The sequence below is a fragment of the Tauraco erythrolophus genome, chromosome 27 (genome assembly GCF_009769465.1).
Source record: "Tauraco erythrolophus isolate bTauEry1 chromosome 27, bTauEry1.pri, whole genome shotgun sequence".
In the NCBI taxonomy this organism is placed as follows: domain Eukaryota; kingdom Metazoa; phylum Chordata; class Aves; order Musophagiformes; family Musophagidae; genus Tauraco; species Tauraco erythrolophus.
Window position 1 is genome coordinate 3,838,542 of NC_141491.1, and position 63,020 is coordinate 3,901,561.

General features: G+C 47.0%; 3 protein-coding genes across 3 annotated transcripts; all 3 read left to right on the forward strand.

Annotated features, from left to right (window-relative positions):
• The first annotated feature begins 38,537 nt into the window (after positions 1-38,537).
• On the forward strand, positions 38,538-44,844 carry LOC104377009 (polymeric immunoglobulin receptor). Its single transcript, XM_086627302.1, has 9 exons — positions 38,538-38,616; positions 39,646-39,981; positions 40,353-40,628; positions 41,145-41,474; positions 42,534-42,609; positions 43,407-43,528; positions 43,576-43,585; positions 43,985-44,024; positions 44,489-44,844. The coding sequence occupies exons 1-9, from the start codon at positions 38,574-38,576 to the stop codon at positions 44,693-44,695; spliced, it is 1,440 nt and encodes a 479-aa protein (XP_086483428.1). The 5' UTR covers positions 38,538-38,573; the 3' UTR covers positions 44,696-44,844.
• Positions 44,845-47,944: 3,100 nt separating this feature from the next.
• Positions 47,945-51,990, forward strand: LOC104377008 (triggering receptor expressed on myeloid cells 2-like). Its single transcript, XM_009983707.2, has 4 exons — positions 47,945-47,987; positions 50,601-50,945; positions 51,298-51,352; positions 51,762-51,990. The coding sequence occupies exons 1-4, from the start codon at positions 47,945-47,947 to the stop codon at positions 51,988-51,990; spliced, it is 672 nt and encodes a 223-aa protein (XP_009982009.2).
• A 2,198-nt stretch (positions 51,991-54,188) lies between these two features.
• Positions 54,189-60,421, forward strand: LOC104377007 (uncharacterized). The gene is given in 9 exon segments (XM_086627123.1): positions 54,189-54,230; positions 54,873-54,926; positions 55,705-55,778; positions 55,780-55,875; positions 55,877-55,950; positions 57,196-57,217; positions 57,938-58,068; positions 58,312-58,364; positions 58,979-60,421. Coding segments are annotated over 9 exon segments (858 nt in total). The 3' UTR covers positions 59,291-60,421.
• The last annotated feature ends 2,599 nt before the right edge of the window (positions 60,422-63,020 follow it).

A 63,020-nucleotide genomic window follows, 5' to 3' on the forward strand; every position in this document is an offset into this window, starting at 1 on the left:
GTCAGCAGGTGGGATTTGCAGCCTGGAGATCCTAGGAGTAGTGGGGTTTCCTGGCAGGACAAGGTAGGGCACTGCCTCCGAGCCTTTAACCCTTTGTGTCAGCAGCATTCAGCTGCCTGTGAAAGTGGTGTTGTGCCAGAGGCCAACTGCTGCAAAGTGCATCTTTGGGGCCCTCGGACTGCAAGTCTCGGGGATGGCAGGCACTGCCCGCTCTCTGGGACTGGGACCTTCAGCCCTGTTGCAAGATGTTTGCCTTTCTCCAGCATAAATCCCATTCCCATGCATTAGGGGACAACTCAGAGACCTGTCCTCCCCTCCCAGTGGCATAATCCTGCCTGTAATCTTTTACAAGGGTCAGCAAGCTTCAGGCCTCCTCGAGCCTCCTCTCTAACTCCCTCTTAGCCTACACCCTTGACAGGTCCGTCCCAGCCATCTCCCAGCTGTGCCTTCCTACTCCACTGGCTGCAGTCCCTGGGCTAACAAGCCCCTGTTGTTTTGGCTCTCCAGTCCTCCTCCAGTCCAAGCTACTTCTTTGCCCTTGAGACCATAAATCCTGCTGTCCCCCTTGATGTGAACTGACCATGCAAACATGACCAGGCAGCTCCTGCTTCTCTGCCAGGCAGCCTCTCCCTCCTCCAGCCCACATTCCCCCTGCACTGGAAACTGCAACTGCTCCATTTAAGTCTCCCAACACATCCCAGGAGACAATGCTTTGGTGGCCAGAGGCCAGCCTGGCTCCTGATTTTGCAGAGGGCTGCTCCTGTAAACTGCATCAATCCACTGACTGCAGAGGGATGATTTACACTAAACCCTCAAAGGAGGGAATGGGACTGCGTCCACCCGCTCCTCGATGCCTCCTTGTCTCCTCTTCCCTCCTGCTCCTCTCCAGACCTGCTTCCTGCTCCCTCTGCCCTTGATCTTTTCTTTAATAGCCGCTCACTTCCAGGCTGCTCCCCTCTGATCTGTGGTTAAGCAGCTCCCATGAATTACTGTCGTCTCTACACTGGCTGCCAGCCTCCGGCCAAGGTAAATCCCTCCTGCTCTCCCTTCCTTTCCCCATCGCCCATCACCTGCACCGGCCCCAGCTCCAGGGTCTGCACAGTGTAAAGACGGAGCCCCTCTATCCCGCAGGGATTTGCAATCTCCCCTCTGGCCCTGGCGGATACTTGACAGAGCCTCTTCTCTCAGGCTTGTGTGTTTTGTTTAAGTGCTTTGAGATAAAGCCCTTTTATCACGTTAAGAGCTTGGTTGCCCTGGTTTCTTCCTCTGGCCTGAAGGCCATTCTTTTCCTCCCTCTTGTTTTTGACCTCAGGTTCAAGAGTGCTAGACCTCCCTGGTTTAGAGGAGACCTTGGCGACCAGTGCGACAGCCAGTGTGGGAAAAGCCAGGGCAAGGGTTGGAGAGGGCTGCCAAAAGCCCAGCTTGCTCAGGGAACGGCTTCCAAACGATTTAGGAAAGTCGGAAGGAAAGAAACATAAGAGCAGAGCAGAGCAGACTTCCGCACTTTTTCAAGCTTGTACTGTTCTCCCTTCCTTTTATCTTTTTCTCTCTCACTTCCTTTCATTTACACCTCCATCCTTTCTCACTCCTTCTCTTTCTCCTCCCCTCCTTTCCCTGGCTGTGCCTCCCTTTCCCCCTTTTTCTCACCCTTGTTTTGCTTTCCTTCCCTCCTTCTTTCTCTCTCTCTCTCCCTTCCCCTGCGGCTTGCCAACTGCCAGCAGATGACATCTCCTTTCATGTTTGGGGCTGAGCGGAGGCTCTGAATGTTCGTTTGATTCCGTTAAGATAATAGCTGGTTCACTGTCAGACGCAGACTGATCAGTTAAAACCTTAATCACTGCCTGTCTACTCACATGGCACTTATTTTTTAAGAGATTAATCCCCTAAGCACTGCACCAGCATACATTCAGGCTCAAAGAAAAGGGTGGGTTTTTATTATTATTTGATGCATTTACTGTTTCTTTTTTGTCTTTTTTAAAAAATGCATCCTTCCCTCCATCTTTTTTAATCCGATGCTCAGAAGACATCTGACCTTCGCCACCTCAGCACGTCTCTCTCCGCTCACGCCAGGCACGCACAGAGGCCGGCAGTGCCAGTGGGAGATGGAGGTGATGCCGCTCCTGCCTTGGGCTTTGGGAGCTGAGGGGAGATTTGCAGGACGGTGTGGTGGGCTGTGGATTAAGCTCAGGCGAGCTGGGCTCCATCCATGCTTGCCCATTCAGTGCCTGCGCCTCCTTTCCCTCCGGACTCGGATGCAGGAAACAGCTCTGAATAAGCACCGCGGAGCAGCAAGTGCTGCAGCTCATGCAAGAGACCCGGTGAGCACATCAAAGCCGGCTGGGGAAGTTAGGTGTCCACCTCCGACCAGGATTTAGGTAAAGCTTCTTCAAAGCACCTCGGCTGAGCACCTGCCTGCATCAAAGCTGCATCTCACCAGGCAGGCTGTGCCGGCGCCCGGCCGCCATGTGCCACCGCAGCCCCGGCTTTCCCAGCCACAAGGCAACCGTGGCCCGGAACCACTGCCAGCACCACACTGGCACCTCCAGCATTAACCACTAAACACAGCAAGCTTAAATCTCCTCCTGAGCCAGGATTTTAATGAATGGAGAACACCACATCCCCCTCAACCCATCAGACATTTCAGTAGGTGCAGAGAAAGAAACGGGACAGTGACATGGAGCCCAGCTCCCCGTTTGCCCCAGGGCAGCAGCAATAACCTGCTCTTAGGCAGCATTTTGCATTCCCAGAGCTCCAAGCATTTCACAGAGGAGGCTGCCATCTTCACCTCCATCTTCGAGGGGAATCGGGTGCTGAAAGCTCATGTGCCTCAAAACCACACTGTAGGTGAGGGCAGAGCTGCCGGACCACGTTTCCCAGATCAGCCCCCCGCAGCTGCCAGACAAGATGCTGCTTCCTCCCCCTGTGAGACTCAGCCCTGGAGCTGGGCAGGGCTGGGGAAGGGGGGGTCAGGGATGCAGGGGCTCTTCCTTACTCCTTCAGCATCACCAAAGAAGCGAGGCAATGTTTTCTGAGTGCTAAAGGTTTGTGAAAACTTTTCTTTACGTTTGACTTGTGATCAAAGAAAGAAGAAAAGTAACATCCCCAAGCCCCAGGTTTGCTTTAGCACTTGTAAAGTTCGAGAAAAGCGAATCTTTTACTAACTCCTCGGTAATGGTTTCCAGACTCCCGTTCCCTGTAACGGCCACGAGAAATGACTGATTTCTGCATCCATCCCACTATGGCCACCACGCTCCTGAGTGCCCAGTGCGGTGACCTGCCTCTCACTCGAGGTCATGGCTTTATTAGCATGATGTACAGCACTGGGGACACAGCAGTCCCGGCACACGCGAGGGGTCCCAGAGGTCAGTCCTCAGCTCAGAGGGTGCTGGTGGTCCCCATACCCTGCCCGGCACAGCAAGGGCAGCTCGGCCATGTGATATCGTGCTCTTCCTACAAAAGCCTTCCCTCTCTGACACCCTGGTGCTGGGGAACCTCTGGCAAGCTCTGCAAAAGCTGCTCGTGTGACAAACCAGCTTCCAGAGAGCAACTTCTCAGCAGCTCCCTGTGAAATACAGCTGCGGTTTTGCAGCCTCAACCTGTGATCTGGCAGGATACTCGGCCCTGGAGCCTCCATTTCCATGTCCTGCTCCTAACCCCACACCTGCAATTCCATCAAAGCAGTAACAGCAGTGTCACCAGCTCCTGGATAAAAGAGGTGTAATTGCTGGCAGTGAATGATGACTCAGAGTTTGGTAAAATAAAATTGAAATTCTATGAGAAGAGGTTTTTGTCAGCTGCCTTTGGCGTTTCCTATTTAAGACGAAAATATAGTGAGAGAAAAGGCTCCAAGTGTATTTTGGCAATTTTTGGTGAAACAAAACAAAGCTGTCAAAAGGATCTATAATTATACATAGAAGTAGAGTTCACTTGCAGATCTTCTGCTTATTCCCCAAGATATTCCTGAGGCCAGCATTCAGTGGAGTTGGAAAAAATGTAAAGAAAAAAATAAAACCACAGAAATTGAAATAAGTGATACTCAGAATCATAGGGATAAAGTTTAAGAAAAGAAAGCTTACAATGGAAAGGGATGCAAAATTCCTTGCTGCAAAGGATAAAGCAGTCTCTAACTAATGGAGATGAGGAAGAAACTCTCCCAAAGGAGTGGTTATCCCATAAATTAATAGAATCAATAGTGTTGCAGACCTCAGTCACAGGGTCCCAAATCATTGTACTAAGTGCTACAAGTGCTTCCTCGGAAGCAGCTGGGGCTGGCCACTACTGGAGATTACACCACGGACAGATGGAGCCCGGATTTGAATGACCATTCCCACGTTTCAAAGCAATGCCAAGAAAAGGCCATAGTAGGGAACGAGTGAAAACACTGGACTCTCTTCTGGGGGGAAAGGTGGTAGCTCTAACTAAAGCCCGACTTGACTTCGATCTTGTATGTTAGACCTGGCAACAAATTTCCTAGGATGCCCACAAGTCTTCAGACACACTAGAAGCAATCTCCAGTGCTCGTTCAGGCCAGAAAGAGCTACTGCCTCCGCTACCTACTGGGAGAAGATTCCTGGAGTTCACAGTGAATGCTCTTTTCCTGCAGGTTTAACATACCTACTTGCAAAGCGGTGGTGTTTTTTTCTTTTTTGTGGAAATAACTGCTGTGCAGAAAGCTAGTCTAAACTCCAGGTCCCAGATCTTCAGGTGGGCACCTTTCTAGGGGCCAACGCTCCAGCTCAGCCCCACGGTATGGTCTGGTGGGAGAATCATTTGAATTTCAGTCTCTGGCCTTAGGTATGAGGGAGGCCAGGCGGTTGCATTAGTCTCTTCCTCCCTACAGTCTACAAAAAGCTGGCTGCCTTGCAGACCTGGTCACAGGGCTATTTAGAGCCCCTGGTTGCTAAATGACACTTGAATACTGTATTTTGCTAAGGAAATACAGGTAGCTGTTTTATTACAACTGCTACACCTTTGCTCAGAGATCTTCACTCTCTCAGGCTAACAGTGTTGCACAGCTACAGAGATTCTTAATCTACCCTGGAAAGCAGATTCAACTTTCTCCTCTCTTATCAAACTGCAAAAGGATCCTCCTCTGCCTGACCCTAAAATACACTCAGAATAAACGGCCTAATACACTCGGAAAGAGCTGCTTGCTAACACTGAGCCCACGGGGACTCTGCAGAGAGACATCTCATTAACAAAAAAGAAAAATTCATATCATGCAACAAGTGCACGTTCTAAACTTGCCAGAATGAGAGAGAGCCAACAGCCCACACCCCCCTCTACTCACCACCGCTCAGAAAGAAGCGGCGCTGCAATATGCCAGCGTGGGATCGTGTGAGCCCCAGCTCCCAAAGCCCTGGCCCCTCACGGCTGGCTGTTACTGGGACATAACTCCATGCTTTAGGAAAACCCACAGCATCACCTGCAGCTCTGCTCTTTTCCATTCTTGATGATTTTTAAATCTCTCCCTTTATGCAAGCAGGGCCTTCTTCTCCATACTTTGGAACATGAACATATGAAAAAAAAACTTCCTAAAGATACCAAGGAAACAATTATTCAATTGCTTTGTTGGTTATTTACTATTGTTGCTCTGGCTGTGCTCATTTCTTCACAGCTAGAGTTGAGCATTGCACTTAAGGTTCATATTAATAAATAATAGCCATGAATTAACAATATGCCTCTTGCCACCTTAATTATATATGTGATCTCCACTCCAGGGCTTTTACATGCCTCCGTGCTCACACCACTGCTGGGCAGGGTTACCGCTCCCTTGTACAGAGGGGAAGTTCTGCACATGGAGCTCGTAGCCAGACTTCCCAGGGATATTCAAGAGTTTAACTCCCACTGAAACTGCAAATCGCTCCAAGGCTCCCAGCCTAAGAGACTTGCCCAAGCCTGTGGTGGATTTGGGAGTACGACAGTGTTTCCCTCAGGTTCACACCCTAACTGGGAGATCCTCCCTTCGATATCTCAGGATCTCGAGACCGTTTAAAGGCATTAATAAACAAGCTAATGCAGAGAAGGGGCCATCTCTGTTTCTCCAAGGGGCACCAACGCAAAGAGACAGATGAAGTAACTCGGACAAGATCGCATTAAGGTTTGCTGCAAGCTCTGAAATTTGAGCGCCTGTCTCCTCGTTCCCATCCCAGTGCCTTGACCTCCAGGACCATCTTAGCTCTCTCAGCAAATGAAAATAGGCAGGGTATGACAGATTGACCAGCCAAGCTTCCTGGAGGTATTTCCCACAGATTGTTGCTGAGACATACAATGAAAGCGATAAATATCCCAGTGGGAAATATATGGCACCTCATCTCCCACTTGTGTTGCTGTGAAGAGCTGGGGATAAATTTTAAAAAGGCCTTTTCCCTCTTGGGGGATAAATCCTTCAGGACCAATCCTCTGGTGGGAAGCAGAGAACAACTAGAGAACCCCGTGACCCTGCCTGAAACCGTGGAGTCAACAAGTGGTCAAGCAGAGGTCAAGAGGCCGAAGCGGGGCCAAAAAGGATGCTTTCTGCCAGGCCCATCTGCTGGCAAACAGACAGCAATCACCCAAAAGGTGCAGCACGGATCAAGCTCCAGGACTCAACCGCTTCTTCCCCCAGACAGTAGCAATTATCATAATCAAGCAGTTGACTCCAATTACGCCCTCCTCTCATTACAGCGGAGGGGACGAAGCGGCGGCGGCAGCAAAGGGAAAGTTCGCAGCCATGTCGCCTTTGCGTATCTTAATCCAAAATGACAGGGTGTGACACGGGGGGCCGGTGACCCTGCCAGCCTTCAGCTGTTCGTGTGGCAACAATTTCCAGCACCAAATTACTCCCAGGCAGGGCTTGATTGGAGGTTCAAGGCAGCAGGGGAGAGAAGGCATTTAGGGGACTGAAACATTCTTCACAGCCCTATTTAAATACAATTTACATTCCAGGCTCTCCTGTTTGTGCATTGTTAATTGCACCTTGTACCTTAGTTGATTTTATAGTTGAAAGGGTTTTTTCTTTGCTGTTGTTTTTCAAAGGTATGCTTGCTTTCTGTTTTCTTTTTTTTTTTTTCCTAAGGGGTTGTTGTTCTCAGAATATAGTTATATTTCCTGGAAGGGAAAATAGATTAGTAGATTTAAAGGCCAGAAGGGACAAACAGATCATCTAGATGACCTCCTGTAGAAGACAGGCCAGGACATTTTACTCAGTAATTCCTGTGTCTCGATTTTTCCAGAGTTAACCCAATACCCTGCGTTGACTTTTAAAATACCCCTTCCAGAAAGGCAGTCTCAATCCAAAGATCACACGAGTTCCTGGGGAAGATAGTTCCAGTGCATCTTCGCGTTCTCACCTGCAGCAGTCACAGGCAGAGATCAGAACAGCTCCTGGGCTGGAGGGACAGCATGGACACTCAGATCCAGCCTGTTTTCATCATGTCATCTCACAGCTTCAGCTGAAATCTGGTACTCACTGTGCTTGGTGCCTGAGAGACAGAGGAGACCACTAACCCAGGAGAGCTCAACAGCAAAACTGGACAAGGCAGGCGAGGAAGAAGCTCTATTTGATAAAGCCAATCCCCCAAAGCGACCAACATTTTGCCTGTGCCGAGGTCAGAGGCTTTCAAATTCCAGCACTTTTGATCTAAGTTTGTATCAAACTTGTGATGACTTGGTCACTCTTGGACAGACATATTGGTCTTTGTTGCCCACATGTGGGAGCCAGTGGAGGATGAGATGCATTGGTTGGAGGTTGGTAACTGGATAATGCATGAACCATTTTCATCATCTTTCCACTGACCAAAGAGCTGTTGGTAGGAGATATAACAACGTGGGAACAGAAAATGATTTATTTAGATTTGGAAAAAAAAAAAATGCAGAAGACAGAGTGGTTCTGGTTTGAGTGGCTTTTTTAATTCATTTGAAATGGGGCATACAAACTAAAAAAAGAGCAACCACCCAGCTTTTTGCATTACTAAAACATGGTGCAGAGATCAGATACACCCCACAGCCCTAAAGCCTGTAGACACTAGCAACAAACCCTCTCTTCTGCCTGGTGCAAAACAGCAGGTCGAATCCCGACGACACAGCTGACTTTCCTTCTTAAAATCCCATATTTTTGCACTAATCAGACCTTACTGCATGTTACCACCCATTGTGGAGGCTGAGAGAGAAGCCTCATTCTCTAACATTACTTTAACACGTACTGTGTTCGTTGCCTGACATGAGGTTAATTCAATGAGAGCATGGACCGAAAATCCTACGCAGCTAAATTATGGGGTGTAGAGGTTTACCTCTTCTCAGATGAACTGTGTGAACTGACCAAAGGCTGACTTCTAACCAGATGCTAACCTAAAGTAAAAAGTTTTCACAAGTTCCTTTGCCTTGGCTATGCAGACAAGGTGACTGCAGAAGTGGAAAATGGCTTTTGAAGTTCCAAACTCAGGTGGTATTTCAAATCTCATCTCTGCCTAGAAAAAATCCCACCCAAAAAAACCCGACAAAACACCTGTTGGGGGAGCACAGCAGTAAAACATGGCAGAATTTTTCACTCCTCTTTTTCCAAGTTGTTCTGCTATTGGGTTTGAAAAGCCAATGTCTTTTAGAAGTGTACTAGATTATTTGTCACCGGGGGCTTTCCATGTGGTAAAGAGCCAACTTTGGGTGCCTAGCAGCTGGAGCCAGGACCCCTTTCTGGGTCTCAGGACTGCATCCTTTAGCAAAGCCCTGAGAGCTTCGACTTAGTTGTACAAGTCTGAAAAGAATGAACCATCATCCAGGTGACAGCCAGGAGAAAGGACACATTGCCCAGTGAAGCATCCTGCCCCAGGGGGGCAGGTTTGATTCTGCCCTGAGTGACACCAAGCAGCACTGTCAGTTTGCAGCTGTTTTGGCATTCTTTTCTTTGAGCCCCATCTGCTGGAGTCCCGTGATTTCATGACACGTTTTGTCTTTCACTTGTTTGTTCATATTTAAAAAACACATTTTTAGCCTTTGCAGCCAAGGACAGAAGCTGTAAGCCCAAAAAACTCAATGAAAGACAAATTATCAGCTCTGAGGAATTTCAGGATGGTCCCATGATTTCACAATTTCTGAATGCCTGCGGCTGGGAATATCTGGTGCTGCCACTGGTAAAAATAACCTCATGAGCCTGGTTCCCATTTCCATGAATGTCCCTTCACACCAGTCTGGCAATGTCAGAAGCCGGTACAATATAAAAGGAGGTGTCGGTGTAAATGACAACTAAGCCCACTTGACCCCAGCGAGCCTACTCCTAATTTACTCCAGCTCTGGGGAGGTCTGAGTCAGACATCAGCTCAGTAAAACTTGACGGAGAGACAGACAAATGTACGCCACAACCTGCTGCTGCTCCAGAGGCCTCCAAGCCAATTATTTTGGTGATCTCACTCCTCCCTTCCTTCTTCTTTCTCTCCCCCTTTTCCCATCACGTGCTCGCTTCCAGCACACGCACGTCCTTCTGCAACAAAAAGCAGCGCCGCAGAGGAATGTGGAGGGTTTGAAAGCCCCCTGAGAGCAGGTAGATCCATCTGAGCGAGAGCGCCTGCCTCCTCCAAGTCAGGAGGGGAAGGCAGGAGGAGATCGGTTTACATAAGTACTTTGCCATATGAAGAAATAATTTAGTGGTATTAATAGAGGTTAAAGTTTCCCAGGAATCCAAAACAGGCCCCGCAGACACAGGTGGGTTCTTTCACTCGCAGGGATGGAGAGAGTAACCTGACTCCCTCCAGCGAAGGGGAGCCCGGAGGGCGATGGGGGGCAGAGGCTCTGCCATGGTCTGCGGGGTGTGCGGAGGGTGCGGTGGGTCGCGCTGATTTACCGCGGGGCGCGATGGGCTGTGAGACAGGGGCTTTGCTGCGGGATGCAGTGACCACGCTGCTAACCCCTCCGTGCTGGCTGCCCAGGAATTGCAGAGGCAGGGGCTGCTGGCTATTTGGGAGGCAGGAGCCAAGTTCCACATCAAACTTGTATCAGGAAGGGATCTGTGTGTATGACACTGGCAACACACACGCAAGCACGGGGCAAGCACTGCCCAGAACATCTGCCGTGGGGTGGAAAGAGCACATGGCCCTGCAGACACATGCTGTTTCTTGGATGGAGCTTCCATCAAACACACTCAGCAATGTGCGTGGAGTGTGCCACACAACTACCTGCACTGGAAATATCTGCCTTTTCAGAGCCCAGACACCACAGACCAACCTGAAATCGCCTCCCACTTCAGCAGAAAGCCCCAGCTGATGCCCAGCAATGATTCATCTCCTGTGCCTCCTGCAGAGCAGGACTTCATCCTGACTAAAGGGATGAAAAATGGCATGGAGCACAGAGGGGGCTACAAGCAAGAGACTAATAAGCCTAAATCTCCCTTTGTTTAAATTAGGATCCAAGACAATGTTGCTGAGTCTCAAACATGGAGCTTTTTACAGCCCAGGGAGTTTTACACCACCCTAAAACCAATAATGTCTCAAAGCTCTAGTGATTATGGTACCTTGACCTTATACAACAGCCCATGGTCATGGGACCAAGCTCCAGCCCACCCTACAACGGGCTGTGCTGCCTTGCATTGATTTGGGATTTGGCCCACAGCCTCCAGATCACAGACCTTCCCAGAACATGTGGCTGCTGTTCTGCTCCAGAAGAGACTAACAAAGAAATAAGAATATTTGTTAATTTTTTTTCCCCACTGAAAAGCAGTTAAACCTCCTAAGACACTTTTTCCAGACATCTAAATCCTTTAAAAATATTCTCTAGACTCTATAAAACTTACATTTTCCCTGGGTTCTCCCATGAGTTATTAAAAAACTGAAGTCCCTACCTTAAGAGCTTAGACATTGGTCATGATCAGAAAACCAACTATGTAGAATGGCACCTTCTTGTGTATTCAGAGACACATCTGCTAACTTGGTGGGGAATATCGGAGTGAACTGTAGGACCAGCGCAGCCAAAGGAGAACAGCCAAGACACCAAAAAGCCATAAATGATTTTTTGGGTATCTAGGCTAAGGCAGATTGAGGGAACTGTGTTTGAGATGACATAGGCTTGGCACTCTCTGAAAAAGCAGGGTCATTTGACGGATACCCCGGATTGGTACAATGTTTGTAGCTGTTGGAAAACAGCTATTCCATTCTCGCATTCTCACTGTTTACATTTTTCTTGACAAACACCTGACAAAGTCAGAATTTTAATGGCAGCATCTTTGGTTTCTTCCGAAGAGGCTCTTAAAAATCAAGAATTTTTTCACGGAGCTCTCAACACACAGACTAGAAGGAAATCTATGTATCCAGTCATTCATCACCAGATGCATCACCACAGCATCAGAGTGACACTGGTCCGGTGCAACGTAGAGCCTCTCCCTCCCAACAGAGGAACCTGTATGGAGCCTGTATGGTCCTGTATGGACAGCAGGTTGCTCACACTGAGCTGTGATGGGCACAAAGCCTCCCCTGTGCATCAGGACAAGCAAATGCTGTGCCTCAAAAGACACCCGTCACAGAGGGGCTTCGGCGAGTCAGAAGAAGGTGGGGTTTTTTTTTCCATAGGTGTTTTTCTAGAGCAGAACTGTGCTCCGACACTGCTGGAATCAAAGGGATCGTAATACCCTCCCTGCTTCACTTAAACATCAGTTTGTCTGGGGCGTGAACTCTGCCAACAGCAGCTCCTGCAAAGTGCTTAGCTCTTTCTTGCCCTCTTTTTTTTTCCCTTTTTTTAAAAAAGCTTTCTCTTTTCCTCCCTGCTCTTACCTCGCTCCCCGTCTACCTCCCTGTAGCCTCCCAGAAGCACTGGCGTGTTTTTAACCCAGGCATGAAACAATCCCACAGCCACAGATTGTGATGTTTCAGATAACATACGGAGAATGTAAATCCTGTCAGCAAGTGCAACAGCCATAAAAGGCTAAAATGGATTCCTGCGGATTAGAAATAAAACACAGAAAGGACCCTGTTCTCTCACTTTCCTCATCTCACAACCTCCTCCGCCTCCCCTAGCCCTCCCTCTCCTCACTCCCCTTAAAAAATCGCCTGGAAATGCAAGGGGCATTTTTTTTTTTTTCAGCAACTTAAAAGAAAAATAAAATACATTCCAGGAAAAGGACTGCTGCTAAGAAAACTAAAACCAGAAAATGCTTAAAGATGTTTTAATGACTTAAACACAGGGCTGGGATTGTGTCTAAAAGTTTCCACATTTAAAAAAAAAAAAAAAAAGCAGCAAATTCAATATTAAACGTCCCCCCTCCCCACTACCACTGCTGCTGTATTTCTTTCTCGAACCATCTGATTTAAGCAGTGCATCACTAACACGGCCAGCACGAACAGACACAGACACAAGCCTACATTTAAGCAAAGTTTACGCTTCTGTTCCAAACCAGAGAGGCACAACTGAAAACGCTCCTAAAAATAATGAAGGCCACGTGAGCGTGGGTCCGAGAGGCTGTTAACAAGCAGCTGACAAGTTTCTGCTCTAGGAATTAGACCCTCATTTAGAGAGAGATTAGCAGAAATCTTCCTTCTAATTACAGAACAAGCCCGGCGAGCGCTCTCCGCTCCGAAATTTGGGAAATTTGCTGTGTTGGGCCGGAGGCATGTGGCGGGTTAGGCAGACAAAGAGCCTCCCTCCAGCCAGAGGTGTGCTTCAAAGCCCTGGGGTGAGGCGAGCGGGGTCAGTTCTCAGCTCCCTTCTGAAGCCAACCCATGTAATTTGTCACGACCGGGAGCTTGCGTGGTGGAGGGGCCTGACTGCTGATCTGGCACGAAGGGCTGAATCAAACGCTTTCACGGAGCAGACAGCGCGGTGCTTCTAGGTCACGGCAGAGGTTAGGGCAGGGCAGGGTGCTCCAGCTGCCTGCGGTGTATTTGGCCTTCGGATACGTTCAAAGCGAGATGTGGGGAAAGCCCCGTGCTAAAACGTTGGCTTGCGTGCAGGAGAGACAAACCTCCAGTTAAATCCGGCAGCTGAGAAGTTAAAACACAGATACGCCACCTGAAACGCACAGCGTCGGGAGCATTTAAGTGACCAAAACCTGGAGTATTCTGGGCAGAATGTGGAAACCCCAGATTTGAGTTGCTGCTCCGAGGCTGTATGAAGGGGGCCTACAGGAAAGCTGGAGAGGGACTTTTTACAAGGGTGTGTAGTGATAGGACAAGGGGCAATGGATTTAAACTGAAAGAGGGGAGATTTCCATGAGATCTAAGGAAGAAATTTTTCACTCAGAGGGCAGTGAGGCACTGGCACAGGCTGCCCAGAGAAGCTGTGGCTGCCTCATCCCTGGAAGTGTCCAAGGCCAGGCTGGATGAGGCTTTGGACAACCTGGTGTAGTGGAAGGTGTCCCTGCCCATGTTGGAACTAGATGATCTTTGAGGTCCCTTCCAACCCAAACCATTCTATGATTCTAAATAATCAGAGAGCAGACAGGCTGAGCGTTGCCTATTGAATGTCACCTGTCTTATGGACAGATACACAGACACAAGATGTACCCACAGATACAGCTGCTCCCCAAAACAACCCAGACCCTATTAACAGGGGATGGGAAAGCTTCCAGTATTGCAGAGCAAAAACATTGCCTGGGTGGGAACTCTAGAAGGTCCCTGCCCTGTGTCCTGTCTAGAGCCAAGCTTTCCATCTCTGGCCCACATCCCACCTCTACCCCTCCCTCCTTCACTTCACTATCAGCCTGCCTCTGGAGGGTGAGCACCTGCTGAGGCACCAGAACTGCCCAGGAGTGTCAGAGACATGGACAAATCCTTGACCAGGGCCAGGACATGTTGACTAAGGTTGAAGAACCATCCAAAGGTGCACATGTCCCTCAGGAATTCCTGGAAAAGAAAGGAAGGAAACCAAGGGAGCTTCTCACAGTTCATCACCGGTTCTCCAACCATTTCCACATAATCTAACCCTCTTTTTCCTTTGAGTGTACCTAAATATTCTGGGGACAAACCAATAGACTGAAATAAAAGCTTCCTGCCTGCACACGAAAGGATGGTTACCTAGCCAGATCATCTGATTGAGTAACAGAGCCTTCAGTGGAGCCACACGGATTTGCACCCCCTGAAAATCTCCCTTCCAATTTGCAGCCTGGCCATGAAATTGGCTGTGACAGGAACTGTCACAGAGAGAAAACAAAATGGGGTTAGTTTCTTTTTCCTAAAGTCAGACCTGAGGGACCAAGGCTCTTCTCACAGCTTTGAGAGGTGGAAAGTCCTCTCCTGCAGGGACCCTTTGGGAAAATAAACCCGTGTGGGACCAGGGCATCTACCAAACCTCAGGTGAAAGCGACTCTCCTGCTCTCTACCCCATCTCCCTACTGCGGGAAGGACCTGCTGAGACTCGAGCCCAAAACGACTCCCCAGCAGCCCCTCTGACAACCTCTTTCCATCTTCATCCAAAAGGTCATTTCTCTTTTCAATCCAGCATTGGGGAGGAGTTGGTTTTTTGTTTTTGTTTTTGTTTTTTATTGAGAACGTGCAAGCGTGTTTCAAACCCAGATTTCCATCCAAAAGAGTAGGAGGCTGTAGTCAGACTTCCCAGACCACAAAGACACACAGCTCAATCTCTTTCCAGCCAGAGTTTCCATTGTATTCTTCCCAGATGAACTTTTAAAATGTGTGTGAATATGTGTGTCAGTGTGTGCACGAATGTGTGTTTTTCCTTCTCTTAAAAAAAAGAATAGAAAAAAAGGCAAGTGAAGCTTTTAGAAGGTTAATAAACCGACCTGTTGCCAAGTTGGATATGTGTGTGGAAGGGGGGAGTTGAGGGTTTTAATCCTAGTTTTTGATAAATAGAAGACATTCTAGTCATAATAAAATGTGTTTTACACTTGAGGGGGGGGAATAAGGGGAGAAAAGAAGGAAAATTTTGGCCAGGCACTGCAAGCTCCTGAGCCCAAACAATGAGGTTAAGAAACATAACTGTAACGCATTAGTAAATTGACAATGAAATTGCAGTTACTTCACTGGCTCTTTATTAAATAAACACAGCCCGAAATGGACCTGTCTGCCCCGGAGGTATTTGTGTAGGGTTCATGTTACTAACTCAACACTGCTGCTAAGGCACTCTCAGGCACTGCACACCCTGGAGTGCAAACACATTCCAGAGCAGACCCTGCAAGGTGGGGCCGACCTTGCTTTTCCCCTTGTCACTTTTTCCCTTTCATTTAGACCCCAGATTTTACAGCCACTGGCTGCTACCATGACATTTCATCCCTACTCGCAGCTCCTTTCAGTACCAATGGAGAGAACGGCGTCTGCACATACGTGCGAAGAGCACGCTCGTGGGCTGGCTCTCTCCCACACACTGTGCCCCTCTTCCTGCCCCACTCTTGCCCCTGGAAGAAGGTCTTCCTCTCCCAGAGCTTCTTCGCAGCCTGCTCCCAGCTTGTGGTGGCTGCTTCCCCGCCAGCTGCCTCAGTTGTTCTGTTCCTTCTCACCTATTCACAGCCTCAACGAAAAAAGTCACGCTCCCCATGACAGAGTTCAAACTAACGGCCACTTACCCCTTGCGGCTACAACCCCGAGCAGCAAACATCACCATTTCCCCCTCACTGGCTGTCACATCTCTCCACACAACAGCCTTTCAACAACACGTCTCCATCCCTGTCCTCATATACATCGATCTGATCAACAGACCTGACACTCGAGCAGTAGCCTTACCCCCGACCAGCCAACGCTGCAGCTACAAGCAGCCACGGTAATCAACAAGAAGAAACTCTTGCATGTGAGCTGCAGCTGTATCTCCAAATGCAAGGTGAAAAGCCACCTTACTAGACCTTCACCTGCAGCTCCAGCTAGCCATCGATACATACCAGCCCAGCCAAATCCCAGTCCCACTCGCACAGGCAAGCTCGGGTAATCCATCCCCGCATGCACACGCACGCGTTGGAGACAACAGGAACTTCAGCATGTTCAGCACCTTGCAAGGCCTTGAACAGCTGCCAATGTCCTTTGGAGATGTGCCAAACCAGTTCCTAAGATGTGAATGATAGAGATTCTCAGCAGCCCATGGGGTCTGTAGCAGGCTGTGCTACTGTTGGCTTGCATGGTCATGACACGCTTTCCCCCTTGTTCTGAGACATACCTCCTGTGGAGCCAGGTTCTCAGTGAGGAATTCTGTTCTTGTCTGGAAGCAGAGTGAAAGCACTCTGCTCTTCTTTTGTATGTGGCCAAAACAAAAAGAAGCAGTGGGTCAAGTATTTTCTTGCTCCCACTGTCATCGAGGACTTTATGGGAAAACATCAGACTCTTACAACAGTAAAATATAAAGATAGGACTTAACAAATAGTGTAGAACAAAGAATTTATCTGTCACTGATTCCATCCAGCTAGTCCTCACCTAGACTTGAAATTCCCCAGTTACTCAAGGCTCATGTTTTCAAACCTTCACACAGAAGAGAAGTCTGATGTGTTGAGAAAGTGAACCAAAATTCAATTTTTCTGGAGCAATTTCTTCAACACCTTCTACCCAAACCTGAGCCTTGGAACAAGAGCAAGGCCACCCAGCACATGCTGAGCAGCCTTCGTGCATGCTTCTGCAGAGAGTAGCCAAAGCAAGCGGATGAAGAGAAAGCAGGAAGCAGAGATGCAGCCACTGATGGGAATTTTAGTAATACAGAAGAAGAGAGGGACATTTTGCAAACATGTCTCACTGACATAGAAGACAGCAGATGGAAAGGCCACTGTAAAGCACAGCACAATAACTTGATGTGGCTTTACTAACTCAAGTGCCGAAGATAAGGGGAGGGATGCTTTGCAGTGCACTTAGATGTGGGTGTAGAGTCCACTGGATAGTGACGATTTGGGCTGCTCCTCTTTGTCCCTTAACCTCAGGTGCCAAACTGCATTAAAATCCATCAGGATCAAGCTCACACTGGCTATTTTCTTAGTCATCCTGTTTTTCCATATGAGCAAATGGTGGTGTTGGCACATCTAGCCTTTGGAAGGGCTTACCAAGGGGAGCGAGAGGCAGCAAATTCTCAAATTGTTTGGGATCCTTACAGCACGACTGGATGTCTCTCCCTGAGAGGCAATGCCCCAGCTCCACCAGGGACTGCCTGGAGTGCGCAGGAGCAGTGGGTGGAAATCCCTGGCCGGCCGTATGCAGGAGGTCAGTCCAGCCGCGCCGAGGGATTCCGTCTGGCCTTGCAGCTGAATGTGAAATCACAGAGACATCTCCTGCCTTGCCAAAAGCAGTTTAAATTTTGTAAGGAGAATGAAAAGGAGAGCTTTCCACTGAGTTCTTTCATTCTTACAGACTGGTGGATTTCCTCCCCCCACCGCCAATCTGTTGAAGCCTCCAAGTTTCCCTCTGGAAATTCCATCCTGGGATGGTTTTCTCTTTGAGTTACCTTTTGCAGACCTCTCAGGTGTAACCCAAAGGCCTCCAGGGGCCAGGATTGGAAAGCTCTGCAAATTTAAGTGAATGCAAATAGGAAGATGTCCTGTTCATATGTTTGAGCTGCGTTTCACAGGAGTCTTTTGGACAGGTGTCAACCTTGGCAGTGGATGGGAGGGAAGGTGGCTCTGCCCTACGGTGGCTGTGGATGGGAGGGAAGGTGGCTACTTGTTCACCGAGATATGGTCGAAATAAAAACTAAGAGTAAAACAGTACCTTACGTATCCAAAGATTGTTTAAAGCACACAAATATTGCACAAAGGTCCTGAAAGTCTCATTTTCCTGCTCCTATTAACACAGAAATTGCCAGAGTTGGGGAGCTGGGGCCAGTGTGTCCGATATCCTTCTCCAGAGGCACTATGTTTGGACCAGCTATAGCAAGCAGCAGTGACATGGCAGCATTAGCCTCAGCTTTCTTGTTAGGTTACTTTAGCTAAAGTAACATCCATCACCGGTGGCCAGTTTGTAATCCTCCAGCAATAAAATCAAGAGTTGAGGCAGCTTGGACCAATATCTTGTCTTCTCTTTCCCCAAATAGGAGTATGGAATGGCTGAGTTTATTGCTCACCTTGTGCAGCTCCCAGTCCTGGCAACATGCATAGCAGGTCCACAGGACATGGGGGCTAATCAGCTCTTTAAAGGGGTTCCAACCTTTTCCTAACTGGGATAGGGTGAGGAGCTTGACTGTAAGAAACTCTTACCCTTTGTGGGTAAGTCGTGAGAGAGAAAGATTGTAAGACACAGTTACACCAGTCACTTCTTGGAGTTTCCCTTCTTCCCGATCCAACCAGGTGGTTTTACATGTCCTCTGCTCCTCACAGCGATGTGCCCTGCTTTCAGAAAGCCCCTACCTTCCCCTTACCCATTTTCTAGGCATTTACTTGACATCTGGTAGGGAGAGATATAAGCCACTCTGCAATGAAATCCTAGCCTGCCTCTTTTTCCAGCCTGTCTGACAGAGAACAAGTCAGCTGTGGGCCTCACCAACAATTTTAAACAAAAACCCACAATCCAGCAGGTCAGACCATTTTAGCATATGTACCTTTTATTTGCAGTGGACTGTTAATAATTAAGTGATGCCTTTCATACAGACATTTACAATAATTTAACCTTGCCCTTGCTGTGTAATTTATTCTTTGCAGAAGCCAATAAAAATAAAGGCCCCATATTTCGTCTCTCTCATTCTCTGTACATATATATAAATATATATATACACACACATATATCCAGAACAGTGTAATAGGTTTCACATATTGTTCCATAGGTATCATTAGGGTAACAGAGCCAAGTGTCTCAGTTCATATGACTCTCTTTATAGGTGCCTTATAATCCACGTAAAATTGAGTTTATGTTTCCTCTCCATCCACTGATTCTAAAACAAGCTGAGGAAGGGTTCTCTCTCCCTTTTTTTCCCCTCTTTTTTCCTTTTTAGTTTCCATCCTCACTGCACCAAATTTAAAATTTGCCACTGGTGGTAAAGACTAACCTTTAAGGAACCCAACAATTACCAAACTGGACATCACTTACAATCTATCCCTTGTTATGTCTGTCTTACCTCTGACCATGACAAGTATTAAAGGCTCCAGGAAGAAGGTTTGAGCAATGCCCATAGTAGACAAGTATCAAATCGCCTGCCCAGGGAGGAAAACCCTTCCTAAGTTTGTGAGCGAGTCATTACTCCTGTTTCTAAAGCCACAGAACAGACAGCCCAGCAGGTAAGTGGAATAGGAGCGAGGGAAGGGACTAAAACCAGAGATTTAGTTCCTCTCCAAAAAAAGAAGAGAGGAAAAAAAGCACAGGACGGGGGAAAAAAAGAGACAAAGCTAGTACTATTGGCTTCACTTCCACAGCAAGTCCTAAAGAGGCTACACAGAGAAACAAAAGAAAAATATTTTCCCCTAAAGAAACATCAGTAAAAACACATTTATTAAAGCACAAAAAATTCCATAACACTTAAGAGACCTGATGCTCTGGAAGGCGCAGGGCTGACCGCTGTGTGCAAGCCAATGAGACAGAGGAGACACGGCCGGGTGCCCGTGCAGACCTGCTGCTCCAGCAAGGAAGAGCCTGGTTTGCTATCTGCACACTCCACGTACAACCAGGGTGACCAGCACCGCCCAGCTTGGCTGATCCAGCCAGCTATGGAACGGGCCTAGAACCTCAGTTGCCCAGAGAAGTTGTGGATGCCCCATCCCTGGAAGTGTTCAAGGCCAGGCTGGATGAGGCTTTGGGCAACCTGGTGTAGTGGAGGGTGTCCCTGCCCATGGCAGGGGGGTTGGAACAAGATGGTCTTTAAGGTCCCTTCCAACCCCAAACGTTCTATGATTCTATGCTTCTTGTGCTCCCAAAGTAAAGATCAGCTTTCCTGTCCTTCCTGAGGTCTAACCTTAAAAAAGCTCTTAAGAAGCTCCTGCATTTGATGTTCCACCTTCTTGAAGGCAACTGTGCCATGCAATTAAGACACTCAGGCTATGTTGGAGAGGCCGAGGCACATGAAGCACTCACTATGGATCTCCTGGCACACGTGGCCTATGGGTCACACAGGGAACATGCTTCCCCCATGCCATACACCCACGGTAATGCTGCAAAAAGTTTCCATCCAGTCCCAGCCACGGCTTTTTCCCAGGGTCCTTTAGAGCAGCAGCTCCTAAGGGACATGAAAGCGCATCTGTATTGTTATTGTTATTATTCACTGGCGTGGCAGGGGGAGGAAGGGGCAGGGACAACGTGGCTACTGGTCCCTGGTGCGTGGCCAGCTTGCAGAGCACGGCTGTTGGGTCCTTATGAGGTGATGGAAAACTTTCCCTAACATCAGGTGTTGCTGCTGAGTGTGAGCTGCTCCAGTTACATTCTGGGCAAGTGTTATAAACTCACAGGCACAATCTAAATATTTATGGCACATGAAATCTCCCATCTGCTGTTCCTCAGCAGAAGGAGAAGAGGGGAGAGAGCAGAGGAGAGGGAGGGCGGGAGGGTGAATTAAGAGGTGATTATTGTGCAGGGCCTGTAAAATCAAAATACGGAATCAAGACGTACGCAGCCCCCAGGAATGGTCACTGCAGGAAGGAGCCAGGTGTCAGCTCCCTGGCGTTGATCTCAGAGGTTTGCCACAGACCGGGGTCAGCTGGCCCAAGCCATGGCTGGGGGAAACCAGCCCACCTTCCACTGGCTGAAACACTGCTATTTTACACCAGGTAGAAATATGGCCCCAGTTTCGTGGTCTCCCTTTTCCTCTCAAGCACCTCCTGAGAGACTGATTGCTTCAGCTTGTAAAACCTTTCTGGGGCTGTGCAGAAGGAGTAGAGCAGGCTGGGAAATTATTTCTCTGCCCTTGACAAAAATTATGATAGAATTTGTTTTCTTTTTCTTTCTTTTTTTTTGCTCACATCTCTGAGGGTTTTGTTAAAGGATGAAAAAAGGGGAAAAAAAAAACACGACAACAAAAAAAAAGAGACCCAGACTGGGGAAGTTCAATGTGTTTCTGTAACAATCGCCCATTGATTCCACCAGTGAAGTGCTGAGTATTCGAGGGTGACAGGACTGTTGTGCCAAAAAGAAGCGGAGCTGCTTTAGGAGAAATGCTCCACTTAGCAAAGCTTGGGAAGTTAGTATTGATTGAAAAGTCCCCACCAACAGAAATCTTGTCTGCACTGGTCTCTGATGCTAGCAAATGCCATTTCAGCCCATTTCACCACCATGGTAGGAATCAAAGACAAGGTGTTTACAGGTGCACACATAAATTTGGTTGGGTAGCTGGACAGCCCACCAACAAGCTCCTCCAGGTCATCACAGAGATCTGACAAGAACAGATTGCAAATACATTTTCAGGACCATAACACACTACAATTCCCAAGAACGCATCTGCCCACAGACAAAGGATGTGGAGGGTGAGAGCGTAACCCTCTCTGATAACGTAAATTCAACTGGGAACAGTGACTCATGACTTGCCTGAGCAAACAATCCCTGTGGAAGGCTGCCTGGAGAGCAGGCAGATGAGCTCCCAAGGTGCTACCCAGACTCTTAGTTCAGATTTTGCTCTATTATTAGAAGAAAAAGCCAATACAGAGGGCAGCTCCTCTACTGCAAAGTGCTTTTTCTTTACGCAGGTGTTAAGACATCGACAGTGTTAGTTCTTGTGTTGGTGGCTCTGACTGAAGGCTTGGTGATGTCCAGCTGGAATTAAAGCAAGTCCTTCCTCCATGTGTTGGAGCTCCGCTTGTTGTGTTCCAACAGATCCATTGACTTCTACCAGGAAGGGTGACATCACAAAGAGTAATAGTTTTCTAGCTTCTGATGACTTTAGTTTCTGGCTGCCAGAAATCTAAGAGAACCAGCACACGGGAATTTGTATACTGCTCTGTTTTCAAGGGAGTGTGTTCAGTTAAGGTGGGGCCCCCAAAGTTATTTTTAGCTCAGCACAAATAACAGACCAGGCAACTTTGACGTTTTTCCTGAACAAGTCCCAGGACCAAATTTAAAAATCTAGGCAATTTAAGACCCAATCGGGAATTTATACAACTTTTCACCTTGATTTGCACTGGCATTGGTGAGTTTGAGCACAGACCGGTGACAGCCATGGGAGGATCAGCAGGAAGAAATTCATGGGGTATGGTTGTGGTGAACTGTACCAATTGAGACCTCATTTTTCTGTCCAAAATATGGGCTCAGTTTCTTCTCAGGTTTGCTCTGCAAAGTTGCTGAACAGCAACTCTTGACTTCAAGGAAGTACTCCAGCGCCTCAAAGGGCTGACGGCTCACTGTTGCCAAATTAGAGTAAACAAGCCAATTTCCACATCCCCCGGAACTGCAAGCACGTCGATAATCACTCAGGAGAAAGTTTAAGTGGAGCTGGGGCTTCGTAATAACAAAGCCAGGGCACGTTCTAGTTGGCACACCCAGGTGGATGTTTACACTCACACCCACAGAGGCGCCAACCCCAATCTCCTTCCATTGCAATGACAGGCCTGACTTTGCAGGGCTTCCAAAGGCGTAACACCTCCTGCCCTGCCGAGGAATTTTACTCCCAGAAGGCTGAGAATGTTTTCCATAGGAATCTGCAGTTTAGAAAGGCGCTATTTTCCATGTTTCAACTTAGCAGTCCATAAGCCACACATCACCTCTGTCCAAAGCTGGAACAAAGGTCCTGACTGCAGTGGGCTTCTTATGGACTCATTGGGGTCGCTTGTCAGTGAGACAAGGGGTTGCTTTTGAATTCTTCTCGTTCTATATTGCCATTTAAACCTCTCCTCTGCCTTGCTACAGTCAACCCAGGGAAAAAGTACCTTCCTCTAGGGGCAGCTCAGCTGACTGCACAGCCAAAGGTAAAGCTGCTGTGAGTAAGAAGCCTCTGTGCTACCCTGTGTCTGAGCTCGAATCTCAAAAAAGCCAAAATCTCCATCTCAAACTAATAGACACATCTGCCAACAACTTCTTTTAAATTGTTGGAACTACTCTACGGATTATTTCATTGCCAAGAAAAAGAAGAAATATTTATGATGGTGACCAAAAAGCCTTGAAATTCCAAGTCAGATCCTCAGTGGTGTAAACTGGAGCTGCTCCAGTGAGTCAAGAGGACACTGCCAATTTACACAGGTGGAACAGGCACTCTAGTTTTACCTGCCTGCCTCTCTGGCACACATGGACAATTAAAGGTAGCTTATCGAGGTACCAAATTAATATCTACCACCCTTTCCTCTTGAGTCATCCGGAAAAAAAATACCAGGGCGCAAATGCAGAAGTAAAACCAGACGTTTTTTCCTACCTTGATCTTTGTGGTAGCCGGTGTTGCAACTTTAGCAAGAAAATGGGAACTGAAAGCTGGACGGTCAGAGAGCGCCTGCTCATAGTGTGTCAGGTAGTTTCCTTGAAGGCACTGGGTCTGTTCTGTAAACCGGGGGGAAAAGAAAACCATCTTTAGTTTGTAATATGGTTCTGAGTCTTAAAAACAGGTAAGACAAGGAGGTGTTTCAGTACCAAAGCAATAGGAGCATAGGGGAGTTCTAGGAGAACATAGGAGAGATGGAAAACTTGTGCTTAACATTCAGCACGTGCTTAGGTTTATATAAAGTGCAGCTCAATGGATTTCCCAACTTTCCTGTCCTGAGGTTCCTCATGAACAGTTTCCCCAGGTGGGTCTCATTCAGAATCGGGCCTTATCAGGGAGGTTCTTTTGATCTGTCAGTCTCCTGGTTTTCATTATGACCCAGACATCTTTTCAGGAAGGTTCATGAAATGGGTATTAAATAACGGCCTTCATTCTTAATCTTTGGAATTAAAAAAGAAGCATATTGTCAACAAGAAATACACGTGTGTTACAACAGCATGCAACTGAGGACCTTCCTGAAGGTGTGCACCAAACAAACACCAGACTGTGGTACTACCAAACACATACACATAGGAATAACTTTACTCATGGCAATAGTCTCTGTTATCTTAAACTACTCACACTGGTAAACTGACTACCACAATTGAGAGTGTTGCAGGATTGCACCCTGGGTACTTTACAGAGGATTTTTAAAAATGTAAATGCATCTGATCCCTTAAAAAAATGTAAACCAGTTGTGACCTGGCATCCTGTGAGTTTAATGGGGAGTTTTGTCTGCACAAGGAACGATTCCTTTGTTAGATCGGAACACAGTGAATTTAATCTCAGAATGAATTTTTATGGCCAAGACATAACCCACCCTTGAAAAGAAAGAGAGTTTATAATGGAAAGGCTGACACGAGCTGAGTTATGGAGCTATAAGTGACAGCACTTTAATCTTTCAATTAAAGTGACCAATCACTTCCCACAATGGGGTGCTTGAGCCAAAGCTATTGCAGCAGGTGGAAGGATCCTCCATTGACATCTGAGGTCTTTGGATCAAGCCCAGGTTGCTAGTGGATTTCAACTATTTTATATTCATTTCGATCCTTATTCAGCTAGCTATTTAAACACATGCTAAATATTTATTGTTTGTGTAACCTGGAACTAATCTCAAGTTTCAAATGAGGGTGTAACTATTTTGCCAACCGGTACTCGGATGAGCTAGTTTAAAGAGGCTCTTCCTTGAATCTGAATCCATATTTTACGTAGCTTTTTGGTGTTACCCCGATTGCTTTAATGCAGTCGTCACCTTTTGTTAAAGCACATATTGACCCTGCAGTGCAGTGATTTTAATTGTGTGGATTTAAAAAAAAAATCCTCTCCAGTTATTTGGGGTTTCATTTTCTTTTTTTTTTTTTTTTCCCCCTGTTTGGGGAAGAAGAAAAGATACATACAGAAAAGAAAAAAAAAAGAAAGAAAATGGAAGGTTAAAAATGATTGGGTTTCAGGAAAAAAAAAATTATTTTTGGCAGTGAAATCAGGAAAAGCAGCAGGCTTTTTGAATAGTGAAGCTCACCAATGAAGCCAGGGAAAAAACCTGAACTGAGCTCTGAAACTTTACCTTCCTTTAATTATACAGGTGACATTTCAGACATTTAGTCTGATTTTTTGCATCTGCATATTGAAAACACCCTTTTAAAAATACTTTAAAAAAATAGCTGCTACAGAACATTTATTTAGTGAAAAGTAAATCTTATAAAAATTCAATTGCAAAGTAGTTAAGGTATTTGAATTTTTTTTTAAAGAAGAAGAATCCCAAGAAAGAAAGTATTTGATGGCTAATAATCTCATTTCAATATAATAGGACCTTTCTTTTGCAAAGAGCAAGACAGGTTAAAAGATATAATTATGACTTTGCAAACTCTCCCAAGTGCTACGAGATCATCTGACAGTTCTGATCCTGGGCTCAGCTCTCAAAGGGGAAAAGTCTTTGTCTAGTTAGAGAGTTAAAGAGACAGGATCCCTATTCCACCCTCTGCCTACATTGCAATTTAACTGTCAAAAAAATCCAAGCTGCAAAATTGTCTTATTCCAACACAGCACAAGAAAAGAAAGAGAGGTTTGAAACTGACCTGTCAAAAGCACCCTGTTTAAAAATGTATAATATATTTTAAATATTTTTTTTCCGGAGGTACTTAAAGGTTAAAGATGTGCCAAAGAAGTAGGATGGATTTTTTTTTCTTCCCCTTCACTAAAGCTTTTTAAAACAATTAAAACAAAAAAAAAAATCATTTCAAAATTAGGGATCATCAGTGTAAAAAATCCCCTGAAGATCAAAAGGAACACATTAGAATCACATTAATTCTGATTAAAAAAAAGGAGAATAAATCCCCTTTTTCAACAGAAAGAGAAACTTCGAGGACATTTAAATAGTGTTTTCATTGTCAGAATTTACAAGAAGGTGGAGCAGAGTGTCTGGAAGAGATGAAGACCAAGGCAAGTACTGAGCCATGAGGAAAGATCCAGAGGCTGCTGTTGATAGTCCATCCAGGATATTCTCCGGCTTTTTAAAGCTTTGCTTTTTTTAATGTTTCAAAATAGTTAAAGCAGGAGGGGAAAATATTTTTCCCAAGTAACCAAACAAAAGAAGCCATTTCTTAAGGGGGGTTTCCAAGGAGCCACAAACAAACAATTCCAAATCATTTTTTTACCAAATATAGATGGCAAACAGACAGCTGGACATGACCAAAGGCTTTTACACGGTGCCACCCGCTTGGCATTTTGCAGTACCACGAGCACCTGGTGTTGCACCAAGCAGATCCGATCTGTCCCTCTCCAGAAGCACTTCCCTGGCCAGGACTGCCTCAACAGGCTCGGCCCCCAGGGTGTTAGCAAAGCTGGTGGGAGCCTGGGGGCTGCAGGAATGCTGGGCTGGGACCTGCAGGCATGAGCTGTGTGTTCATCTCGGAGCATGCAGGGCATTCCCCTAAGCAGGGAGCAAGGGCCAAATTTCCCTATTATTCATCTTACTGCAAGTCAGGAGTGAGCCCTTCATAAATCAGGAGTGATTCCTCAGAGACAACAGGCTCCCACCTGACAGAAACCAGTGAGAGTGTGCTCAGGTCTGGTCACCCACCTCCATCATGTCCCAGCAAACACTACAACAAACTGGAGCAACTGAGAGGGCTTTTGCACCAGCAGCCTCCTCGTAGCCTTTATTTGCCACAGGGGAGGTTGTTCTCCAAGGAGCCAGTTGGGTTTTCCTCCCTCCTAATCAGCAAATTGTAACCTGCTCCTTCCCATATGTGCCTTGACTAATGGTCCTGCCGTACGCCTGGCAGGGGCACCGGCCGGGCTGTTTCCCCACACGTGATTGCACACACTCAGCATCACGGGAGAGCCAAGGGACAGGCAGAGCCACGGGTGAGATTTGTGGGGTTTGGACAAAAGGGCTGCACAATAACATCCCTCCCTGTCCCTCTTCAGCATTTTGGATCTTTCCTGCCAACAAGTCCTCTCCCAGATGCTTGGGTTCCAAATCCACCAAGAAAAACGGGAGTCTCCTTTGGGTTCTGCAGTTGGCTCTTCTAACCAAAGGGTGCCAGGGAGGGGAACCAGCCTGTCTTGTCCTCAAAGTCACAAGCTAAAATCTTGCTAGGACTGAGAGCCTCAGGGAGTTCCCCACGTCCCAGAAGGAGATGAAAATAGTCATAGATGAATTGCAGATGGACTTGCATCGCCTGCACGAGGGCTATGCAGCTGGGCCAATGCCATGGACCATAAAGTGCTTTGAGACATACGCTTATTTATTTGGATTTATACAAACACCAGGGCCACAGGCTCCAGGCATCCTTGGCATACCCAATAAATACACCCTAAACAGTATCAGTACAATTCAAGATAACAGCACCAGCGAGACAAATGGCATAAAAATCAACCTACCCTCCACTGCTTCTCCTGCCAAATTTTCTCCCTTTCCAGCCCTCTTCATTCTGTTATTTCCAGGTGGGTGGGGAAATACGTGAGCTTTGCACCAGCACTGAACAACACCGTCTCACACAGGGAACTTTGGAATGGGGTAAAGCAGCAGTTGTGTATTGGTGCTTACCTTCAGTATTTTAACGTATGTAAAACTCATATCGTGGGATGTGACCAAACAAACAAAAAAAAAGCCACAGAGATGGGGGACCTCGTTAAAGCATCCTTGCAAATTGATTTGCATACCTCCTGCTGCATTAGGAAGTGTGTCAACAGTCCTGTGTTTCCATAGGGCCTGCAGGGTGACCAGGCTTTAAGTATTACTCACTGAAAATCAAAGCCAAACTGGACTCCTGCCCTAGGAAACTCGCCAGATTTCTGCTCTTAAAGGAATGATAAGCCTTCGGGATGCTGCTTTTCTGACTGTGCAAAATCAGGGTCAAGTCTGGGATAAGAGCTCCTCACTAAATAGCTCCAATCCCGCTTCCCTTAAATCTGGAGGGAAGTCTTCCTCTAAGAGCAGGACCGGAATCCACTAGCAAGACAAAGGTGTGCTCCTGGCAGCCCAAATGGATTATACTAGGGCAAAGGGCTTTTCAGAAGGTGCTCCTTTCATGTATGTTGCTCATAAGAAGACAAGAAAGCCCTTCTCATCCTTTCCATTAAGCTCTCTGGTCCAAAATTCTCAGCAGTTTGCCTCAGTCTTTCAAGGGACAAGATGGTGATGGGATTTCCCTGGTGTAACCAAGGGCAGGATCTGGGTCTCTTGGTAAATACCATACGCTGAAGCTGGCTTCCTCGTGCTACTAGAAACCTGCCATGGTTCTGCCCATGCATGAACCAAAACTCATCTGCTTTGCACACTTCCCCCTTAATCCAACCCGTTCTGCAGCTCATCTTTTCTTGTGATCAGTTTGGAAGAATCTGTGTCTTTGTGTCAGGGACAGTCTAGTTGCTTGCTTAGGACAGCACCAAGAGGGCTGCAGGTGTCAAAAGGGAATATTCTGGCAGTGAAAATCATGGATGTAGTTCTGAGGAGACGTGAATGTTGGGGAGTAAGACAGTGCGAGTGTCACCTGGTGAGAAAACAGTAGGAGATCCATGGCACACACAGATTCAACATGTGTTAAACATGTAGCAGGAGCAGAAACACACAAAAGGGGAGAGGAAGTCAGCAGGTGTAACCCCACGAAATTACACAACATGACCCACGCTTGAGTTTACCATTTTCACCTCATCACTTTCATTCCTTCAAATTGCTGCAGAAGCCACCCTCATCTGAACACCCCCAATGGGCTTTTCCAGCTGGCACCCTCTTACTGGCCAGTTCGAACCGAAGGCCATGGTTAACACTAACAGCTTTGCCAGGATTCTCTCAAACATGGAAAATTTGCCGACGGTGCGAAGCTAGGGATGCTGGATTGCACAGCAGAGTGGGATCCTACAGAAGCAGAGTACCTGTCCTCAGAGCAATGTCTCACCATCGAACGAGCCGATTTCAGCTGAGCTGTGAGCTGAGCTGCCTTCAGGCTGGGACAGGCTCAGGCGACGTCCCCACTCCGCAGTCGGTCCCCCCTCGGCACACAGCACACATTTTGGTTTGATTGATTTTGTAATTGCTCGTTTAATTGAACAGTTACAGCAACACTATCAGGAAAAGGTTTCAGGGCTGGGAAGGGGGGGTGGGAGGGTGTGGGGGTGGAAGGGGAATTGGAGCTGGGGAAAGAGCAAAATGGGTTTTTCCCTTTCTCTTAAGATGAAAAGAGAGAAGAGGAGGCAAGGAGCCTAGTTCCCTTTAGTAGGCACTGAGGAGGAGGAGAGCCGAAAACAATAAATTACAGAAAGAGAAAAAGAAAAATGAGAAGTGGGTTGAAAAGTGTAGCAGGGCCAGAGGGTCCCAGGGACTGCTTAGCCTCTAACTGACATCCTCTTCCTGCTGGCTGTGAATGCTGGCATGAGGAAAATGGGCCACAGAGAAGGAAATCTAGGAAACTGAGAGCTGGAAGAGGGAGAACAAGCAGGAGGAGGTGGAAGAAGACGCCTTTGTGCCTAAATAAAAGGGGCATGAGAAACATGGAGAAACAGTGAAAGACATACGTGTGTCAGAGACACTGCAAAGACCAGAGAGTGTATCAAAGTGGAACAGATGTGTTGAGGAAGGTCTGCATTTCATGCATATATAAGGGGGATGTGTGTGCAGCATATCCTTGTAGGAGTGGTAAACCTCCAGGGAACAGGAGAATGGACTAGCAGGTATAAATAGGAAAGCTGGGACAGGTGAGAGTGCACATCTATGAAAGGAAAGTGACAAAAGTAGTGAGAGATGGACAGACATCTCTAAAATGAGGTGAAATTGGGGCACGTGCTGGCTGCGTTTATCAGGGAGCCTACTATCAGCTATGCTCCGCTGTCACGCTGTGATGTGAGGTTGCCACTTCTTCCCGTACCTGGTACCATGCTGTGTTTCGTGTCTGGGGCTGCGTGGGCACTGCTTCCTCGTGTCTGTGCACTCTTTGGATAGTTTCTGCCTCCAGTCTGCATCCAACTGCCTAGATGGGTTTCCCAAAGGGGTGAGTGGCCTCTCGTTGTTGGCGCAGTGGATGTTTGCATCACTTTTCAAGCGTGCTCATGCAAACCCATGTGAAGAAGCAGGCGTGGACATCTGCTATGTGCTCATCTGTGCAGTGGGCATAGTGCACCTCTGCTTCCAGATGTGGCAGTGTCACTGTGTGCCCCTCTGTGGTATGTGTGTGTCTGAGCAAGGAGCATGTGCTTGTTGGGTGTGTGACAGGAAAAGGACAGGAGAATCCAGACAGGGTCAGGGGGGAAGGTGCACACAGAGGCCATGGTGCAGCTCCACAGCAAAGCAGATCAGGTTTCAGGAGAGACTGGAGCTGGAAGGGACAGGAGGTGGGCTTTGCTGCCTGCATTCCCTGGCAGGCAGCACAAGGCAGGTTTAAAGAGTATCCTTCCATTTAGGAGTTTGTTTATTATTCTTAACTAAGCAGCTCAGACAGACAAGCCGGCAGCACCATATCCACACTGACTTCCCAGGAAGGCAGGGAAGGGAGGGACAGGAAGGCAGATTTCCAGACTAGGGGACAAAGGGATTTATGTACTGCTGGGCTAGGGAAGGGGGCAAAGCTGCTTTGCCAACTATTTAGAAAGAGAGTGGAAGACACTCAGCTTTGCGATGTCGGAGTGGAGCCTGGGTGAGGTGCAGCTGGAATATGGCTAACAGGATAGCTGACTTACTGTTCCAAAACCCAGCAGCACCTTTGGGTTGGCTACTCCTCTTGCACTTACAAACTTCAGACAAAATTCCTCAGAACCAGGAGGAGAGACTCAGCTATGTGTTTTCTAGGAAGGAGGGAGAAGCGACCTCCTCTCTCCTGTAAAAATCCACTCATCCCATCAGGAGTCACAGGGTGTCAGGATATTTGTGGTAACAGAAATGCCCTCACCTTGCAAGTGTGTGCATACCAGGGCACCAGTGCACATCTCCCAGCTCTGCTTTGGCTTGTCTGGCCCATCCAGGAAGTTTTCAGCTACCGCAGCTATGACCAAGAGCACAGCAACCAAGACAGAAAGGAGAAAAAGTATTGGAGCATGTTTCCCATAGGAGCAGACCATATATCTACGTGGGCTCCCTTGAAGCATAGGTGCTGGAGAAGGGAAAAGTTCTGCATATCTGTACATAGAGTGAAACACAGAGGCGTGTTTTCCTGCATGCTGCCTGCACGTGCACGCCAGCTCAGCTAAACGCCATCCATATGTGCAAAGATACACAGATCAGCTTTTTCCAGCCAGCACCTTCCACGTCTCTGGACTCCAGTACGCAACGGAGTGCTGCAGGTCCAGGTGATGGGGCATCCATCTGCAGCGTGTGAGTGGCCACCAAACACACCCTAGGTGTGAACGGGGGTCCTTGCAGCTCAGAGGGCAGGGTTGCAAGGGAGGGACTATCTTTGCCATTCGCTGGGTGCCGATATGTGTGCTCACAGTCATGAAAATGAGGTCAAGGAAGGTCATTCAGTTCAACAGTATAAATCAAGGAGGAAAGTAGAGTGGAAGCCTGTGAATACTTGGGGGATCTCAGCAGTGGGGGGTGGCCAGGGGAGCGAAGGAAGGGCTAATGAGACCAAGAATGCCACACACAAGCGAAGCAGAAAATAACAGTGAATGAAAGGAGCCAAACAGTGGCAGCCAAAACAGAAGGCAGGAAAGCCCAACCTCAGGTCCTTTATCCTACGCTATAACCAACGCTCCGTGTTAACTCGCAGTATTATTCTGCCAGAGCAGGCAGAAAGGCTCCACACCCTCTGGTCCCAACCCGCTGACAGGAAACCTTTCACTGGAAACTTGCTTGCATTCAGTGCAAAATGTCTCACTTCTGTTAGCAATTTGTTCCCCATCACAAGCATTCCTGGGAGAAGTTTGGCGGGGGTAGGAAACGGGCCAGGAGGGCTGCGTGCGGGGCGCTTCCACCTGGCGACCTGCTTAATAACACAATGGAGCAGACAGCGGGCCTTTCACCACCTCTCGCTCTCCTCCATGTCCCTCATTCCACCTTTCACCACCTCCCCCTCCATTTCTCTCCTTTCTCCTCCCTTTTGCCAGCCTCCTCGTTCCCCTTCTCCACTTCCCCTCTTCTTTCATCCTGTTACTTTGCTGCTGCTATGTGCTCTTAGCACATTTGGACCACCTCACACGCTCTTCCCTGCCTGCAGGCCTCCCAGACTCATCACACCTGTGCCCCACCATGCTCTCGGGTATGGCAGAGCTCAGCACTTTCTCCTCGGGCTTGGTTTGAGCCTTCAAAACGCTTTTTGTGATCAGTCTTCCCCCAGCACTCTCTGGACAGAAGACTCCCTCTCTCCCTCTTCCCTTCCCCCTTCTCTTTCTCTCCCTCACATAATATTTTCCATATGAAGAAGCCTTCCTGAAGCCGCACACTGCCCTCTCGGCGAGTCTTAGGCGGGTTAGAGGAGACCCTGGGAGCCTTTAATCCTCTCTCTCTCGCTTGCTTTCATCCTCAGCCACAGCTGGACGCCCCATTGATGTGGAACAGACCAAACACCAGGCCTCTCGCTAAGCTGCTGCTGTGGGGCCTCTTCTCCTTCAGAGCCGAGCCGAGCCCATGTCCTGCTTGCAGAGCGCCTGCCCCGTGTGCCCAGCTGCCCCTGCACGCACACGGCCAGTGCCTCCAGCCCCGGCTCCCCCTCAGCCGTGCTGCTGCTCTCACTGCTCACTAAAGCGAGCGTTTCCCTGAGCCACCTTCTATCACCTTATTCCAAGACAAGTCCCCACCTTCTCCCTTATCCCAGCATTCCCCTTCCTCAGGATTATTTAGCATCAATTCCCCACCGCCTCGCATCCCTGCAGAGCGTCAGGCCTGGATGAAGGTGAAGGACTGGTTTGTGTTGCTCTGCTGAAGAAGCAACCAGTGGTGATGCCCCCAGGAAGGACCTGGCAGGCTCCATCATGTGACAGACAACATTTTAAGGCTGTAGCCTGCTTACAGTTTTGGGAAGAAGAGTCTTTGGCTGTCTGTTCAAGATGTCTCTTAAGGCACACTGAAGGGTGAAGCAATGATATACAGCTTCTCCAAAAGCTTTGCAGCATGCACAAAACAGGCTCATGTGGGCACCTGCCTCCCAGAGCCAGGGAAAACAGAGGAGTGACAGACAAACTGCCATGCCTGGGCACCTGCCCGCAGCCAGCAGCGTGACACCAGGGCTTTGGGCACAGCGCAGTCCACTAGCTGAGCAGAGAGGTTAGTTTCCATGCAAAACGTGGGATATCGCAAAGGCACCGCGAAGGCCGGGACATCACCTCGGCTCTGAGCTCCAGGCAGCTATCCGGCTGCTTGCGAGCACAGACGGGACTTGGCTGCCGAAGCCCCCTCCCGCAGACCCCGTGCCCCCATTCCTGATCTTCCTCTGCCCTCTAGTGGTCTCGCACCCCGAAACCAGCCCGTCCCAGCGCTCAGCAAGGGCCAACGTACGGGGCAGGTAAAGCTAAACCAGTAAAGTCTCTGTAAGGCCACTGACATTTTCAGAAGTGTCTAATCCAAAGAGGTGTCTGTGGGTTTCACGGCAATGAGAGTGAATCAATGGGAAGCAAGAATTTCTATGGAAGGCAACGGAGAAGCATATGGTTTCCTTCTCGATTGGATGAAAAGCTCAAAAGAAACTTCAGGGGGCTTTGGGGACTCCAAGTAGATAGGCAGAGAAGAGATGGATTGATGAGAGTTCGGAGAAGAAGGAAAAAAAAATGAGCCAAGCTGTCAGAAACACAACCTAGGAGGGGAAATTAAAAGACTTGGGGATGGTTAGTCTGGAGTGGAAAGACTGAGGGGAGGCATGGCAGGTGTTATTGCGTACAGAGCAAGAGAAAGGGAATAATCTGTTCTCCGAGTTCTCGGCAGATACAAAAGGGAGGGAGGCATTTAAAGAGCTGGGAGAGTCAGATGTTAGGAGAAGCTTTCAAATAAGGACAGTGCAGCACTGGAATAGGTCACCGGGAGAATGCTGCAACCTAAACTGGTTAAACAGAGATCTTTAGAAATTACATTGAAAGAGCTGATCCTACTGTGTGTCACTGGGCCAGATTAAGTGACCTCCTGAGATAACATTCATCTTATTTTCTGTGATACTATAATTAAAAGCCATATTGATCCTCCGCCATCAGAGATGCAGCAAAAGGACCAACTTCATTAGTTCCTTGCTGCTCCTTAGTGACCAGCCTGCTAGGTCCTGGACAGACACAGCTTCATGACCTGTCCTGCCCCAAAAAGCTGCTTCTCCCCAAACACAAGACCTCTAACAGACATGGTAAACAGGTGCTACGGGAAAGGATGAGACATTGCCATGCAGCACAGTTCTCAGCTCAGTTTGTACGTAACCAGCTGCAGAAACTGAACTAATTGCAGACCCTTGGGATTTGTTCATAGGAGAACGAGCGCGTTCCCTCTTCTTGTTACTGAGCATCAAGCACCTGATGAGAGAGGGATTTGGGGACAAGACAATGCAAAGATATCTAGCACAAAATGATTAGTCAGAATGTATTGTTAATAAGCTGCTTATTCATATAATTGGAAATTATTTGCAGCCAGAGTGTCAGTACAGTCTTTCTGCACTGCTCTGATGGAGCGAGGCAGGTCAGTACTGGCCCAGGGGAGCACATCTGCTGGCAGTGGGGAGGCAGAGGAATTTACTGCCATTATACTTCTTTACTGTCACTGTCTTGAAGGGCACAGGGATTTCAAGGGGAAGCAGAAGGGAATCTGCCAAGCCCCACTGACTAGGGGCATGTTTCCCAGTATGGCAAGCGCAAGGCGTCTGGGGAGCAGAGTGGAATGACAGTCCTTCTCTAGTATCCTTACAACAGCTAGGACAAGAGTAAGGCCAAGAAAGCATGGAATCAAGACCTGCCACTGCATGTGCTTCCCAAGGCAGCTATTTGAGATAGAGCCAGCTGCGGAGGAGCCAGGAGTGAGTCCACCCCAGAGCTGCGACAGCCATCACTAAAGGGAGACTTTGGTTGCGGCTATGATGCGTACATTGTGGCTTGATGATTGAACTGGAGGTTTCCACAGGTGGATTTGCTCACCTGAGGAGAGCTGGCTTTGTCCTGATGTCCAGGAGGCAGAGTTCCTCAGGGAGGCCAAGTGCAAGGAGGGGAAAAGCTACAGAAGCCATTCCTCATTCCCTCTGATAGCTCTGCCAGGCAGGTGCACAAATACAGGGATGTGGCATTGCACCACCCCACAGCTTTCTCCTTCCCTCACCTCCGCTGTGGTTGAACGCAGGTTCAGAATCAGCCACATGGAGAACAAGAGAGAGCACTCCAAGAGACTGAGAGTGAGAGCCCCTGGAAGAGCAAAGACCCCTTTTCTGGTCAGCCCTCATCTATGTACTGGGCATGACATGGAATACTTCTTTGGCCGATTCAGCCCTCAATCCTAAGTCTAAATTCAAATCCTAAGGGCAGTTGCAGACCCTTTGGCCCGGCCGTGCCTCCCCTCAGCCTGCCACGCACCTGCACACTGGCAAAACATGAGAAGCTGAAAAGTCCTTGAGGTCTCAGTGCCAACTACAAACTTCGGTGCCTTGTCAACATTCTCCTCACAGCAAATCCCAGACCAAAACCAAAACACAGAGGTCTTCTAGCTGCTAAAAAGAACTAACTCTATCCCAACCGAAACAGGACACAGCACAAAAAACAACTCTGAGGGGAAGGATCCCTCTGAAAACCTGTCTGAAAACCTCTCTGAAAGGAGAGTCTTTGGGAGGCAGCAAGGAAACAAATGTACAAGAAAGAATTGGTAATAATTATGGAACTGGGATCATCCAAATGACGGCAGTGGCATACCATTTTGGCAGTCCCCAGGAATCACTAGCACAGATTTACTATCACACATGACTGACAGAGTTTTCTGTTTCCCTACCAAACCTTTTATATGCTCCGTCTTTTGAAGCCTCCACAGAGCCAGCTCAGGCCTGTTAACTATTCCATAGAGGGGAATATAATTCCATATATATTTGTGCTCACTGTTCCTCTAGACACAAAGACTGAATAGGTATGAAAAGATCTGTCCCTGAGCACAGTACTACGCTGTAACCAAAGCTGGAGGATCTCTTCCTCTTTTGATGACCACACTTCCTGCCTGATCCCTCCCTTTCTCTCAAACACACACCCTGAACCCACCAGCCACCACAAGAATTTGGGCAAAGCTACAGGGGAGCTGGCAGAGCCAAGCAGCACGATTTCTTTGGATTTTAAAGGACTGTTCCTGACTCATGCTAAAGCAGGACAGACTAAGACCAAGGAATCCCCCAACACTACAACACAAACAACAGTTTCTACACCAGACCTTCACAAACAGTCAGCAATCTTAGGTTAAGGAAAACTGTACTTTAGTTCAAAATTGTGATTTTTAACCCACAAATATATTGGCTTTCTGTGAAAGATAAAATCTTTCACTTAATTTGTGTTATGCTTTACAGTACAGTAAAAAAATGAATTTAGAATAAGGAAAAGAGCCCATTTTCCTATTAGCAATGCAGAAGGATGCTGAGATACAACATTCGTTCTCTTCTTCCAGCAAAGAGCACTAGATACAGGAAATTTTGAAAATATGGCTAGGAGTCTGTCCTATACGGCATATCACAGCCTCTGGAACAGGGAAATGTTTGTAAGCCAGCACTGAAACAGCAGCCTTCCCTCTGCCAGTCTGGCACGTCATCCTCTCGCACGCCTTGTGACACTGTACGGGGCATGGATGGACCTGTGCCACGAGAAACACTGCGGAACTGGCTTCTGCCAACACTCTGCTGCCTGCTCTCTTATTTCCCTACCCTTGTTCTGTCTTATTTACTGCAAGGCTTGTACTGATCAACAGGCAGACAGCACAAAAATAATGGCTATAAAAACTATACACATGACAAAAAACCATGAAACCTGGGGAAAACATTTGGATGTTTCCCAGACTCCCCTTCTCCCTAACCTTTTGTTACCTTATTGCCAGGTCACATACTCCTCAGACCAAGAAATCAACCAAGATGCTATTAAAATTTGTTACATTAGTGTCCTTTTTCTGCATTTCTGTGAAAAGAAGACAAGTTATTTTAAGGCTTACCTCAATTTGATGGCCTTTCAAATATTTTTGCAAGAGGCTTCTTTCCCCCCCCTCAAAACCACCACCTGAGTTAAGGAAGATTAAGAATTTACTCAGCAACTCTCAACTTCTTCCACAAAGTCTGAAAAAGGGAAGGACTTCTCCCTCCCAGAGGTTTTATACTAGCCCATTTGCTAACTGGCTGAGGCTGCTCAGCTGTGAACACTGATGAGCTTCTCCCAGCTCTGCTGTGATGGTGGTAACAGGAAAGGAGAGAGAAAGTGCTTATATTTGAAAATTGTGACTGCACCTAAATCCAGCAGCTTCTTCCTGTCAGAACTTGGGATGCTGTGGGAAAGTGAATTGTTAAAGGAGAGGCAGAGAGAGCAAGCAGTGTGTGAGGCACACTGGACTGAGGTCCCAGCTGAAACCAAGGTCTGGATTCCACCTGTGAAGACTTTATCCCATAGTGAATTTGTCATTCATAGAAGATGTGTCATCACGGCTTTTAGCTGGGATTTATGCTGTGGTTCTTGTGTTCTGCAGTGGTCCAATACCACTCTGCTACAGAGCTGGAGAGCCTCTCAGTTGTCTGTCCCTACAATGTCCAGAACTAAAGGAAAGCCTGGTGCCGAAGGAAAGATAAAGATAAATGTGATATCTTGGTCTGCTCTGATTATCACCTCTCAGCACATCAAAGCAAGGTTCATTCTGAGAGAAGCACTGTGCTTGATGACACCCAGAAAGGGACAGTCACTGTAACAATGCAGAAGCTGCAAGTTGAAGACTTCAGAGTGTACTGGTGTGCACACCGTATCTGTTCTCAGTTTTCCCAAATAATTCAGATTAAGCTATCTGTTTTCAAGAGTATTTCTTTTTAAGGAAAACGTGGGACGTTTTGTAGATTTCTGCCTCACTTTCTCTGCTTACCTCTTCAGTGTTTCGTATGACCTTCTCCCAGGTTACTGAGGAATAGCCATAATATGTCAGACCAAAGGTCTGCAACACTGGCTGAAGAAGATAATTACAAAGGAGCATAAAAACAGAGAAGCACATAGGGACAGCTCTCCAGAATACTCTCCCAGCCTCTAGTGATTTTCTAGAGAGGATGATGTTGTTATATTGTCAATGGCTAAATTCTTTTTTCTCTTTAATTCATCTACTCATTCTGCTGCCACATAAATCTTTTGGTATATGAACATCCCGTGGCAGTGAACACCACGCTCAATGCATGGAGAATTTTCCCAGGGATCTGTGCACAGCAGAGCACAGGGCACAAGGAGACTGGCTGGAGTGGTGGAGATCGGGGATCCCAAACAGCATGGCCTGTGGGAGGGTCCATGCGGACACAGCCCTGGATGCATTGCTCCTTCTGACTTTGAGGAGACTTCCCAACAAGGGCCTGGGCAGAGGACATCTTGGGAGCCCAGAGAGAAGGGCTAGCTCAGGGCAAAGGACCTGCTCCATCTCCCATGGCTTGGGACAGCCAAAGGAGTTCCCTGCTGCCACTAGTGTGAGGGCAGAGCAGGACCATGGCCAGGCGAGAGCAGCAAAGGGCCTTTGCCAGCACAACGAGCCGAGCTCTGCTCTCAGCCACTTCCCCAAATGCACTCTGAACTTATCTTAATATCAGTCCTGTTGCAAAATATGGTGAAGTATTTCCGTGGGATGGCAAGACCTCAGGCACTTCCTCCGGTAGTGCCAGTGTGATGCAGAAGGGCTCACAAGGCAGCCGCTGTTGGACGGGGCAGGTTGGGCAGTGCCCAGCAATGCCCCTGCCCTGGGCTTGAGGACAGCTATGGAGCTGAGAGTCCTCCTGCTGCTGCCACTCTGCTTCCCAGGTAAGAGAAGGGCTGGGCATGCCTCAGGCTTCCCATGCACCCAGAGGGAGTGGGAAATCCTTCCCTGCTGCCTGCGGAGCTTCACAGTGGGGGGAATCCTGACACCGACACAACTCTGTGCTGGGCAACTTGCACCACGGATGGGGAGGGAAGGAGCAGGGAGCAGCCCCAGTTTCCCACCACCACCCATCTGGCTCCTCCAGGCTCCCAAGACAAACCACCCTGGGAATACGGAGCTGCGGCCTCCAAAGCAGCCCAGCGCCAACCCCAGCCAGCATCTCCCATCACACTGCCTGGCCTCGACGGAGCTGCCTGGGGGTACCCGTCTGTCTCCCCTGCTGTCCCAGCAGAAAGCACAAAGCTTTCAGCATGTGGTAGGCTGGGAAATCGAGGCAGTCCTGCACCCAGAACAGCCTTGCATCCCTGAGTCACTGAGCATCCTCGGAGGATGTGGCACGGAGGAGCTGCAGGCTGCTAGGGGCAAGCTCGGGCCCAGCCACGGGTTAAGCGTTTCGTCCCCAGGGCACACACTGCCCCTGCTCCTTCCCTCTGCTCTGTCCCCACATCTGGTACAGGCAGCTACCTGGCTCCCGAGGGGTGGCTGAGCCCCACCACTGCCATTCCCTGCATGGAGTGGGGTTGGTCTCCGTTTTGCCCTTGGTGAGGGGCAGTAACAACTGGGTGGGCTGCTGGGGCAGCTCCAAACACTGCGCCTCACATGGCTCCATTTAGGCTTGAAGGTCCATCACCTGTAGCACCTGCATGTCTGTGGGTTTTAAACCAAAGCTAACAGGTTTTAAATCACAGTTGCAGCCGTAGCTCAAATCTCAACACCGCCCACCGGAAATCAACCTTTCCATTTCCAAGCAGATGAATTTAGCAGAGGGAATGGATCTCGGTTTTCAGAGTTCCTCCAGCCACAAGTCCCCATGGAGAAAGGTTGGAGGCAGAGTTTGCCCATGTCCATTGGGAGGCTGTGAGCAGCCCTGCATCAGCTCCCCTCTCCCTCACCACATCTGATATTTACAGGTCTCCGTGCCCAAACAACCAACGCTGTGGAGAGACGACTGGAAGGAAGCACTCTGTCTATCCAGTGTCCCTACACAGCACAGACTAAACACCAGCATCGGAAAGCCTGGTGCCACATGAGAGATGGACAATGTGAGCCCTTAGTGGACACGACCAGCCCAACGGACAAAACCCAGGCCACAAGGCGGAAAGCTATGATAGTGGATGACCCCATGCGTAGGACCATGTCCGTCACAATGACCGACCTCCAGCCAGAGGACTCAGGCACATACTTCTGTGCTTACCGTTCCTACCAATATGTTCCAATAAAGATCATCTCACTGAATGTTTTCAAGGGTGAGTACCTTCACCACATAAATTCAAGTCTTGTCAGAAAGCAACCTCATTCCTTCCCCTGCTCCGTCTCCCCTCTCTCACACAGCTGAGCAGCATCCCCTGACCCCCACAGCCCCTCACCCTCCCCGGCCTCGCTCCCTGCCTTCCCCGCTCACACAGGTATGGTGTGAAGGAGTCCCATGGATGCGGCTGGCCCTGCAGGCTCTTGGCTCCCTCTTGTCCTGCCCTGCCTCACCCCTGCCCTGACTGATGGGCCATCCGTGAGGGAGTTGCCCCAGGGCAGTTTGGCTCAGGTGCCAAGCTCAGGCCGGGGGGCGGATGCCGATGTGCCACCCGCTCACCGGTCAGTAACCACGTTTGCTGTTTTGCAGAGTTGCTCAAGTGGGAGTTGGACAGTCTCTCTGTGCAGTGCCCGTACGGCGCCCTGAGTCACAGCACGGGGACAATAGCCTGGTGTCAAGGAGAAAGTCAGACTGGGTGCGAATTTGTGCAAGACAGAACATTGATCCAGGACGACATCCAGAAAAGGGTTGCCACCATTACCATGCAGAAACTGCAGGCCCAGGACACCAGCATGTACCAGTGTATGCTCTACAGCAGGTCTACTCTCACCTGGATTATGGCGGTCGAGCTCTTTGTGTTCAAGAGTGAGTACCTACTGGCAGCCAAACCCCACTGCCCCTGCTTGTTCTCCCTCCTGTCCTGCTCCACAGCACCGAGGAGCCCAGTGCTGCCACCGCACAGCTGACACCCATGTCTCCCTGTCTGTCTGTCTCTCTGGCAGACACAATGGTGGCAGCTTCCTCAGCTCAGCACTCAGCTTGCCCATGCTTTGTGCTGTTGGAGGCCTCCCCCACTGCCAGGTATTGCTTGTGCTGTGGCCCCACAGCTGCCAGCCCTCCCTGGTCCCTGCCTCCCAAGCCCTACAGACTTAGTGCCTGCAAGCATGTGGTCCCTGGGGGAACCAAAGGAAGGGGACAAGACCCTACCCAATTTGTGACTCACCTCTTCACGAGTAATCTGGGTCCAATCCTCTGCTCCTCCTGTCTTGAGGCAGAAGGACATCCAGAGAGCATTCAGCCCACATCATGTATTCCAGTGATGGGGAAGGGGTGCCATTGTGCCTGCTTGGGATCTCACCAAACATGTCTGGTGTTTCCCAGGGACCCAACAATACACAGCCAAGGAGTCAGGCGATGTCTCTGTCCAGTGCCTGTACAGAGCCCAAGACTATGGGGCTGTAAGCAAAGCCTGGTGCAAAGAGGCAGCTGGGAATGCGTGTACTATACTGGTCACCACAAATAAGAAGCCCACAAGTTACCACAGGGCACCACAGGAAGGCAAAGTGACGATCCAGGATGACACTCAGCAGGGGATTGTCACCATCACCATGGAGAAGCTGCAGACACAGGACTCCGGTGTGTACTGGTGTGCGCTTTATGAATACGCTCATCTTTTCCGAATGGTGGAGGTTACGCTCAGTATTTCCAAGGGTGAGTACTGACCTGTAAGGAAAAGTGGTTGTTTGTAGATTCCAGACTCACTTTCCTACTCTCTCCCTCTAGTCTCTGCACTGCCCAGCTTACACCACCTCCCGGGTTACATTTGGATGTGTTTCGCTGCCCAAACCCTACCTCATTGTACCTTCTCATGCTAACCATGCTATGGAACAGCAGCAGGGATGAGAACTGAACCACACACGTGTGTGCTGTGTTGCTTCTCTTTCACCTGCGAGCAGCTTCAGTCATCTTCACAGAGGTGTTTCTGTCACTTATTCTCATGATACCAGTCCTGTCTCTTTATAGCAACTCATCACTTGGCTTTCAAAAACTATTAAGACTTTAAAATTTGGTTGCCAAGGGGACAACCTTTAGACCCATATTTGAAAGATCTGTGACTTCCAGGTTTTCTTTCAGCATGATGTTTTAAAAATGCTGATAACACTTAGGCAGACCAGCACCGTGCTGCAGCCTGTCTGTCTGCAATGTGGCAGAGCAGGGATACGGCAATCCAGAAGCCAAGAAGGGATAGCATAATCCTCTAGGAGAAAATCTTAACACACAGGACTGAATGCAGTCTCTAAGCAAGCAGGCTCCTGCACATACAACCTCACCTGGGCACAGAAATAGACCCGGAAGCAATTCTTACAGCCAAGTCCTTCACAGACGATGCTCTTGGCTTAGTTTTTGCAAACCTCTGTCTGCTGAAGCACAGAGTTGTCACACACTTCACTGCTGTCTGAAGATCTTTGCCACTGAGTACATCTGCTTGCACTCACAGCACTTCCTTCTGCCATGCCTTGGGGTGGGTACACACGGAGCGGGGCTCCTGCTGAGCATCCTGCCCTTCCCTCCCATGTTTTAATCCTGAAGTTGCTTTGCCAGCTGCCAGCCAGTCTTGATGGCACAGGTTACAGCCTGGGCAGCTTTTCCGTGCTGGGCGTCGCAGCGGGAGTGGATTTATTTCTGCGGTAGCAATGGCAGGGATGTTTCGCTGGTAAATGCAAAGCAGCCCAGTAGTGATTATTCTTCTCTTCATGTTTGTGATTGCAGCATCAGTTGGAAAAACTTTGTCAGTTCCTGCAGGCACAAGTCAAACAACCCCTTCTGGCAACACCCCAGCACCGAAGTAAGGCCTAAAGAAAGTCTCTGAGTGTGAACACAGACAAGAGTTACTAATGCCTCATCCACAATTGGCCTGTCTTCCTGGGGTAGGCAGGCTCCGGGCATTCGGAAGACTCCTGCTTACAGAGGAATTAGATATGACAGGTGTCCTTACCAAAGGTGGCCTCTCCTCTTCCAGCTCCTGCTCCGAGTGTAATTACAAAGGGAGAAGCAGATTGATGAAGTTAAGTCATAGCTTTCTGGAATGTAGATGCCTATCCACTTTTTTATCTCTAATATTTGGGCTCTGCTCTTTGCAGCAAGAGAACCCCTCAGATTCTGCCCTAAGTCTGTCTGTCCTGACTTTGTTCACTCCTAGCCATGAAGAGTGAACAGTTATCCTCCTGTTCACCAGGCTGTTCAATGTAAAGGATTTTCTTCTTCTTTGGACATCTGCTGTCATGAACACTACAGCAGCATCTAACAGTACAATCATATATCAGCTCTCAGTGCGCCAGGTGCAGGAAAACACGGGAGGAAATGGCAGTACCTGCTCCAGAGAGCCTGGAATTTGCTCTGAACTTTGAACAGTGGCTTGTTTTGAAAGCCTGGAGAGTTGTTTAGGAAAAGCTCAGAAGGCACAGCCACATAGAAAAATCAAGATAGCATTGCTACAGGAGAAGCAGGCCCTCCTTCCAAGTGCATGAAAGTGAGAGCATAAAAGCTATTCCTGTCCCTTTTTTGGGTCACTCTTTGGTAATGGGCTGGGCCAGCATCATGCTGTGCTGCCATCTCACACTGGTAACTCCTTTGCTCCCCTAGCTTCTGCTCAAATGTAAAAACCTTCATCCTGCTCTCTGTGGTCCTGGGCATCCTGTTCATCCTGGCACTCATCAGCTCGACAGCCCTGTATGTCAGGCAGTGCAAGCAGCTGAAGAGAAAAGGTATGTGGAGACTGGTGATGCCTCAAGTTCTAGACTCTACTAGACAGGGCCTTCTCTGCCCATTACTTTTCCACTCCAGGTGAGCTTATTCCCAACTCACAGTGCCCTGGAGATAAGGCAGGTGCACCCTGGGAAGCCTCAAGGCAGGGTCCTTGCTGTGATCTCCTCTCACAATAAGTCAAACCCATGTTCCTCCAGACTGCACAGGACAGCTCCTAGCATGTTAGAGAAGTGAGAGCAACGTGTTCACCAGATTCAGGGTAGATAGGTCCCACTAGCACACCCATCACTTCTATCACTGGGCAATCCCACAGCCTTCCCCAGAACTCCTGAAGCATATGCAATACCCAGACATTTCATGGAGTTCTGTACTGCTAAAATCTCAAATTTTGACTCATTCAAAGGTATCAGACAAGCAGAGCACACCTGTGACAAACCAGAGGACACCTATGACAGACCTGAGGACACCTATGACAGACCTGAGGACATAGCACAGGTAAAGAAAACAAGAGATTTCCCATACAGTACCTGAATCCCTTACCAACAGTGTGCGAGGAGCTAGCTGACCCATGTGATGAGGACCTTGGTGCTCACTTTTGTTTGTGAGCAGGAGGGGAAATGGTATTTAATGTCACTAGAAGAGGAATGTTCCTAGGTGGAGGGGGGGTGGGTAATTAATGTAAGGTAACTCCAGTAGGAAAAAAAAACACATTGGAGCAAATTCTAGTAATATCTGAGAAATTACTCAAGAACTAGAATCCAAGATTAGACCATGAGATTGTAACCTCTACCAAGGAGAGGTGACGAAGGTAAGTTTTGTGTTCTTCCACCTCTGTCATGACCGAAGCTAAGTTTTTACATGGCTTCACCTTTCCTCCTGGGAAAAATCTTATTCTTTTGATAAGAGCTGTGGCCCAGCACTGAATCACACTAACAAGTGTGTTCCCTTTCTTTTCACAGCTTGACAGCACTGAAAGAATGGAAAGGCCTAAGGATGACAGCAGAGACCTAAAATATGTTACCCTGAACTTTAAATCCCAACTCATCCCTGAGGATCCTCTCTACTGCAATGTTGAACCAAGTCAGACTCACAGGAAACCCAAAGATGAAAATGTGGAATATGCTATCATTCAATTCAAGCAGTTACCGACGAATGTCAAAGGATGAAGCACAGAATCCCAAAACAACCCAGAAATGGGAGAAAAGAACTGGAATACAAAGTGGGAATGGGAAGTAGAAGGTGTGTGGGTTGACACTGGGAAAAAAAATAAGTTTTTGCTGCCATGTGTATGTTGCCTATGCATTTTAAGACCTCCCTCCTGTTAGAGGCCAGTAGATAATTTTGCCACAAATGTGTGGATTGTCTCGAGTCAGACAAAAGGTGCTGGGTAATTCTGAGGATCCCTTGCACATCTGCTTTCTTCAATTCCATTAAATTCAGACTCTTTTGGAGGGGCAGGTGTGGAGCAATATTCATCTGGACATGGATGGATTTGGTATTTCAGCTATGTTCACTGGTAAAAACTCTATCCCACCCCTACGGGTTCAGCTACTATGGCCAAGCAAACAAACCCTGTGACCAGGTTCATTTGCCATGTAATGGGCGGGGGATATGAGCACTGGATTGTAGGAATAAGCAGAACCAGCATCTGCCTAAACGTTTAGCTTTAGATGAAGAAATAGAGAGTGTGCGGTGGAGTTTGGGGGTAGGAGGGGATGAAGGTGATGTCACTTCTGAGTGCAGGTACCAGTGTCCCTTTATGGAGTGCGGAGGGTTGTGGGATGGATTCAGTGCAGCTGCTGTGGATTGCACTGCTGAAAGCCTCCGACACTGTACCCTTTAGACAACTCAATTATTTCCAAGCTTGAGGGCTGAATTTGCTCTCGGTGTCAGCCACAGCCACAGCACATTTTTGCAGTCTTTGAGGCCTGCACATTGAAAACAGAATGAAGCAGCAGTTGAAATCTGAAGTTCCAGGCATGGCTTCCCATGTGTAGCTTGTGCAGACTGCCCCATCCTTTCACTGCCTCCTAATGAAAGGCCCTTACTTTGTTCAACAACCTCTGGCTGGGCTGCTGTCTTACACCTTCTGTTGCCCAAGAACACGTAAACTGGCTGCTTAAACCAAGGTAGTGTGGAATCAAGACAAGCAAGGAGAACCAAAACGAGGTATTTATGGAGAAAGGAGGGAAGAGAACGATACGTGATACTGCGCTAGAGGAGTGGACAGGGCACTGCGACGTTTCTGAACAGAATTTGCCTCACTGTGCCAACTGCAAGGAGGAGCCTGAGACAGACATGAGGAAGGTCAGTACAGACAGTAACACAGAGCAAGAAACTGGTAGGCTGTGGGAAGAAGTTGCAGGAAGTATGGCACAGACAACAGAGGAAGAAGTATGAGCATAAGAGGGCTGCTTTCAATATCAGGTGACATAAAAGAAGGGACATGATAGCAATTAAGAGTGGATTATTTACAGATGTAAATGTCCAAGTGAGTCAGACACACAATATATTTATGGATCTCCAGTGCAGCTCTGATGCAGGTTGGCAATTTCTAAGAGCTGCCACAGGAACACCAGACTGGCTGGGACCTCATCAAACCCTGCTATCCTGAATAATCACACCATAATGCACTTGGTCTCTTGCCTTCATTGTTACAAGGCATCTTTGCATCTCGTCAGGAATCACTATCCGGTCAGTCTCAGATGTAGCTCTGTTCTTTTCTAGCACTGTGCTGCACTTTAAACAGCTCTTCCCAGCCTACTCACCAGTGCAGCTGGTTCTTTGGAAGTTCTTTGGAAGACCAACACAAACTAACATGCCTACTTCCAGCACTTTTTTTTTTTTCTTGTCTATACCATAGAAAGCAAACTTTTGTGGCTTCTTCTAAAGACACAGGAGACCAGAAATACATGTGAGACCTCACCAGGGCTTTGGAAAGTGATACCATTACTTCCCTCTCTCTGCTGGAAGTACTCCAAATTATGCATTTCCTGCCTTTATTTAGCAGTCATGTGGTGACCAATATGAAATGAGTTTGCAGGGGCTCAGCTTGATTTCTCCAAAACACCAGAAACCCTGGCACTTTCTTTGGCAGCACCAAGCTCTGCAGACAGGTGGCAAATTAAAGGGGCCTGAACCACTCCCTTTTCACAAGCCAGTCACATCCAACAGGCTTCTCTTGCCATGGCTGCAGCAGGGAAGCTGATTTATTTTTTGAGATTTTCAGACTTGACATGTTTAGCTTGAAATGACAGAAAGAAAAAGAAAATGGTACTGGAAATGGTTCATTCCACCCAAGATTCCCCTAACTATCTGCTATTCATGCAGTCAGTTACACTGGGACAAACAGTGGAAGAGTAATAGTAGAAAACAACTGAGTTCAAGAGAGACATTTTCAGGGAGACAGTTGCTTATGATCAAAGAGAATCCAGATTTGTGCTCGCTAGAGCAAGAATGAACAAAAACTGGAGGCAGTAAACCTCCCAGAGAGTTTTTGGATACTGTAAGGCACTATTTTTTTAAAACACTAATTAGAGGAAAGAAAAAGAAGGCACATTTATGGATGGGTAGGCTGGCAGGTTTATCTGCCTGTTAAGAAGCAGATAAGCACACAAGTTTAGAAGCTAGGGTCTACTGGAACTTGCATGGAACCTCCAAGTAAATAAATTTGAAAAAGAAAAAAATAGTAACCCATCCACAGCACACCAGTTTGAGGCTCCCTTAACTGCAGTCCTGAACCACTGCAACAGCATGGCACTGACGGGCTCTAATCAATGCCCCCACCCTTGACCTTATGTCCTTCCTGCTAGGTACAAAATAAAGACCTCTGGTTTGCTTATCTAAAGCATCTCACAGCTTCACCCAGCGCAGTGTTCTTGTCTCACCATCTTTGGTTATATGTCAAATAGAAATACTTCACATGCAGGCTCTTGTAAAATTTTTCTCTTCTGAAAATAACTCGTATGATTACATCCTTGCCCTCCTTTCAGCCTCGTGATGCAGACTGAGCGACCTGCAGAGCCTCGATGAGAGCTGCCCTTTCCCTTTCAGCTTTCCAGAAATTCACTCCATGCCAAGCTTGCGCGTAAAGCCCGCTCTGGTGGAGAGGCACCACTGCTGAGCCCAGAGCGACTCCCAGTACCGTGGTTTCAGGCCATCACATGATGCTCTCTTTCAGGCTGTCTAGACTGAATCGTGGCTGTCAGTATGCAATGCTGATGCCTGAATCAGCCCACGAGAGACATGGCCATCCCTGGTGAATTGCTCAATATGCAGGAGGAAAAAGATGCCAAGTTCCTGTGCTCATTCCTTCCGGCAGAGCAAGGAGGGGGGAAAAGCAAGCTGCTCTTGGGCAAGAGCCCTTTTCACTTTTCTCTAGACTCTTCTCTTGTACTCTTTGCTGCTCGACTGACATGGAGAAGCTCATGCACCTCATCTTCTTGATCTTCTTGTCAGGTAAGAAAGCATACGTGGCTTTGGGTTTCAGTTATCAGATAGGGTAAAGGATGGGTGCAAAATGTAGTGTCTGTCTGCACCTGGTCTGAGATCATGGCTGATGCTACGGGAAAAGACTGCACAGGTCTTGAAACACAGCAGCTTTTTCTGGATGCAAAGGCATCTTCATTGTAGCACGCAGTTCTTCGGACGGCCATATGGATGAAAAGCCTCACTGCCTGGCTGTACGCTGCAAGGGCCAACACAATGCAAGCAGAAGGGACCTGGAGCACTGCAGTGTGTTCTGCCCTCTGCTCTTCCTCCTCAGTTATATTGCAGGGATGTCAGACCCCTTCCTCAATTTGTTCTTTTCTCTTAATTTAACAAAGGGCCAGCAGTGATCCAAGTGCTCAGCTTTTCTCGCAGGGATCCTTTTGAGTCAGAACAGGAAACACTGTTGACAGGAGTCTTGTGTGCCGTCTCAGAATGAAATGTGAAATTGCAAAATCCTATTTGTTTGCATTTGTAGGGCTTTGGATGTAAATTGCAGCATCTAGGGTTCAAGAGGAGGAAAATAAAACTCAATGAAGGGGTCATCTCTGAAATCTTGGGCACTTGCTTATTTTCAGCTTGGAAAGCAACATTCATCTGAGATGAGAAACAAGGCACAGGACCCAGCTGGTGCTCCCAGCTGGCAGCCTTCTCTCTCCATCCACGCTTTGGAGATCCGACACTTGCAGCAGGGCACAGAAAGGCAAGAGTTTCAGACTTTGGAAGCACAGAAACCTGCCCCAAAAATCTGAATAAGTTTGAAAAAAAGTCCGCTACATTTTTTTTCAGTAGCACACAACAAGGGAGGAGGAACACAAATAGTAAGCGATCTGTCAGCAGAAATGGTTGAAAAGATAATGACACAAACTTTTCCACAGGGGTTTAGCAAATCTTTAAATGCCATGATTCTGATCAAGAGATTTTTTGCAATGCTGTTTCTATTTAAAACAAAACCAAAAAACAAAAGCCTGGGTCCATTTCAGGAACCGAAGGGGCAGAACTGGAGGTGAGGAGGGGTCCACAGAGGAATAGGAGAGGAAATTAAAACATTTAGTGGGATTTCACAGGACTGGGCTGGACATGCAGTGAAGTGGGCCTTGACTGGAACAACTGAGTGGAGCAACATATCAGGATGAAGACTTGTAGGTGTTGGATACTTGTAAAGCACAGATCCATTTTTATGCTGCCTTCTAGTCAAGCCTGAAAGATCTTCAGATTTTTCAGTTTATAATTCACTTACAATGGCTGAAATTATTTTCAGAAGTGTTACTAAAAGGCTCAGCGAGTACAAAGCCCTCACAAAAGCCTATTTTTATATTTACTTCTGTTTTATCATTACTTATGGTTTCACAGAAGGTACTAGCCTCTTGAGTTTTTCCACTAGAAATACATAGAATTCCACAAATACCACACTGCACTTCTCTCTAGAAGTACTAATAGCTCAGACAGTCCCTTCTGCCGTTGCCTACCGTAAAGAGGAATGGAAATTAGAAATAAGGAACTAAGCCAAAAAAAAAAAAAAAAGGCAAGCAGACAAAGACCAGTTGCCAACATGATTAAAATCAGTAAGATACCAAAAGACAAGGTGAAAAAAATTGCTAAGACCCTGGACTTCGAAATTAGGAGTGGGATTAAGAAGTAACTTCCTCAACAGCTAGCTGGACACTGGTTTGTAGGTGTCACTGTGATTCTAGCATCTTCCAGGGCTGTGTTGCTTCTCTCTGGCAGTATAAAGAGCCTTAAAATGGGGGTAAACTTCATGGGCATTTACTGCAAAGGACCTTTTCCGCAGCGGAGGGTACTCCAGAGCCCAACCTGCATCTATGAACACACGTGGAAGGGCTGAGCTCAAAGCCAAAGCCTGAAGTGAGCTGCCTTGCTGCAGCTGTATGCAAGCAAGCAGCTGGACCTTGCAAAGCAGGGGTGTTGGAGCAAGGCTCGTCTAACGAGAGTTACACGGGACCAATTTGTCATTATTGGGTCAAGCTATGTTTTTTATGAGCTGCCTTGTAAAAAGAGCTTTTAAAAATCAAGACAGTTTGCCTGATGCCAGCTCAACCTACCTGAATGCCCAGCTTCATGCCCCTCAGGAACAGAGGAAAATGAAAGTTTTTATTTAATTCCCTAATCATGCTGACAAGCTGCTTCCCCTTACTGGGCAAGAGCTCAACGATTAGGCTGTGATGTGGTTGAGCTCCAGGCTGCAATCCAGAGCAGTCACCACAGGGCCAGAAGGGAAGGCAAGGATCAAAATGTCCTGAGCTTCAGAAAATCTGCAAATATTAATGAAGCTGATACCTTCTCCTTCCCTCAGTCCCCTAGGCAAGAATAGCTGCCTGGCAAGAGCCAAATAACACACCAGTCAGAGGGATGACTACAGACATATTTCAAGCAAGTCTGAACCAAGCCTCTGAATCTGAGCACACTGAATCTTTCATGGGGGAAGCAGAGATGTGACAGCCCTGCGGTTGACAGCAGCCGTCACTAGAGCTGTAAAAGAGGAAAATGATGTTTAGCATAAACATAGTGGTAAGGAATAGATATGTAAGGGACTTGGCTCACCAGTTTCTCCTCCTCTCCTAGCATCCTGTGCTGCAGAGAACATCACTGTGGTGTACGGAATGGAAGGGGGCACCATTTCTGTCAACTGCACCTATAACCCCTGGCAGCAGCGGTGGAGAGAAAAGAGCTGGTGCAAGCAGATTGATGAGACCAGATGCCAACATGTGGTGAGCGCCCGACGCTTCTGGCTGCCGTTCCTAAAGAACAGGAACGGCACCACCTCCATCAGTGACAATGTCCATGAAGGGGTCCTGACAGTGACCATGAAGAGACTCAAGAAGCAGGATGCTGGGTTGTACCAGTGCAAAACTGACTACCTGGGGGAAACAAATAGCTTAAGGAAGGTGCAAGTGGAAGTGCTGACAGGTACGTCCTGGGGCTCTGGGTTTCATGAGTTCATGAGTTCCTACTTGAATTTCATGTGTGTCTGCAGATGCCAAGGCCTCACTTCAGTAAACATCTACTTTTGTCTTACTCGAAGGAGGTACTGTGTTTCATTGCCTCTTTTTAGTTCCTGATTTTCAGCAACATGACCTCACTGTTACAAGACATCTAACACGTCATCCCCTTATTGCTACCCAGATTATCTTCTAGCACACAGCCCAGTGCCCAATCTCACCTTGGTTATCTACACCCAGCTGTGGCGCTGGTCTTGGTGACACCGATGAATATCACCCAGAAACATCTGCAGACTAAACTGTCCTGTTTTTATCATCAGCTGTCTTGGAGACCCAAATGCCAGAGGAGCCTAGAGCTGTGCAGAGCATCTCCAGGTAAGCCATAAAACTCCTCATGCTGTGTTCTTTAGTCTTTCTAGGACTAAGGCCAATTAGCACTGGCAACCCTGTTTGAAGCTGAGAGGAACACCACCACAGGCATATTCTCTACCTCTTCCTAATCTACGACAGTTCTCAGAGCTGCTGTGTGGTTTCTAAACAGCAGCAGCTTTATCTTAATCCAGAAAATGTAGTGTTTCAGTGCCAAGCAAAACAATTCCTGCAGATCATAATTTATCCGTATGGGAGATAACCTATTACAGTTGTTCTAACCTCTCAGGCTGTGTTGTGCACAGGCAGGGATTGTCTGTTGCAGGAGATGTTACCATCTTCACATTGTATACTACAAGAGTTTCTTTAAAGGTTGAACCATCCTCTTCATTGTTGTGTTTATGGTTCCCCACAGCATCCCTCCTGAAGCTAATTTCACTGTCTTCTATATCATTGCTGGATTCCTGGTTACTAAGTTCGTGGTGGCTGTGCTCATCTTTATCATTGGCAACAGCAGGAAGAACAGAGAAACAGAGCACAAGAACCCAAGCTTGAATGTGCAGCAGGTCCTCCCTTTTGCTGGTGACCCTGCACATGATGGAATCATGTGGGAGATTGATCCATCCTGGGAGAGCACTGCTTAGAGCCAAACCAAAGGGTATCCGCAGAGAAATGAACATCAAACATTTGCAGGCAAAGCTTTGCCACCTGCCATAAAAACAGGATTGTCTACTAACATAGGTATCGATGAACCTATCACTCTAGAAAGGGAATGTCACCATCTACCACCTCTTCTCATTGGCACTGACCAGCTTTTTCCAACACAACTGAACTGAAAAGATGCTGCCAGTAACACCTGAACCTAGTGCAAGAGGATGGGATCGACGGCCAGGGGATAGGACAAGCATGAAGTCTTTCTGTCAAGAGATCCAGCAGACTTATCTACGTGGAGAGATGCCTCCTCAGGCATGGTGAATGTGAAAGAGGTCTGCTCAGTTTTCCCCCAGCTCATTGCTAGGCCATAAGAAAATTTGCTGCTCTATACAGCTACTGGCAAATGCTTCGTTATAAATAAACCTATAGATACACCAGTGAACATAAACAGACGTTCAGGTCACACATCTCAACGACCACGTGCTAAGCAATTCACAAACACATCCACTTAATGGAAAAATGGAAAGACATGGTTCTGTCTCAAATCTCCAATAAACTTCTGATTCAAGATCAATGTTAAAGAACTAATAGCTTTTCTCAAGGTATTGTACATGTCTTCTACAAAATGCTCAAATGCTTCCCCCAAAAGCAGGAAGTATAACTGGAACCAGATGGTTTGTATGAAAGCTAATATTAGCATTTGTCTAGAAATCAGCTTTTTAACTGAGATTCCATTCTCTAAAGACTGAAGCTTTCGACACAGTTTTGGCAAAGTAATGCTCTGCTATCATCTCCAGTCACTGCCAGTAGCTGCACCACGCCACCACACAGTTATTCCAGACACTCATTCCCAGTATCATTCCACCTGGGTCTGAACTGAGACCCATCAACTTGTCATCTCAGAGCATTGCCAAGTGATTCTGTCTGCCAAGCGATGAAGACTGGCTCCCAAAGATTGCCTTGGACAGTGTGGATCCTTGGAGAAGTCACTGTGGAAAGGCATAAGGAACTGCAGAACATAACAGAAAGGGATGTGAAGTCTACGCAGAGCTCTGAGCCTGCTTCTGCATTTCTCAAATGATTTTGCAAACAAAGAACAGACTGTTTATCTGTATTTCTCCCTGTATTTTTTCTGCCCTCTCAAGGGGATGTTACCAACATGTGATCATTGTTCATCACTCCCCAAAGTGAAGCTGTGTTTAACTCTCCCAGGAAGACCCCAAAGCCAAGGGCATTCACACTTCTTTTCCCTGCACTGCCTGCAAAGCTAAATAAAATCCAACTGATTATCTGACTTAGTGTGGACTCATGATAAAGAGCTGCAATACACCAGATCACAATACATCCCCTAGAGAAGAAGTAACACTTAGAACACGCTGGTGTGTTTACAATGTACAGAAATAATCTGAGCCAGCTGGGGAGATTTGCACATCCAGACAGATCCATTTAGCTCCATGCAGAAACAGCAGCTCAGATCCCAAAACCAGATCAGGCAGTGCATGGTTGTGCTTTGCCCAAACTAACTTCCTCTGTTTCCAGAGGGTGAATTAGCCCATGCACAGTCACACACCACTGCAGCTAGCACAAACAAAGCTCCGGACAGTACTGTGGTGCCCAGCTAGACGAGCTATAAAACAAGGGAATTGCAGCTCTGACCAGGAGATCTGGGCCCTAGTTCCAGCTCCAGCCTGTTGAGAGCCCTCTGGCAGGGCCATCCTCTGCCTCTGTGATGCCAGGGGACACAGTGCTGGTTCTCCATCACTGTACAAGGGCTTTGGCAACCAGGGATAAAAAACCTGGGTGTAAGTGCAAAGCAGAATTAAGGAAGAATGCATCCAACTGACAGCTGCTCTGTAGTGTGTCAAGGTGGCGTTAGGGATTGAAAATGCCCATGTCGTTTGCAGCCACACAGCCTGACTGCTAACTATGGCTGTCTGGACAACAGTATATTTAAAGCAAAAGAGCAGCCAGACAACATTATGCAGCCTTCCTACCCAAGAAGTAATAGTAAGATTGTGGTTAAAAGATACTCTCAGCAATTCCAAACTGGCACTGTCACTCTAGGCAGCAGACGACTGCAAGTGACAGAGCAAGTTAGCTTCCTCTGCAACAGAGAATTTCTCAGTAATGAAGAAGCTCTGCGACGTGTTTTTTTCCCTTTATGCCCTAAACCCCTTTCTGCTTCAGGATGGGGGTTGTCCAGCCCTGCTGCTCTTGCTGGCTCTACCAGGTAAGGCTCAGAGACTCTTCCCTTCTCCTAGGAACAGGATGCTCGCTGTGGTGTTGCATGCATTGCACGCTGTTGCTTGCTTGAGCACTTTTTATTCAGGGCATCTATGGCCAGACACAGACCGAGATTCCCAGAAGTCAATGAGGGGAGGAAACGTTCACCCTGAAATTTGCTGATTTTAATTATACAAGCTTTTGGGTACTCATTTTCATTTATAGTAGTTCTGTATTTTGTCCAGAAACTGAACTTCATGGTGGGACATTTGGGATTCTTTGCCCTTTCTCTCCCACTATTGCAAAGTTCTCAGTCTGAAATCATCTAGCATATGAGGAGAAAAGTCTGTGTTTGTTGCTTTCTCCTGATACGTCGTGGATCAGGTATTGTCATAGACAGGCTAGCTGCTGTTTGCTTTTTTATTGCAAATAAATACTACATCCACAGAGAGGAACAATAGGAATAAAACCAGGAAAAGGGTAGTGGCACTGATGCCGTGCATAGATGTTTATTTAGGCAAACCTGCAGAGTTAAAGTACTCTTCTCAGAGGCCCAGCATGAGAGTCACAGTGAGGTTAACAGTGCACCAGGTGGGAGACAGCCAAAATAAATAAAAAATGATGTGTCACTTCCATTTTTGTTTCACAGCAAAACACGGTGTATCTAGACACAGAGATCCCACTAGAGGTTATCAAGGACAGGGTAAAACTCTGTTACACAGCTCCATATAGAACCACAACATGTACCTCTATGTATCTAGAGGCAGAAGTGGCCAGTAAATTATTTTTGTCATATGAAATCAAAATGTTTCAAAGGAAAAAAAAAAGAAAAGAATCAATATTTTACGGATTACCATCAAAATACATGGATACAATTCTGTAGGATTGTATTAATCAAAACAAAATGGGTTTGGGACAGAAATATTTCAAGTAAGTTGATGAAAAATAAAAACCATCAATAAAAACCATCAAAAAAATAAAAAACTTGCTTTTGCACAAAATTTTCCATTCTGTTAGAAGTGTTTTACAGTCACGGAAAAGCTTTGATAACTCACGTAGAAGACTCATGAGATGGAGCAACACCATCTTAAACTTGAACGAGGCATAAGAAATATGCTGAGGTGGCTCCATGTCCCAGCAGCTGGGGAATTGGACAGCAATAACAGCCCTGTTCAGAAAGGGCAGCAGTAATCCAAATTTCTCATCTCCAACCCAACCTCATCTCCAGTGACCACTCTCCTCAGACTGGGGCTGGGTAGGTCCTTGTCTTCTGCAAGTTCTCTTCGTGCTGATGTTAGCCCTGCTGCTTTGTTGGGTGAGATGTACACCACCATGGCGATTGTTTTTTCCTGTCTTTTCTCCCTCTAATGAATCACCACTCTATTATTTTTTTTAGAACTTGTAAGGCTATTTGCAAAAAAAAAGAAAGAAAAAGGAACTCTCTGTCCCTCCATTGCTCTTATTCTGTGATAGCCAAATAGGGAAACTTCAACATTTTTTTGCAACCATGCAAAATGGTGTCCCGAATTAGATGTCAACCTATTATCAGAGGTAACTGATCCAAGTACTGTTAAAGTAGGAAGGACTGAAATGATGAATGACTTCTCATGGAAAATGATAAGAGTGTGGCTGAAAAAGCTCCGACTTAATGACAGGAGAATATCATCTTGAGAGCCATTGCCAGGAGAGAAACAAACTACTGAATAGGATCATACTGGAAGTTTTGGGTGAGTTAATCAAAGAATTAATGATCTTCTAAAAGTCAGCAATTTCTTAGCACTTGACAAGAAAGATTACAGGTCATTGTTAAAAAGCTCTCTTCTGAGCCTGGAAATTTCCTGAGACACAGATAATTCCTGAATTTCTGTTTTTCAAACAGATTTTTGATACATATTAATGGTATAAACAAATAGCAGCCAACTGGTGGGGGGAGTCTGGCTTGGCTTCATTGACTAAAGGAATTTTACATTTACATCAGCAGATGAAGCAGACTCCAAGCATTCTGAATCTTTGCCTGAATTTCTACCTGAGTTCATCTATTCAACACTGCTCATTTAAAAACTTCTGTGTTTGTTTTAACACTTTACTTCCTTTTCTGCTTTTAGCCAGTGCAGGAGGCAGGAAACCAGCAGCTACTTAGTGGAGGCTGTTCTTCGATTTTTCTGATGTAACTGAAAAATCTGTGTGTGGAGGGGAATCACACCACGCATCTTGTTTCTACGATGCTTCCCTTCGGACAGCATTCAAGTGCCCAAATAAGCAACTCAGTGTTCCTATCATTCTCTATAACAGTATGAATTTTCATGGCTGGCCTATACTTTCTACAAAACTTGTGTCTTGCAGGAGCTCTCCTTTCCCTCTGGTCTCTCACGGCACCCAAACTTGTAAGGAAAGCACAAACAGAATCTCCTTTGTCCCTCTGCACATGATATAATCATCGAATAACGATGTTTTCCAAGGCGTCATGCAATCAACTGTCTAATATTTTGCAAGAATGAAAAAACACCAGAGGACCACAATCTAAAGGGAAGAAAAGTGGACTCAGTACATCTGTTCTTGTCCCACCTGCCACTTACTACTAGCTCTCTGGCTGGGCCTACACTTGATGTTTTTATTTAGATACACTGATAACAGGTATTGTCCAACAACCTAAACAAAACTCCCCGCTCTTACCTGAGGATCCCATTCCTGTCATTCATCTGCATTAACTAACCTTCTTCTACCAGTAAATAGCATAGGATGAATTTTCTTGTTCAACTTCACAATTCCATAGCTAACAAGCAAGCAGTGACTCTGGACCATTCTACAAACCTGCAAAGCAGGATTTTTTAGCATAAGAAAAGTCACCAGGGATGGACTGATGGAAAATCACCTACTCTTGTGTTTTTTTCAAGGGAAAAATTGAAATCAGGGTGCAGATTTAGACACCCTTTCATTTCCCACTAAGAAGGGGGATGTTGTCAACCCCACAGATGACAGCAGTAAGGATCAGAGGTAAAAACCAAAGACTCAGATTCTAACTACAGCATACTGGATGCACTGCAGGATTTGAGGAGTGGTGTGACAAACAACTGAAGCATGTGCATGCACATGCACATACACACAAAGAGGCTTCCCCTTCTCCCCTGTAGAGTTTGGTCCAACCTCCCCAAGTCCCATGAAAAGCTGTAGAAGGTTTCAGGAGCACTAGGTGAGGCCTCTACTGAAGATGCTCAGTTTGACTGTGTTCATCCTTTCTACCTGGTTAAAACAGGACAAATATACAGCCCATGCAATGCTACAATGAATGACTGCCTTTTGTACAAGGAGACCAGCCTAAGACCAATCCCAGCTAAACAACACAGCATGTCAGATGAGAGTTATTACCAGGCCTGATCAAAGGTGATCCTGATCAAAGACAGACCCTGAGAAAGGCTACTGCATCCTGATGAAGGATGCCTTTGAACTCTGGTAGCACTGCAAATGACTGCAGGAAGAGAATTCAAGCTCCTGAGTATTCCCCAGGCTTGCCAACTGCCAAAGAAAATACAGCTGGCATGGATCCTCTGTGGCTGTAGATCAGTACTGACCTCATGGAACCACACTTGTTTAGAGACAGCAGGGGCCATATTTGCATGCTGAATTTTTATGCCGGAACCATAATCCATTTTCAAACACACAAAATCCCCTCCCAAATTAACCTAGTCACCTCTGGTGCTGTAAATTGTAATGGAGATATCATGCTTTCCCCTGCAGGACTCTCTATGCTCTCATGGTGCTGAGTTCCTTCCTGCCTACAACTGCTCTTGCTCTGATTGCTACTGTTATACTCCTCGTCACCTCTTACATCAGAAGGAAAAGGGCAGGTAAAGCTCCCTAATCTTCTTGTCTAGTTTTCCTGCCCCTACAGCTTGTTGTCCCACTGCCCTGAATGTAAGGAAGGTCTGTTCATAGCAATCATTGTCCAGGGAGGCAATGAGACTGAGCTGAGAGTCAAATGCAAGATGTGAGTTAAACCACAGGGAAGGGATAGTGGGAGCAGTGATTTTTAAAATGAAAAGGTAAAGGTGTGGTTTTACACTCAAAGGAGATTCTGTCCTTCATGGCAGGGAAAGGGACAGACTCCGGCAGACATCCTTCTTTCAGCCAAGCAGCACTGCAGGTAAGACATCATCAGAATTCCCACATTTGTTTGATTTCTGTCGTGTAGAGACACTGGCTCTGCGCTCACCACTCACGAGGGTCACAAAGCACACAGCACCATGCATCCTGCCGTGGCTGTGAGCATCCACTCGAGCCTGCAGGCTAAAGCTGTATTTGTTGATTGTCAAAATCAAAGCAGACACAACCCAACTCCCTTCTTTGAGTAAGTCATAGTCCTTCTGCATATTTTTGTTTATAGTACTCAGAAGAATAAATGTAATAACAAATATATAAGTTTAATAATTAACTGGCCTTGAAGCTTCAGTAACATCACCAAAGGCTCTCATCAAAGGAAAACTTTGCTAGTTGCAATTGCCCTAAATGTTTAGTGTGTTAACTGTTGTTACACCTTTCTACCTATTTATTTAAATCTGAGGAAGTAGAGTTTTGTGTAAGAGAAATTTTCTAACTTCTCTGAGCACACATTCCTTCTTCCCATACATTCCCTCCCCTTTTCCCCAGTTTCATGATACAAGGAGAAAATATTTGTGGTTGTAGATGAACTAAGACTAACATTCAGAAGCAAAAAAACCTGAATTTCTTTTTAATTTCTCATTCTTCGTGGTTTCTCAGAAGGATGGAAGACACAAAGCAAACAGAATGCCAGATGAAGTGAATTAAAGTACCATATATGCTGTCGTAAGGCACCAACCTCAGACGAAGCCTGAAGATGTTACATATGTCAACATACAGCTTTCACCAGAAGTTTTCTTCCACGCTCAAGAATCACCAGGCAATTCAGCTTCCTCATGGTCTGTGGAATATGCTACTGTTATCTTCAGACCCACAACTCCACATTCTGGAACCAAAAAGAGAAAAACAGGTCCACTTAAAGCAGCAAAAAGCTTTGGGCTTATCCACAGGATTTGGCTGAACTCTGCTTAGAAACAATCTGTTTGTAACCAGTTGCTGAAGCTGGATATATACTGGGTGTGAGGTGGAGGGCAACTGGAAGGATGAGGCACATGAATTCACAAACCTTTCCTGAAAAAATAACTGCACTTTTCTAATAGTACAGCATCACAATTCAGCTATTGGTAAGCAAACCTAGTGGAAAGTTATGGTATATTTGCTTTTTCTAAATTGTTCTATTTTTAAACAACAGGCAACTAAAAGCCCAAATATAGGAAACTGGTTCTCTCTGGTAGCAGCTGATACGGCGCTGCAGTCAACACAGGGCTGTGAGATATGGGAATACAATGCTTCCTTTCAGACTTGCAACTTCAACTGCTCACTCAAATATTCATATCTAAAATTGGAATTATTGCCCACTCTGATAAGATCCAAGTCAGCAAAGTGGTAAAGAATCTATTCTAAACATAGAAGTTGTTTCATGGACTTCAGAAAGACAGGTAATGCACTTGACATCTTTTAGTAAAGAAGGGTTTTGTTGAAAAATATTGGTCTATGTTGTGGTATGAAATGTCTTCAGCTTGAACACCAGCGCAGAATTTACACCCCAAGTTATTTATTTATTTATTTATCAAGAGAAATAACTTTGTGTTTCCTTGTCTTCGGTGCTTGTTGTTTATAAATGCCACACTCATGCTACAGTATAAATCTAGCTTGTCTTTATTATAAATTACACACATTTTGATCAAACTACTGAATCCTGTTATCACGGTGATATGTGCAAACATCCATTAGAGATTCTGGATAAATCCCAAAATTCATCTGACTGAGATTTTCGTCTTAATTCTGTGAGTTAGACCCCAAGGATGTCGAATATGATACAAAAATGGTTTTAAGTTTTCGGTATTAAGATTGCAAGAAGACTCCAACCTAGGTACTGGGTGGCATGGGAGGAAAGGAATGGGAAAAGGCAGAGAACATGTTCAGGAATCGTATAAACTCCACTCTGCCTGGGAGTGCTTATACAGTTCTGAAGAGTGGAGGAGAGAAGGAAATTCTGTTGACTGGTCTCAGGTGGCTACATGATAGTGGGCTTTTTGCCACTATAGATGAGATTATTTTGTCCTTCTATGGCAAATTCTTTGAAAATAAAGCTAAGAAAAAACCCATAATAATAGCTAAATAAATGAATTTCTGGCTTCCTAAACAGGCTTGCATGATTGCATTCTTCACTTCCTGTCCCAGCTTCCCATTTTCTCTTCTTGTATATGGTTATTTTGGTGTTTTGGGTTTTTTTTTTTTTCTTTTTTTTTTGGATCATCACTGCATTTACCAACTCTGGAAAGAATTAATGACTGACACCCTTGTGCTCTGAGTCATTTTAGAGATGTCAAGAGTGTTAGTGGGGGGAACATACCATTAAATCCTAAAATGCTACACAAGGGGAAAGACAAATGGTTAACATCATAGGCTTCAATATACAAATTCAACTCTTTATTTAGCCTGTTTGACCCTTTGAAAGTACCTAAAACTTTGTACGCCTAAACTCCTCATCTATGTGCAATGGCACATACAGTGAAAGTCCTGGGGGCCTCAGATCCTAAAGTAACAGAAGTTAGATAAATAGAGAGGCTTACTGGTATCACTTCTTTCTGCCTACAAAGCTGAAGATGATCTACTATGACACAACAAATTCGAGGGTGTTTTTAGGTACAGTTTATCTCTATGGACGGCATCGGTCCTCCGTCACAAAATTTAAATATGTAACTGCCAGTTTTAAAACACAGACACAAGAAATACTCTCAAATCTTTCCAAATTTATAACATCTTAGGGGTGTTTTCCTTTTGTGCAAATGATGGAGATTTGCTGGTAACCAGAACTGCCTACAATGAAGGAAGAATCGTCTTAAGACCCAGTTTAGAATGGCATGTTTGGTAGTTAAGTTTGGAAAGCATCAGCAGCCCAGGCAATCTACTTCTGTTACACTTAGCTGTGGAACCACACTCAGGAACAGTCTAACTGACACACGAGCAGCCTCTGGACATCTGGGACGTTACAAACCTGGCCATGTCTTCAGATAAACCTGACAGAGGCAGCTAGCTGGTGATCTGGTTCTATATTGCCCGTTGAATAGCGGTGGAGATGTTTATCTGGCTACTGTCTCACACACCCTCCCAGCTTATCTTTCATTTGATGGCAGCAGCAAATAAAGCTGCAATATTCCAGGAACCGAGCGTATCAGATAGGCAGGGCACAGCTGACAGAATGTGAGAGGACAGGAGTTTTTTTCTAAGGCTGAGGCTATCAGTCAATACATTCTGTTCCAGTGCCTCCAGAAGCTGTTCTATGTGCTGAAGCTGTTCTATGGACAGTGTAAAGATGTCACTCAGTAGGTTCACTTAGAAAACAACATTAAGGCATCCTCTGCAGGAGAAACACAATAGCGTTTGGGGTAAAACTTGCCTTTTTTGTTCTGTTTGTTGCCAGCTAGTGATATTCATGTGTGCTTTCAACCTCTGCTAGCAGAGATGCTTTTGCACCAGTGAGGGCAAAGCCAGGCCCCCAGAAGTGCAGTAGTGACTACTGTTCTTTGAAAAACACAGCATATAGCTACGAAGACCTGTGAACTTCACTGTGTCCCTTCCAAAAGGGAGCCTATCCCAAGAACACAGGAAAAAAAAATAGGCAGAACATAATATTGTGCTTTTTTTATATGGCTGCTTTTAATCCAAAGAGCTTTGCAAACCGCAAATGCACGCAGGAACTGTTTCGACAATACGACAACACACAACCCACTTGATGATGCACAAAGATTGCCCAACAGTGCAGGACCTCAGCCGCGATAAAAGTGTTTCTGTTATCGTAGGGGATGTTGGAGTTACAATCCTGCTGAGATGCTGAGCAGCACGCATGGAGGCAACAGCGTGCCTGAGAGGGATTAGCAGGCAGACATGGAAACGGACTGTCTCTTAAACCTTTCACATCTGCCCAATCCTCTTAAGAGGAAAACTTCCTTTTTGTGCCAGAACACAAGCAATAAGCTCTTTCTAACTGTGTCCATTCAGTCATATTTGGCCAAAAAAGATAATGACATGATACTTGGGAATCTGGGGACAAGAAGAAAACACCTTCCTGGAAGGCAACCAAGAACGTAAAGGAATGAACGTCTTCAAAAGAGCATTTGGGTAACATGAAGTTGGATTGTCATCTCTTACACTTATGCTCCATAGCTGCACTCACAGCACACTCCCTGTGCTCCAGGACAGCTTGTATATAATCACTGGACGCTTCTGCTCTGCCTTTCAGGGATAATTGTTCCATGCAATGAATGCTGCAGCAAGCATGCATAGACTGAAATGTCCCCAAGGCACGCTGAGCATTGTGCCAGCAGATACGCAGGAGCTGGCTGGCTATGGAAAGGACAGAGTGTGACTGCTAGGCGCATTCCCCTTGATGAGTGGAATGGTACTTTTTCTTCCAAACACAATTGCTGTGCATCCTTTTCCCTCTCAGCCCACAATCACCACACATTTCCCCCACACTGGTCAGCCTGAAGCAGCCGTCCTTCCCTCTCCAAGCTCAGCGAGCCCATTTCCACTCTCCAAGAGGATCACACCAGCTTCCCTGCGCTCAGAGCTGAGGCAAGGCCTCCCTCCATCCCTTCTGCAGCCTCTCCACACAGCTCCTGCACGCGAACCGCCCTACAGCAGCCATCTTAGGGCCCTACCTCAGGGCGTGAGGAAGAGCGGCAGGACAAGATGG

Bases quoted from the DNA above. Each gene is read 5' to 3' on its own strand.
- LOC104377009 (XM_086627302.1), top strand. From the start codon at position 38,574: ATGGAGCTGAGAGTCCTCCTGCTGCTGCCACTCTGCTTCCCAG. The intron at 41,475-42,533 runs GTGAGTACTGAC...TTGTGATTGCAG, and splicing joins TACGCTCAGTATTTCCAAGG to CATCAGTTGGAAAAACTTTG. The intron at 44,025-44,488 runs GTAAAGAAAACA...TTCTTTTCACAG, and splicing joins GACCTGAGGACATAGCACAG to CTTGACAGCACTGAAAGAAT.
- LOC104377008 (XM_009983707.2), top strand. From the start codon at position 47,945: ATGGAGAAGCTCATGCACCTCATCTTCTTGATCTTCTTGTCAG. The intron at 47,988-50,600 runs GTAAGAAAGCAT...CTCCTCTCCTAG, and splicing joins CTTCTTGATCTTCTTGTCAG to CATCCTGTGCTGCAGAGAAC. The intron at 51,353-51,761 runs GTAAGCCATAAA...GGTTCCCCACAG, and splicing joins GCTGTGCAGAGCATCTCCAG to CATCCCTCCTGAAGCTAATT.